At 46.8% G+C, this 67,968-nt stretch overlaps 9 protein-coding genes across 12 annotated transcripts; 5 read left to right on the forward strand and 4 right to left on the reverse strand.

The window, feature by feature from the left end:
- Positions 1 to 150: 150 nt before the first annotated feature.
- On the reverse strand, positions 151 to 1,464 carry LOC311309625 (galectin-related protein B; the record flags this gene model as incomplete). The annotated part of the gene is made up of 4 exons (XM_084438956.1): positions 151 to 294; positions 425 to 605; positions 1,028 to 1,113; positions 1,438 to 1,464. The coding sequence occupies 4 exons, from the start codon at positions 1,462 to 1,464 to the stop codon at positions 151 to 153; spliced, it is 438 nt and encodes a 145-aa protein (XP_084295082.1).
- Positions 1,465 to 3,495: 2,031 nt separating this feature from the next.
- Positions 3,496 to 20,707, forward strand: zfyve26 (zinc finger, FYVE domain containing 26). Its single transcript, XM_084438957.1, has 41 exons — positions 3,496 to 3,530; positions 4,126 to 4,412; positions 4,562 to 4,637; positions 5,678 to 5,761; positions 6,255 to 6,762; positions 7,215 to 7,339; positions 7,466 to 7,630; positions 7,726 to 7,814; positions 7,948 to 8,093; positions 8,326 to 8,535; positions 8,687 to 9,292; positions 9,431 to 9,619; positions 10,389 to 10,534; positions 10,650 to 10,893; positions 11,037 to 11,300; positions 11,742 to 11,855; positions 11,952 to 12,122; positions 12,294 to 12,527; positions 12,632 to 12,737; positions 12,924 to 13,768; positions 13,922 to 14,121; positions 14,222 to 14,326; positions 14,438 to 14,560; positions 15,028 to 15,204; positions 15,283 to 15,532; positions 15,640 to 15,735; positions 15,876 to 16,057; positions 16,184 to 16,320; positions 16,453 to 16,481; positions 16,669 to 16,805; positions 17,065 to 17,285; positions 17,399 to 17,546; positions 17,667 to 17,876; positions 18,513 to 18,728; positions 18,826 to 19,023; positions 19,244 to 19,452; positions 19,566 to 19,740; positions 19,829 to 19,888; positions 19,980 to 20,162; positions 20,279 to 20,329; positions 20,475 to 20,707. Exons 2-41 carry the CDS (start codon positions 4,222 to 4,224, stop codon positions 20,685 to 20,687), a joined length of 7,833 nt encoding a protein of 2,610 aa, XP_084295083.1. The 5' UTR covers positions 3,496 to 3,530; positions 4,126 to 4,221; the 3' UTR covers positions 20,688 to 20,707.
- Positions 20,708 to 20,714: 7 nt separating this feature from the next.
- On the reverse strand, positions 20,715 to 25,511 carry rdh12 (retinol dehydrogenase 12). Its single transcript, XM_084438829.1, has 7 exons — positions 25,385 to 25,511; positions 24,688 to 24,806; positions 24,349 to 24,504; positions 24,129 to 24,233; positions 23,805 to 24,014; positions 23,417 to 23,606; positions 20,715 to 23,279 (listed from the first exon to the last, which is right to left on the reverse strand). Exons 1-7 carry the CDS (start codon positions 25,459 to 25,461, stop codon positions 23,177 to 23,179), a joined length of 960 nt encoding a protein of 319 aa, XP_084294955.1. The 5' UTR covers positions 25,462 to 25,511; the 3' UTR covers positions 20,715 to 23,176.
- Positions 25,512 to 26,067: 556 nt separating this feature from the next.
- Positions 26,068 to 30,191, forward strand: vti1b (vesicle transport through interaction with t-SNAREs 1B). Its single transcript, XM_084439183.1, has 6 exons — positions 26,068 to 26,205; positions 26,423 to 26,481; positions 27,459 to 27,653; positions 27,741 to 27,914; positions 28,587 to 28,648; positions 28,757 to 30,191. Exons 1-6 carry the CDS (start codon positions 26,109 to 26,111, stop codon positions 28,848 to 28,850), a joined length of 681 nt encoding a protein of 226 aa, XP_084295309.1. The 5' UTR covers positions 26,068 to 26,108; the 3' UTR covers positions 28,851 to 30,191.
- A 1,778-nt stretch (positions 30,192 to 31,969) lies between these two features.
- Positions 31,970 to 36,139, reverse strand: arg2 (arginase 2; the record flags this gene model as incomplete). The annotated part of the gene is made up of 8 exons (XM_084438275.1): positions 31,970 to 32,160; positions 32,481 to 32,617; positions 32,722 to 32,826; positions 32,944 to 33,038; positions 33,131 to 33,290; positions 33,407 to 33,581; positions 35,860 to 35,932; positions 36,029 to 36,139. 8 exons carry the CDS (start codon positions 36,137 to 36,139, stop codon positions 31,970 to 31,972), a joined length of 1,047 nt encoding a protein of 348 aa, XP_084294401.1.
- A 2,073-nt stretch (positions 36,140 to 38,212) lies between these two features.
- On the forward strand, positions 38,213 to 47,984 carry rbm25a (RNA binding motif protein 25a). Of its 4 annotated transcripts, none has more exons than XM_084438153.1 (18): positions 38,213 to 38,388; positions 38,938 to 39,065; positions 39,272 to 39,321; positions 39,448 to 39,624; positions 39,737 to 39,809; positions 40,033 to 40,193; positions 40,360 to 40,557; positions 40,764 to 40,847; positions 44,203 to 44,474; positions 44,624 to 44,735; positions 44,849 to 44,938; positions 45,109 to 45,182; positions 45,305 to 45,482; positions 46,176 to 46,593; positions 46,699 to 47,003; positions 47,112 to 47,210; positions 47,395 to 47,442; positions 47,537 to 47,984. In XM_084438153.1, the coding sequence occupies exons 2-18, from the start codon at positions 38,960 to 38,962 to the stop codon at positions 47,627 to 47,629; spliced, it is 2,538 nt and encodes an 845-aa protein (XP_084294279.1). In that variant the 5' UTR covers positions 38,213 to 38,388; positions 38,938 to 38,959; the 3' UTR covers positions 47,630 to 47,984. The 4 variants fall into 4 exon arrangements, with proteins under 4 accessions (XP_084294279.1, XP_084294281.1, XP_084294280.1 ...); XM_084438155.1 differs by having other exon boundaries at positions 45,305 to 45,455; XM_084438154.1 differs by having other exon boundaries at positions 39,737 to 39,794.
- A 449-nt stretch (positions 47,985 to 48,433) lies between these two features.
- slc39a9 (solute carrier family 39 member 9) lies at positions 48,434 to 51,639 on the forward strand. The gene is made up of 7 exons (XM_084438010.1): positions 48,434 to 49,207; positions 49,772 to 49,880; positions 49,996 to 50,199; positions 50,341 to 50,409; positions 50,920 to 51,005; positions 51,132 to 51,266; positions 51,402 to 51,639. Exons 1-7 carry the CDS (start codon positions 49,112 to 49,114, stop codon positions 51,633 to 51,635), a joined length of 933 nt encoding a protein of 310 aa, XP_084294136.1. The 5' UTR covers positions 48,434 to 49,111; the 3' UTR covers positions 51,636 to 51,639.
- Positions 51,640 to 55,061: 3,422 nt separating this feature from the next.
- Positions 55,062 to 60,883, forward strand: plekhd1 (pleckstrin homology domain containing, family D (with coiled-coil domains) member 1; the record flags this gene model as incomplete). The annotated part of the gene is made up of 13 exons (XM_084438689.1): positions 55,062 to 55,213; positions 55,521 to 55,614; positions 55,783 to 55,875; positions 55,988 to 56,064; positions 56,263 to 56,354; positions 56,465 to 56,517; positions 56,732 to 56,826; positions 56,931 to 57,024; positions 57,403 to 57,593; positions 58,291 to 58,423; positions 59,334 to 59,478; positions 60,478 to 60,621; positions 60,729 to 60,883. 13 exons carry the CDS (start codon positions 55,062 to 55,064, stop codon positions 60,881 to 60,883), a joined length of 1,518 nt encoding a protein of 505 aa, XP_084294815.1.
- A 2,833-nt stretch (positions 60,884 to 63,716) lies between these two features.
- On the reverse strand, positions 63,717 to 66,311 carry ccdc177 (coiled-coil domain containing 177; the record flags this gene model as incomplete). The annotated part of the gene is made up of 1 exon (XM_084438577.1): positions 63,717 to 66,311. One exon carries the CDS (start codon positions 66,309 to 66,311, stop codon positions 63,717 to 63,719), a length of 2,595 nt encoding a protein of 864 aa, XP_084294703.1.
- Positions 66,312 to 67,968: the final 1,657 nt, after the last annotated feature.

The raw sequence follows: 67,968 nt of genomic DNA on the forward strand, positions 1-67,968 counted from the left end.
TCAAGCACTGCAAATAATGAAGGCACTTGTTTTAACAAATGACAAAAAAAACAGCTGTTAATTTAATCACATTAGGTAATTAATTGCCACAACAGCACTTCTACACTAATCCTGTGTTGCCATCACATGTTTGGGGTGTAGGGCCTGGTATCAGGCCACCTTGGTGAGCTGCAGATCTCCAAAGACGCGCAGGGCAGTGACAGAAGCCAGCGGTGATAGCCGGTGAGTGAAGCCACACAGTGGCTGGCCATCCACCAGGATACGGAACTGCTGGTGCTCACAAACTATCTCCATCTGAAGAGGAGAGAAAGAGAGATAGGCTAAAGAAATGTTGTTGAGGTAGAAATCATATGGCATAACAATAAGGACACATTTTAAAAGAATATGTCGGCCATAGGATCCTACTACAGTTTTATAAGTGTACCTTGAATGGCTCTCCGGCTGCAAAAGGGAAGTAGGAAAGGGTGTTTTCAGATGGGCCCCATTTCCCAGCTAGACGGGCGTTGCGCATGACGGCCTTATCCATGAAACTGACCTTAACTTGCAGACCTACATCACCTTCTGCATCCTCCTCCTGTGGATCACTGGCCAAGGACACCTCCATGCTTTCCAGAAAGCAATTGAAGCAAAGGCAGAAAAACACTTGATTTAGGGTTAAGGTTAGGGTTGTTCATTCCTTGGTCAACCACTCCAAAGCAAGGACTATTGTTAGGATATGATGAAGTTTTGTTATATTATTATTATTATTATTATTTTTACAGCATTTATGCTGTTAAAATGCTACACTCTATTAACTCTCCCAATACCCAGGAGCACAACAGCCATAGGCACGTTATCTTCAGTGGGAACTGACCAAACAGTCATGGGAACTGCAATTTTCCCACACACAAAATAACTGAATAGAATATTCTCAAGACTACGGAATGCCGACATTCACACGGCTTATCTTGGGGGTTTCAGTCCGTCCCCCCCAACACATTTTGCTCAGCTCATGTAGATTGAATATGAAACAGGTGTGTCTACCAACCTCTTGGGCTTTTTGTTAACAATGCCCATGACAACCAGCTTCATTGAGGGCCGCAGCCCGCCTTTTATTTCCCCGACGTACTCCTCCTGAGAAACATTTGCCGGCAGAATTATTTTGGACTAGGCTATATATTAGGTCCTCTAGCCTAGGCTATATTAAATATCACTCATAAGGACTTAGCCTTTGTTTTATTGTAAGTCGTGAATAGAAGGAATGAATAGAAGGCTGAAAACCGATAGATGATAAAACAATAGCCCTATTCGGATAGAATGGACCGCCTTTATTCTATAGCCTCATTCCATTGAGAGGAGCATGGCAGAGAGAAGCATATTCAGATTAAGGCAGTAGCCTTTACAATGTTCACAGCTAAATAAATAAAAAATGCAATTCAGACAAAACGGGCAACTTACATTCGCCTTCATGTCCTTTTCTGCCATTCCTCTTTCGTACAAGTGAGGAGATAATTCTCCAACAGTAGCCTAATGCCAACCGAGATCGATGGTTTAAAAAGACAGAGCCTCCAGCTGGCAAACCCCGCCTGTGCGTTGTCATAGAGACAGCCTCCAGCCACGTTTGCCAGTCTATCTGGTTTAGGAAAACCAGGCCAGGTCCAGTCTGGCTTATGTACCTGGCTGGCTTGTTTCTGTTCAGGACTGGTAGAATGGAAGCAAGTCATGCCACTGAAATAGCTGTGAATTGAAATGACATGAAATTATGTCAGATAAATTTAGATAGGTCTTGTCGCCTGGACACATCAGTTCCAATGCTAATCCAGCACAATAAGAGCGGGAAAACCAGTTAGCTCATGGGCTCACAACAACTAGCAGCAGCTTCCATAACATTAATGGTAGCGGTCAGTGGCTAAAGCAGTTACGCTGATGATTCCTGTAACGTTCGCTATTTTGCTGTAATCGGTTCAACTTCTGTTTCTGGACAAAGGGCCTAAGGGATAAAAAGGTTGGAGTGAAAGAATGTGTGGAGGTTTGGGGTATTGTCCCATAAAGTCATCCCCACCGGGGCCTTGAACCCTGATCTCCTAGATGGGAGTCCAATGCTTTCACAGCTACTCTACTTGTGCAGTGGAGATCAGCAGGTTGATTTTGGTGTCTACTTCCAGTCCCTAGTGTGAGTTGGGGTTAGAATAAAGGTTGGGGTTGGGATAGGATCTGACCTATAAGGCAAGGGGTAAAGGTTGGAGTGAAAGGATGAAGATGTGGAGTTTTGGGGTATAGTCCCATAAAGTCATCCCCGACGGGGCCTTGAACCCTGGTTTCCCGAGTGGGAGTCCTATGCTCTCACCACTACTCTACTCATGCAGCAGAGGTTGGTAGGTTGGTTTTGGTGTCCTTCTTCCAGTCCCTATTGTGGGTTGGCGTTAGAATAAGGGTTGGGGTTGGGACAGGATCTGACCTATAAGGCAAGGGGTAAAGGTCGGAGTGAAAGGATGAACATGTGGAGGTTTACAGTAGGCTATAGTCCCATAAAATCATCCCCACCGGGGCCCCCGATGTCCCGCATGGGAGTCCATTGCCTTCACCACTACTCTACTTGTGCAGTGGAGATCAGCAGGTTGATTTTGGTGGCCTTCTTTATTTTGGTGAGCTGGGACTACTACCAGGGAAGGACGGAGGGAGGGAGGGAAGGAGTGATAGCTGGACACCTATCCTAGGTGTGCTGGCTTAGCCTACAGCCACACACAAAAAATAAGAAAAGAGCAAGAGAGAGAGCAGGGCCGGACTGGGTGAATATTTCCTGCCGGGAAATGTAGCCCCAGTCAGGCCACTAGCCGAGCCGACGCGGTGAGATGGAACACCTTCAGTTTCGTTTTGTTGACGGGGGGTGGGGTGCTGCGCGACTTGTTGACGGGGGGGGGGGGGGTAGGGGGTGCTGCGCGACTTGTTGACGGGGGGGTGTGTGGGGGGTGCTGCGCGATTTGTTGACAGGGCAGGCCATTCACCGCGGGCCAGGCCAGTTGGCGCGCCAGGCCACCGGGAAATATATTATAAATATAATATAAAATATTTTAAATTTTTTTTTCCCCCCAGCCGGTTCGGCCTGGATGGGTCGGCCGTTCGGGAGTCGTCCCGAACCTCCCGATGGCCACCCCGCCCCTGAGAGAGAGAGAGAGAGAGAGAGAGAGAGAGAGAGAGAGAGAGAGAGAGAGAGAGATTATATCTGTCATGTGTGGGCCACAGTGTGCGGTATTAAAAAAAAGAGAAAAAAAAGACAATGTTTCTTATTCATTTCTTCTGAGGGTGAAAGTATGTTGTTGCAGATGTGTTAAAACGACTCGCAGGCCACTTTTTGCATTAATTGACTATATTTGATTTCGCTATTTGGCCCGTGACGCCCACGAGAAGAGCTGTCAACCTTTGAGCCAACCAGCTCCTGTATCAGCTGAGCGATTTCGTCACATGACCCTCCCTCGCGTTGCTCGTTGAAAAACAGTTCCATACTGAGACGAATAAAGTGACAGCAACGGATATATGCACATGGAAAAAGAGTAAGCAAGTACATTTTCATTGTGTGGATATTTTAGTTTGCTAGATATTCATGTGGCTAATCTTTTTAATCTACTATAAAGCATGGGGATGGTGTTTGTTCTCCTTGTCCCTGTTAAGTTACAGTAGTGTCAGACCTCTAGCTAGCACTAGCAACAGGTAATGGTGTTTCACAGCTAGCTAGTGCTAGCTAGAGCTAGAGCTAGAGCTAGAGCTAGCTAGCTAGCTCACTCACTCATTTTGCTAGTTTGCCCGGCTCTATGCCACATCCCTGACTCTGGCACTGTATTGTTTTTGCTACCACACAAGCTAGTTGGCTAGCCCAAATGCGCCTGTAACACTTAGCTAACGTTTGCTGTTGACTGGCTCGTTTTGCTTAGCTGTCCTTGTTCAATCAATCTGCGAGCTAGCTTAGCCACAGTTGTAACTCCTTAAAAAAACATAATAATACAAAAACCGTTATTTATTCATGCTTCATCATTATTAGCTTGAGCAGACGCCAGAGTTTGCTGTTTAGTAGATGTTTGTCTTTTGATGACATATGGGGATACATTAGCTGATATATGCTAATGTATACTGTATTATTCTCTGTTGCAGATGATGAAAGATCACTATTGCTCCTAAACTGTCTTTTGGTAAAGGGCTTATCCCTGTTGTGTGCATCGAGTGATTGAGTGTCACAAAACAGTGGATATGCACCCCTGGGGCTGTGAGGCAGAGAGTTCCCTCCAGGAGCTGTTCGGTTACTTCACAAGGTGCCTCCAGCATGGAGAGTGGGAGCTGGCCCGTGCCTGTGTGCCACAGTTGGTGAACTCACCCGGAGAGCTCTCCGAAAATCTGCAGGACATAGTCAAAGCCATCGTCATCAATCCTTACCTTCTGAAGTGAGTTACTCAGCTGGAATATCTGGCAAGACTGTTTTCACTGGCACCTAGCCTACTTTTGGAATTATGTACTTGTGTAGTAATTTTGATGTGATTACATTAGCCTTGCAGACATCTCATGATGTGTGTTGTCTATGGTTTGACCCTAGATGGGAGAATGTGGGTAGTCCTCACAGGCTGGCCTGGCTTTGGCTTCAGGTCTTGGAGAAATGGACAAACGATCAGGTACTTTGGAAGGAGGGAGTAGCTACCTTCAGAACGCTACCTGTGCTGTTTCCATCTGTTTCCATCTTTGCACTGGCTTCCTGTCTCTTACAGGATTGAATTCAAAACATTTTTCCTAACTTTCAGTTGCACCTTCCTACCTCAAAGAACTCCTCACTCCACTAAACCCTTTCTGCAATCTTCAATCTGAAAACAGCCTGGTTCTTCATACCCCCAGGACTAATGGTGTGTTCCATTTGGCTGGGAAGTGGTGAGGTGGGAATGGTGGAGAATGATGTCACCTGCGAGGCAACCGCATTACAGTAGACATCAACAACAGCTCGCAACAAAGATGGACGTTAGCTAGCTTTGTTTGCCTAACAAGTAGATTACAACGCACTACTGGGGGTTTTGCCCATACAAAAGAGGTAGCAAACATGTCCTCAGATAACAGTTGGGGAATGCTGTGTGTACAAATTATTTAATGAGACACAAATAAGACAGAAAAGTTAATAAAACAGTATTACTTAGGTTTCACTTAGCTACGCAGGGTGCTGCCGTCTTGTTCACGACTTCCAGAGCGAACTGGGGGTAGGGTCGAGTGGTGCAAGTTCACGAGTGGAGAAAATTAGTGTAGAGGGGCATTCCAGTTAAAAGTGCGAGTAGTATCTCATAAATCACGACGTCCCGGGCCAAATGGAACGCAGCATAAGCTCCGCTCTCTGGGAGTTTGATTCTCTTGCTCAGCTGGTCCCTGCATTGGGAATGCCCTCCCTGATCATCTGAGGGCACCACAGACTCTGGCTTCATTTTAAGACTGGTCTAAAGACCTTATTTAGAAAAGCTTTTTGTATGTAGTGTGTATATACTGTATTTTATTTATTAGTGTCTCTGTTACTGTTCTACTTGTTATTATTCTGATTGTCTCAGAAGGAAAATGCTTTATAAATAAAACAAATTATTATTATTATTATTATTATTATAAAGTTGTACATTATAATTTTAACATCATAGCAACATTCACATCCTGTGGATCACCTTCAATATTGTTCTCTGTGCAGGTTCCTCTGATGGTCAGACGGGAGCTGGAGTTCCTACTGCTCCTGGAGGAGCTGGGAGAAGATGTTCCAGAGACTGTGATCAAGGTTGTCCTGTTTTTATGTCTTTGGCTACACTGAGATTTAAAAAAAATGCTGCTCTACAAATGAAGGAAGCAACCGTATTTGATAATAATTGGAATATACAAAATGTTGGCTTTGTTATGTACAGTAAGGGATAACGTATGACCAGTCGGTCATTATAGAATAATAAGAGCTTGATAATAAGAGCCTGACAATAAGAGTGTTCGGAAGGTGAAGCCGAGTCAGTTTCATAACTCACTGAAGGGCTCTAATTTTTTTTATAATGACCGACTTGCCGTACGTTATCCCGCTTATTACATGGCTACTTACCAACGACATTAATACTGTACATAGAGAGAAAATATTAATTTGAATATATTTAAAGTTTATTTTGTAGCTTCAGCGACACTACACGTCATAAATGCTTGTTCTGTTCGCATGATGTGCATGACTTGGTTTGGTGGGATCCCAGCCGCAGGTGCAACAGGCCATTTGAAATGATTGCTCTCTTTTTCAGGAGTTACACCAGGCATTCTTGGACACCCAGTTGGAGAGAAAGGCAGCAGGTGTATCGGGGACAGCGGATGCTGTTGCTGGTGCTGGTGTTGAGTCATGCCTTGAGGCCCTGCTGGAGAAGAAGAGGCCCAGACTCGCCCAAGCTCTAGCCAATGCCCTGCAGGGGCCCTCTGTGGAAGGCGGCGGCGCAGGGGACCAGACTCTGCAGCACACATTCGTCCGATACCTCATGGGGAGAGTCGGGGAGCCCGGGTCAGAGAGGGTTGAGGGGTGGGCTGAGGAGATGGGCACTGTGTTGGCTGTGATGCCTTGGCGCACAGAGCGAGGAGAGGGCCAGCTGGAGGCGTTGTGTGAGGCCCTGTGGGCGGCCCGAGATGGCCCTCTACGTGAGGAAAGAGTCCTGAGCTCCCTGTTACGACCTCACTGCCACAGCGCGCTCTCTCTCTACTGTTCCACTGCCCTGAGGCTTCATCGAGACTGCCTACTCCGAGACACACCCAGCACAAAGGGTGAGATCAGAATCATGAGATTTACACATTTCTTGCCAAAACGATGTATCAGTACTGTTGATTTGGCCTTGTTCCTTTACAGTTATCTTGCAGCTGTACAAAATGGGGAAGTCTTCCACCACACTCTACTTTCCAAAACAACATTCTTATTTTGACATTTAAGGACTTTCTTCCCACTATGATAGTTGTGTCGACCAAATGTTTCAACGGCTTTGCCAAATCTTGTTGATTATCAGGGAATGTCACTACACAGTCTCCTGACTACAAAGTATAGGCGTGCTTTTTCAACTGCAACTTGATTCATTTTCTTTAGTTGATTAAGTCAGTTCTTATTTTAATCTTGTGAGAAATGATGACAAATGCCTTTGTGTTATAAAACACCATGCCTTGTGTCTGCTATCTTACTATCATCTTACTATCCTTTCCATCCTACTTTTTTCTCAAAATCCCAGTGGACCTTCCTGAAGCAGAGAAGCTCTTCCTCAGCTTATGCTGTCATGGGGATCGGCAATCTGTTTGGAAAACCATTTATTTTGAGTGCCTTAGTAGTGGCAAGCACTTCCTCGAACAGGTCTTGGTAAGTCCATGACTATCGGATCATTTGGCTAGTGTAGGTCTGTGAGTAGGAAATGACTAAAGATGAGTTCCACGAGTAGAGGCCAGATACCTGCCTTTATTATAACCATACCTTTCCCCCCTCCAGGTTACTGCCCTGGACCTGGTCAAACGAGAGGAGTTCGCCAGACTGGAGCATCTGTTGAAGGGGGAGTTCCAGCCCCTGTCTCGCCTGCTGCTGCTCCTAGGCTGGACTCAGTGCCAGAGTCTAGAATCAGCTCAGACCCTGCTCCGCATGCTTCACCATGACCAGGTGAGGCCTAAACCCTGTGGTCTGTACACTGTAATGTGAGCCCATTGCTTATGCTTTGACTGGAATATCTGTGAATTAAACTGCCCTTCCCTCAGGCATTGGTCAACGACTCTATCCTGAAGGAGTTTGCTAATAATTTGTCCACTCAGTTTGGAGTTCTGGAGTGGTGTGCCAAGAACAACCCGTGAGTATATAGGTTTTTGTGTTCAAAGTGGGATTTACGTGCTTTGCTGTGATTTATGTGCTTTGCTGTTATCTATCAAAGTTATCATATGCCTGTTTCTCTTCTTTTATTGTGTACTTTTGTGTGGGAGCAGAGGGATTTCCAGGGAGGCACTGCTTGCTCAGCTGCACACACTGGACACCCACTCTGCCCTGTACGTCCTACACTCCCTGACCCCCCTGGCTCAGTTCGAGGAGCGCAGGGTGTTGGACCTACTACAAGAACTGCCAAAACACTCAGGTGCAGTTCAGCTTTCATTCAGACCTGGGTCAAAATACTATTTGCAATCCTTTCAATTACTTTAGTGTTTGCTGTAGTCTGCCTGGAGACAGATATTAAATGATTTCAAATGGCATTTAAACCCAGATCTGTTTCAATGGCATCTACCCAGTCGGTTCTATTATACCATGTACACTATCTTCTGTTATCTCAGTCATCTTTGATAACCTGGTTCTCTCTTTCACACTTGTAGAGGGAACTGAAATCATCGACACACCCAGTCCGACCGTTCAGAGGAACGTGGTTTTGTTCCAGGGATTCTGTGCTATGAAATATGCCCTTTATGCTCTCTGTGTAAATGCGCACAAGTACAGCGGCTGCTCTGATTGTGAAGCCATGCAACACCAGCTGCGCTCTGAAGCCAAAGGGGACCACAGACAGGCCTCAGCAGCTCCCTCAGAAGGTAGAACCAGTCCTGAGTTTTCAGTTGTCCTCCAGCTGGTGTTCTTCAGAACATAAATGTATGTTGAGGATGAGTAGTAGTAGTAATGTTATGCCTCACACCTGTTGTTATTCTACCTGTGGTTGAATAATCCCTTCTTTGGTCTATACAGGCCGCTCTCCACTGTTCCAGTACTACCTGTCAGAGTGCCAGCTTCACCTGGAGGCAGTACCTGCCATGTTCCGCCTGGAGCTCCTCGAGAACATCTTCTCCCTCCTCTTCCTCTCCAGCGCAGACATTGCTCACCAGAACCAGAAGGAGACAAACACGGGGAATGTTGACCAAACAGAAAGTCCACAAGCGACAGGAAGCAAGGGAAGAGCAGGAGAGGCAGAAGGGGTAACCAAAGCGAAGATGGACGAAGACGAGGGAAGCACAAAGGAGGGACAGCAGCCCGACTGTCCTTCAGCAGCCCCCTGCAGCGGCCTGGACCTGGCCCACTTCATCCAGGGCTGCAGGGGCTTCCTGGTAGACGTGACGGCCATGGAGGGGTTCTTGAGGCTGCTGAAGGAGGGCCTGGAGGGTGTGTGTGTGGTAGGACATCAGGCAGGCCAGGAGGAGGGCCGCGCCCTGGCGGGAGAGGCTGAGATGGCTGAGAGCCTGGGCTGCTCTGTGACGGCAGAGACGTTCGGCCCCCGCCTACGAACACTCTCCAAGCGCACCGCAGAGGCCCAGTGGAGGCTGCAGATTATCATCACCAACCAGAGCAGCGGGAGCGGTGAGCGACTAGTGTTTGAGCGTCAACGTGTCTATGGTCATCATGCGTGTCTAGGGCGAGGTGTGAACACGGCGCGTGGGTGCGAGTCGGCGACCAGGAAGTGAGTCCTATAATGCTAAGCTGCTGTTGTCTCCGCAGGCTCAGACAGACCCCTCCAGGCCCCGGCGGTGTCCCGTCCCGCTCCGTCCTTGAGGCGCAGGAACAGCTGTAGTAGTAACTCAAGTCTGAGGAGGAGGAAAAGGCCCGGAAGACACCAGGCGGAGAAGCAGGCGGAGAAGCAGGCCTCAGCAGAACCGCACAACGGAGGGGCCAGCGCCAGCACCTCAGGTAAGATGGAAGATAAAAATAGTTATTTGTTCAAACATTTCTCTGTATCCTTTTTTTTTTCTTGACTGCTGTCTTAGCTGCACTCTATGCATGTCGTGCTCTGTTAAAGGTGCAGTTTGGCTCAGAAGCACTTTTTGTTCTATATATTTTTTACAATTCTCATGACATCCTGACAGCAAGCAATCAATAAATAAAGTACTCTGACACTAAAATGAAATAAATGCGTATCTGTGGAAGTTGCAGGACTGTAACACGTGTGTCCAATCATTTTGAGTTGCCAACTTGAAATGATTGGATGGTAAATGGTAAATTGACTGCACTTATATAACGCTTTTATCCAAAGCGCTTTGCAACGGCCTCTCATTCACCCGTTCACACACACATTCACACACCAATGGCGACAGCTGCCATGCAAGGTGCTATCCTGCTCATTGGGAGCAATTTGGGGTTCAGTGTCTTGCCCAAGGACACTTCAACATGTGGACAGGAGGAGCCGAGATTCGAACCGCCGAGCTTGTGGTTGTTGGACAACCCGCTCTACCTCCTGAGCTCAGACGGCTTACCTGCCTGTCAACCTACCAACCTGCCTAGCAAGTGTCATTTGTTTTCCCTCAGTTTGGAGGAGTGGCTTTGGAGGGAGGCCTAATGGGAGGGGTGGGGATTTTGTCGGTTGAATTTTTGTAAATCATTAAAAAAAAATCCTAACTCTAACAGGAAATCACCACATACTGCACCTCTAACATAATGCACCAACTGTGATCTGCGCTAGATGGGGGAGGGGCCGGAGCACGGTGTGTGGAAAGCGAGTGTCCGTGTGGGGGTCCCCACAGCTGGCTGGTCCCAGCCATGCTGTCGCCCCCAGAGTCTCTGCTCGTCTCCTGCATTCGCCGAGGGAACTTCATGGAGGCCCACCATGTAAGGAGAATTAGCGTTAGTTGTTTTTGACGAATGATAGGATCATCATTGACACTTGGTGTCGGAGACCCACGTTATAGATGATCCTGGCCGTTTTGGGCCCCTCTCGGTGTAGGTGTCCCTGATGTTTGGCCTGGAGGCATCGGCTTTCTCAGGGGAGCTGGTGTTCATGGAGCGCTACAGCGAGGTCCTGGTGGAGTTGGAGCGCGTGGAGCAGAAGATCGAGGCGCAGTCCTTATCTTCGTCCTCCTCGTCGTCCGAGGGCCTGGGAGCGGCGGTGGCGCAGGCGGGCGGGCGGAGTCGCCTCGGAAGCAGCGGGCGCTCTACCCTGCAGGCCATCGGGAGCGCAGCTGCAGCCGGTATGGCAGGAATAGTCGTTTGGGGAATGGTCCGTGCATGGGAAAAGTTTGCGAAAATCTAATCACGACTGTGGTTGTTGAAGGTTTCTGTGTGTATCCATCCGAGCTCATAGATCTTTGTTCGACTCCCTATTGCTATGCAGGCATGGCCTTCTACTCCATATCGGATGTCGCGGACCGGCTCCTCAGCACCCCGGTCCACACCATCCTCTCGCTGGAGGAGGGCTATTGGATGAGCTTCTGCATCCCAGAGCCCTCTGGCCTTCTGCTCTCCCTGCTGGAGGAACTGAGTCCGGCTGCCATGGCGGCCTTCGACCTGGCCTGCTGCCACTGCCAGATGTGGAAGACCTCCCGACAGCTGCTGGACACGGCTGAGAGGAGGCTCAACAGCAGTCTGGAGGGCAGAGGTGGGCGGGGCGGGAGGGCAGAGGTGGGCGGGGCGGAGAGGGCAGAGGGGGGCGGAGAGGGCAGAGGTGGGCGGGGAGGGCAGAGGGGGATGGGCGGGGAGCGGGCGGGGAGGGCAGAGGGGGGCGGTGCGGGAGGGCAGAGGTGGGCGGGGCGCGAGGGCAGAGGTGGGCGGGGAGGGAGGGCAGAGGGGGGTGGGGCCGGGGTCCAGCTGGCGGTTATATTGGCGAGGCGGTGCTGGCGAGGATTAGGGGTTATGGACGTTCAGGTGGCAGTGGGGTGTTGGGCATGGTTGTCTCTCTCAGCCTTGTCTTTTGATATTGAGCACATGGCTTCTAATGTTTATATACAGTATATATATCTATTTTTTTTTTATGTTTTGTTTTTATCTGGGGAAGAGGCAAGTATCGGGTCTCCTGTCTAAACGCGACTATTTTCCACAGGGCTGAGAGTAGATCCCAAGATGCCCCAGGGGATCAGTGGATTTCCTATGGTCTTACAACAGATCAGCAAGATCCTGAGCCATGCAGCCAGTAGCAAAGGCACGGCCAAGACAGGTGAGCGTAAAAATGCTTAAAGGGTGCAGACATTACCAGATGTAAAATCTCAACTGTCGAGAGTTTTCAGTTGTCTGACTCCCTCCGTGGCCGCAGAAGGTGTCGGAGAGGACCAGGTGGCGGTCTCCCCGTTTGGCTGCTGTATCCAGGAGGTGCTGCTGTGCTGCCACCCCGACCTGAGCGAGGAGGGCATCGCAGCTCGCCACGGTCTGGCCCAGCGTCTGGAGCTCACCCTGCACACTCTGGCCACTGCCACAGACACCACGGGTCAGCTCATATCACATCTTCTTCTATATGGTTGAATTAATTTTGTAAATATACAGAGCTCTTAACTGGATTTGTACTACAACGCCAGCAGGTTAGAATGTCATGTTTCCTTGTGTGGTTAAAACGGGCCGGCCACCCTGTCTTAAGTCTCCGGCGCGACTTTCTCCGCAGCGGAGGGCCGTACAGGTGGTCTGCTGGCCGCGCTGGCGGAGCAGGCCAACCTGAAGCAGTCGGAGCTGGACGCCCACCCCATCCGCTCCCACATGAAGCAGCTGCTGCGCTCCCTGGACCAGCTGTGTCCCTTCGAGCCCGACGGCGCCCCCTTCCGGCCCGACTACATGCGCAGCTTCCTGGACTACGTCAACACGCTGGCGTCTGTGCTGGTGCGCAGCCTCGGCCCTGAGGGTGAGGCGGGTTCACCGCTGGGCATGGGTGTGTGCGTTAGTGACTACGTTAGCTAGAGAACGACCGGGTTGAAACTGACTGTGGAACCTGCTGTTTTGTCACAGACCAGAGCGGCGAGGTGAAGTTGGGGAACCCTCTTCTGGTGTTGCTGCAGGCCCCTTTTCAGCTGCTCTCCCACCTGCTGTTTGAACGACAGGTCTCTCCCGACAGGTAGGTACACCGGTCTCTCCCGACAGGTAGGCACACCGCAGTTTCACTCCTTGCCCTCTATGCGTTTTCACGCCAACATGCATTAAACGTCAGCCGCGGCGTAAACGAGTCCGTAGTTCATGAGGCCTTTGGCTGGATGTTGCGTCATCGTGTCCATATTCATGCCTCGTCTCTGTGTCTCCCCAGGGTGCAGTCTCTGCTGCAGCAGGAGGGTTTGCGTCTGAGTGTCCAGCAGGTGATTGTGCAGCGCTGCTGTGAGGCCTTGCCAGTGTGGGACTTGTGTCCCGGTCACGGGAGAGAGGCCGACGAGGTGTTTGGGGCGGCCGGCTTGGCTGCTCTGCTCCAACACCGCGCCCAGGAGCACATGCCGAAGCTGGGCATCGCCGAGTCGCAGTCTGACCCCAGCTCTGAATCGGAGGCTTCCCTGGAGGAGATCTTAGCCACGCCCACCAAACTGTCTGCCTCTCCGCCCTCTTTCCAAGCCTCCTCATCCTCCTCCTCCTCCTCCTCCTCTTTTCTCCTCACGCCTTCAGCCCTGTCCTTCTTGAAGACCAGCTCCCCCCTCCTGGCTACCCTGGCTTGCCTGAGCGCCAGCCGGGGGGGCGCGGCGCGGGCGGCGGCGTCCGGCTGGTCGGGGCTGTCCTCGTACTTCAGCGGTCGCAAGGAGGCGGTGCTGGATGGAGAGCAGATATGCCGTGAAGCAGAGGGCCTGCTGAGGGACTTCCCCGTCCTCCGGGCCTACCTGCAGAGCATGGCTCAGCCCGTGCTGGGGGAGCCGCTGGGGGCCGGCAAGGAGGAGGCTGACGGAGGCGCGGGGTTGGGAGCGGCCCTCTGCGGGAGACCCCTGGTCAGCCTCCTGCTCTCTGGGCCCCAGGGGGGCCCTGCACAGGCAGTGGCGGCCGAGGCCTTCCAGCAGGCGCTCGCCTCTCGGGACCTGGGCAGGGCTTTGAGCCTGCTCGAGCTGTACGGTCAGAACTGCAGCCAGGAGGGGGCGCTAAGAGACCATCTGCTCGCCTGCGCCGCACTGGAAGGTGAGAGGGATCCGCAAGGGGTCAGGGGTCAACGAGGGTGGACAGTAAATGGGACTGGGAGGGAAATGCGTGGTTGATTGCTGGCGTGCATACTTTGCCCGTATTTTATTACGGCGTGACTCTACATGCCATTCTTTCCGACTGTTTATCCAGATGGAGATGGTGGCATTGTGCAGCTTTTCCGTGTGCAGGACCCTACCCTGCGGGCGCGTGTGGCCCTCGAGGCCCTGGAGCGCTGGCCTCTGGCTGCCTGTCTGGAGCTTCTGGCGTTCTGCCTCAATGACCCCGACATGGAGGCAGCCCTGAGGGGAGAACTGGAGCTGAGGAAGAACGAACTGGACATCTATAATTGGGTAATTTATAAGAAGAGCTTTTCATTATAGGAACTGGAAAGGCAAGATATTTGGAAAAATTACCGGTTCAGTGTCACTGTTCTTTGTATCCTACCTTCAGATGTTGAACTTGCAGCCCCCGTTGCCGTGGGCCACGTGGCAGGAAGTGAGGTCGGAGTCCAGACGGGACCCGGAGTCTGTGCTGGTGATGATGCTGGAGGCAAGGGTGAGTGTCGGTCCCGCCTTGCTCTTATCGCTCCTTACTGTGTGCGTGGGCTCGAGCGTACCTACTTTGGTGATCTGTGAGATGACCTGTCCCGTCTCGTGCCCCTGGCAGGAGTTCGCTCTGTGTGCCCAGTGGGTGCAGTTGTACCCTGTTTCGGATAATCTGAGACTGCAGCTACAGACGGAACATCTGCTTCACCTGCTGCAGAACGGGAAGATGGACGAGGCGTTCCTGGTGAGGAGATGCTACAGACTGTGTGCTATGCAGAACATTACATGTGCTTGCGTCACTTCTTAATAGGGATAGTCTGGAATTTTGGATATAGGGCCTCATTTACAACTTATCCATGATGTTGTTGATTAATTGAGATAATTTTCAGCTGCTTCCATGCTGCTTCCATTATGGTATAAACACTAAAATTAACTCCCAACAGATTGTCTTCATATTTTATTTGCTTTAGGTGCACTGTAGAGTGTAAGTGAGTTTGGTGGTGGATGCCAGCTTGTACCATTGCATTGCGCTAGCATTAGCAAGACATGAATGCCCAAACGAGGCGCAGCATGGAAGCAGCTGAAAATGATCTCAATTAATCAACAACATAATGGATAAGTTGTAAATGAGGCCCTATGACCAAAATTCCAGACTATCCCTTTAAGTCGCGCCGAATAGAGGTCGTGACTAAGTTTATGTTGTTTTCGTAGCTGCTTGATGGCCTCTCAGACTTCACGCTCGGCCTGGAGGTCTGTGAGCGCGCTCTGGACCGCCGCCCCGGATTGGCCGCCTGCCACTTCCTGGCCGACTACCTCACTCTGCACTTCCAGAGTGAAGTGTCGCCCGCCCGGCGCCGCCACATCCATGCCTTGCATTTGGGCTCCAAGGTCAGTAAATGTTATTCAGCGTTAATGCGTACGATCTCCCTGAGCTTCTCCTATTAGTTACCCTGTCCTCTCTCCCAGGTGTTGCTGACGCTGCCCCCGGTGGCCAGACAGGAGTACTTCCACCTGCTCTCCGAGCCCCTTCTGATGCTGGAGCAGCTGCTTATGAACCTGAAGGTGGACTGGGTAGAGGTTGCGGTCCGAACCCTCCGGAGCCTTCTGGTGGGTCAGGAGGCCGGCTTCGGCTCCGAGGACATTGACAAGCTTCTGTCTAATTACGCCTGCAAAGCCCTGGACTTTCCCTACGCACCCAGAGAGAGGTCACGATCTGGTCAGTGGCCTGCCTAGCGAACTCGCCCTGTTTCACGCTCATAATACAGTTTCACAGGCTAGTGCTGCCTATGGTAATCTGATAGTACATCCTCCTTCACTCCCCAGACTCAGTCATCAGTCTCCAGGATGCCCTGTTACAGTGTCCTGCTCAGGACAGCTGCCCCCCCTCTCCCAAAACGGGGTCCCCTACTTTCTCTCCAGGTGAGACACCACTTACAACCAAAGGCACAACACACAGGTTATTAAAAACAAATCATAGATGGCTGAATGACTTTTTTCCCGTTTCACTTGAACGTCTTAATAACACTTTTTTTTTTCTTTACTCTCATGGTAAACGGCAGGCAGCACGCCAATACACACTCCATCGTCCTCAGACAGAGGGAAGGACCAGAGCTCGGTAGGCAGAAGGACCCGCTCTCCTGCTCAGTTCCAGCCTCCAGACAAACCCCCGGGCCGCAAAGACTGGGTCCCAGACACCCAGCAGCACGTCTGCATGGTCTGCCAGCGCGAGAGGTTCACCATGGTCAGTCCCCCCGTGAGAGGGAGAGATGACGCCGAAAAGCATAACCAATCGCACCACTGATCGTATGAAGTTATGATGTGCGAGTTGCGTACCTCTTCCATATCCTCTCCTCCTCCTCTTTCTCAGTTCAACCGCCGCCACCACTGTCGGCGATGCGGCCGTCTGGTGTGCCACGCCTGCTCCGGGCGCAGGATGCCCGTCGAGGGATGCGCTGAGGACGAAGTACGCGTGTGTGACCAGTGTTACAGCTTCTTCCATCCAGAGTAAGTGCCTTCACATCATTGCACCAAGCTTAATCTCCAATGGACCCTGGAATCCTTTCAATATGCGCATCGACATTTTGTATTTGGTGTGGACATTTTGTATTTGTTTTCTGTTTGCTTTTTCAATCCTAGTTCTGATGATGAGCTGGAGCAGGCTGAAGGTAAAGGCGCTATCTTGACTGATTCCAAATATGTTAAGATAAATAATCTCTGCCCCGGGAGTTTTTTTTGAGTCTCTTTATCTTACTTCCTCTCTCTCTCTCTCTCTCTCTCTCACACACACACTGTCTGTCTCTCTCTCTCTCTCTCTCTCTCTCTCTCTCTCTTTTTTTCTCTTTCCCTGTGCAGTGGCAGGCAGCCCCATGTCTGTAGAGGGAGGTTTAGACGGGATGCTTCACCTACCAGAGGTCTTCCATAGGCACATCCGGCTCAGCAGCAGCCCCGCAGAGAACATACAGCTGCAGAGCGAGTTCTACTATGAACAGGTGTGGCTCTGAAACCAGGGGGCCTGCACTTTACGGTTCTCCGTATCTGAATGACTCGTAGCTACAGTAGGCTCCGGTTCCCCATGGGATAGAGAGCTGTAGTTGTCTTTATCGGCCCTCATTCTCAAGTGTGTATCCCGTTTACTATCATACGCAGATTTTGATCGCTCTTTTATTTTCTCTGAATTGAGCTGATCAGTCGAATGTCCTCGATCTCAGAGCTCCGACTGACCACAGCCCCTCCTTCCCCGTCCGTCAGGCTCCCAGCGCCTCCCTCTCCGTGGCGATCCTGTCCCTGCACAGCGACCAGACGGCCTGTGGACACCAGCTGATCGTCCACTGCTGCGCCCTCTCTCGCAAGCTGACCAACCCGGATGTGGACGCCCGCCTGCTCACCGACGTCATGCGCCAGCTGCTCTTCAGCGCCAAGCTCATGTTTGTCAAGACCGGGCAGAGCCAGGATCTCGTCTTGTGCGACAGGTGACGGGGCATGGCGGTGCACAACGCCTTTTAGAGAGGGTGTTCTTTGTTATGATGTGTGTTGTTTGTTATGATGTTTCTTTCAGTGTCATTTTCTATTCCTCTGTCCACAGTTACATCAGCAAAGTGGACGTGCTGAAGATTCTAGTGACTGCAAATTACAAATATGTCCCTTCATTGGATGACATCGTGGAGATTGCTGCCGTCACGCGCCTACGCAACCAGCTACTCGAGACTGAGTATTACCAGCTGGCAGTGGAGGTGAGACCTTCACTTTGTGTGTGTGCGTGTGCGTGTGCGTGTGCGTGTGCGTGCGCATGCGCATGCTCCTATGCGTGTGGTGTGTGTTCATGTGATACGGTCGTCTCTCCGTGACTGTAGGTATCCACCAAGAGTGGCCTGGACCCCAACGGTGTGTGGCAAGCGTGGGGCATGGCCTCACTCATGTCAGGGAATCTCTCCGGCGCCCGGGAGAAGTTTGGCCGATGTCTCAAGGCCCCTGTGGACCGGAACCAGCTCAACCTGGGTCCACGTCTGCTGCAGGAGATAGTCCTGCACCTGGAGTCCGCTGTGCGACCCACACTAGCCACGGTAACAAAGAAACACAACTATGTCCCATTTGATGTCCCTGTCCCTTTATCCACTGTAATTTGCTGCAGTCTCTCCTTTGTTACAACGGTTATGTAATTGTAAGGAGGCCTCTACCACAGAGAGGTAAGTGAGATGTACTCTCTAAGATCTCAGAACAAAGAACTCCAGTCTTCAGTGTTTCCACTCCGTGTGCCAGGAAAGGTCTTTCCTAACTGAAAGCTCCCTAGCCGAATGAAAAAGTGAGGTAGATTAATTACCTGAAACCTTTTAAACACGGCGTCGTTACTTTGGCTAGTGTTACCCAACAGCTTTCTATGCTGCCAGTCCTTTTGTTGTTCTGTTTAAATGTCTTGTTGGGAACAGAACAAACTTTGAGTTATCATCTTTGGCATAGGTATGCTTGGATTTATGCTTGGATTTATGTTGACTGGACTTGGAGAAGGTTTATATAACGTGTATCTTGCGGCATCCAGGTTTTAGTCTCCAGAGTTCCACAGTTAATTTTCTCTTCCTCTTTCTCTTGTGTGCTATGTGGCTGTGTGTATCTGTGTGTATCTGTGTGTGTGTGTTTGTTTGTGTTTGTGTGTGTTTGTGTGTGTTTGTGTGTGTGCGTGTGTGCGCGTGTGCGTGTTTCAGTCTTCCAGTGAGGACATCCTGGCCTCTTTGCGGGAGCTGGAGGAGGCTCTGAGTGAGCCCGGCCCAGTGGATTGGTCAGAGGGACAGGCCCAGCACAGCGGCCTCCACCAGGAGAGCCTCTTCTACCTGCACAGCTACGGCACCCACCTGGCCCTGGTCAGCTTCTACATGCGCCACGACTACATGAAGGAGGCCCTCACACACCTGCTCAGCAAGGTGAGCTCAGCCGTCGTCACGTGGTTCTCTTAACAGCGTTCCCCCGCGTATAAGCGCCGGAGCTCTAAGCGGCCCCTCTGCTTGTCTCTGAGAGCAGGAGTGTCCGGAGGAGGTGTTTTTGGAGGCCGTGCTGCAGCCCAGCCTGGAGCGAGGCCGTCTGGGCATGCTGCAGGGCATGCTGGAGACCCTGGACCCCGGCCTGGAGCTCTGCAGCCGCTACCTCCTCTCCTCCTGCCAGCAGCTGCAGCGCAAAGGACACTTCCACACTCTCTACCAGCTCCAGCAGTTCATGATGGTCAGTCCCTCTCGACGTTGTACCGCGCGCCCGCCTCTTGCTATTTTGTTAATCAGTGAACACGTCCCCGACATCTCCAGAATGCACCCCCCCCCCCCCCCCCGCGCCGATCCACCACAGCTTTGTTGACCACGCGTGAATGCACTGTGCTGCAAATAAAGAGCTGTGTTTTTGACTGTCCCTCTCCACTGCTCACCGCCGCCACCTCCCCCGCCGGCAGGACCACGTGCGGGCAGCCATGACGTGTATCCGCTTCTTCAGCCACGGAGCCCAGAGCTACCTGCAGCTGGGGGACCAGCAGCGCTGGTTGGTCAGGGCCAAGGAGCACCTGAAGACCTACCTGCAGGAGCAGCAAGGCCGCGCCACAGGCCGGAGGAAGTCTGTAGCAAACTCCTTCAGGAAGAAGATGTCCTCCAGCGACGTGTCCAGGTAAGACGGAACATCCCGCCGTTTATGTATCACTGTTTGTGTCTCTCAGGGACGGGGGGAGTGGACATCTATAAATACAACGTTCTATTGTTAACGTGTGTCTCGTGTTTCAGGCACATGAACACGATCGAGCTTCAGCTGGAGGTGACGCGGTTCCTGCATCGCTGTGAGAGCTCTGCGTCCTCCAAGGCCTCGCAGCCGAGTGTCTCCTCGAACTCCGCCGGCTCCAGCAACGCCCCTCCCACTCTGTTCGGGGCCAGCCCCATGAAGGTCGACGTGGCCTGCAAGGTCGGCTTGACGCGCTTCATCTATAATGAGATAAATAACGTATGATACGCGTGAAAGAGAAATAAAATCCAATGTTGTGTCGTTTCAGGTGATGCTTGGGGGAAAGAACATCGTAGACGGCTTCGGCATTGCGTACAGAGTCATACAGGTAGTGGACACTCCCTTCGGTGTTAAAGTACCCCCCCCCCCCTTCTCTTCCCTTAGTAATTTCCTTTCTTCTTCTCCCCGGATGTCCTCAGGACTTCCAGCTGGAGGCGCTTGCGGTGTACGTACGAGCGGGCCAGAGGCTGGTATGCCAGCGGCATTACGGGGCAGTGCGGCAGGTGCTCAAGTGCGTGGGGGAATCGGGCTCTGCCACCAAGAACGACTGCGATGCCATCGTGCTCAGCTGTGTCTCCGTTGCAGACAAGGGGCCCGCAGATGTGAGTTAAAGTCGAGCATTAGAGTTAAAGTTAGAGTATTTCTCCTCTCACAACCTTCGCCTGTCTCACGTGATGATGTTGAATATAAGTTTTCTTTTCCTTTGAACTTAATCAAGGCCAAGGAGTTGGAGAGTCTCATTCTGGAAATAAAGAACCCGGAGAACAAGGTTAGCCGGATGTTTACCGTGTCGCTCATTTACCCCCTACCCCATTTCACCCTCTTAAATGTCTTCCTCCATCCTCTTTACCCTCGGTTTCCTCACACCGTCCTCCTGCTGTCCAGTGACATCCCTCCCTCTTCTCTCTCTGCAGATCAAGGCCTACCTGCAGTGCAGCAAGCTGCGCGCCGCCTATCTGCAGGCGGTGAAGCTGGAGTCCAGCCGGGCCAGCCTGCAGGTCCAGGAGGTGCTCCGGGCCTCCGAGACCACCGGGGACTCTGTGATGCAGGGCATCTGCCGCCAGTGGCTGTCGGAACACCAGGACAGGACGCCGCAGCAGCGCCAGGGCAGGCCCAGCGCCAGGTAACGGCGCATGGTGTGGTCAGGGAAACGAAACAGCACTTAGAAGTCAAAAGACCGTGACTGGCTACAGCGCCGGCGTGGGTTCCCGCCTCCTAACTGAACGCGAAACAGAGCCGTCTCTCACCTGAAGGAGTGTGTGACTGCAGCTTCTCCTTTTGGAGAGGGAAATTATGGTACCACAGCCCAATTCTTGACCACTTTATTCGGCTTAAATATTGCAATAGTGTATGCACAGAAATATGTTTATCTCAGAGGTGCAGTACAGACAGATTATTTGTCACAGTTGTCTCTTCTACCTCAGCTAAAAGGGATTCCTCTGTCACTAACCGCAAAGCCTCTTGAAGCATTGTGATGAACTGAACAAGTTACCAGTAGTATAATTCGTAGCCGGTTTTCCAACTCTATTCCCTACATCATTCTCTGCTTATTGGTATCGGTTTGTGTCAGATGAACACATTATGAGCTGTGACAATGCATAAGTGCCAGAAGTTAGAGAAGATAAGCATTGGTGTTGGCAATGATAATTATTAAAATAGAATCTTTAAATCTTTTGAAAGTTGAATGTGAGTGAGATGATTGGTTTTCATCGATTTTTAAGTGTTACTGTTTACTTGTCAGCTTGACCTGCCAACAAGTCTATTCCCTTCAACATCTGGCCATCTTTACAACTTTTTGCAAAGGGAAACTAGATGCTAATGGCATTTTGGGTATCCCAAGGCAGAAAGGATAGCAAGGGCGATGAGCTTTCCACAGAACAAATCAAAGATTTGAAGAAGTTGGATGCAGAAAGGGACCCTAGTACACATTGCCAGGAGTTAAATAGATTATATTATGCACATATGAGGACATTGAAATCATGATGAAGAAACCCAATTCCACGGTCAGTATTACCGTGTCCTAAAGTCTTTTTTATGTATTGTCTTTGGATATCTGTTGGGTTCGAATGTCAAAGGTGGCCAACTGGAGTCACGGGTTGATGTTTTTGTGTGATCCTATCTTTATCCCAGTCATTGATATGGAATCCAGATTTCAGATGTGTTGGTGAGCCATTTTAGGCCTTAAGTACTCAGACGGACCATACTGTATCTGTATACTGTATGGGAATGGTTCAGTTTGTGTGTTTGTAGTGTACTTGCCTTGAAACAGAGAGATGACATCATAAAGGGATTAATTGTTTTGCCATATTATACCCATTGTCAATTTAATTGTACATAAATGATTTATTTGTTCATCTGCAAATGTATACATTTTATAACAACACTGCACGGTTATTCCAGCAGCTCTTTGACTGGAGAATCCCACATGACACACTATCTTATTTCTGTTGTAATAAGTTTAGTTGATTTACACCACTATCATGTCATTTTGCATTAAGTCATCTGTGTTACTGGAACCACCTTATTAAATGGCACAAGAGATGTCAGTTTACTTTAGAGTACAATCTGTTTCAATTCGCAAGTATAGCCTTATGCAGCCAGTCTGGTCATTTGGTCAGGGATGTATTGTGTCAACCAAAGGTCAGTCGAACGCTTTTGCACTCCTCCTTACCCTAACCCTTACTTGGACTGCTGTCCCTTCACTGCCGCACTTTATAGTTTTCGAGTCACCAGTTCAAATACTTGGCTCTGAAAGCAACTTGAACAGATTCACAGGCAGATATCAAAGCGCCTGGAGTCTTTAACCTAAAATGTGACAACAACACAATTGATTATTTTTATGCTTTCACAATAATTTGTTGGCAGTTAAAATACATTGTTTGAATTCAGCAATCTCTTGTGGACAAGAAAGGTGACTTTATCCACAGGGAACTGCATTTAATCACCTCTCTTCAGAACAAAGTTAAACTGAATTTAAAAATGTTTTAACAAATCTGAAGAATGAAACTGAACTACTACAGATGTATTTGAAAATGAGTGTCTCACAGTGGCGTGTTTGTAAAATGGATTACTAATAAAATATGGATTGTGTACAAAGATATTTTGTATCTGTATTTTTTTCTTATTGGTCTTTGTCAGAGGATTATGGTCAACTAAACAGTAACCATAAAACCACTAGTTTTATTTACATCATATGTAAACATTCAACTCTTAACATGAATGCAAATATAGTAAAAGGCATGTTCCACATCTGTAGAAAATACAACAGACATTTACTGTAAAATATTGGCAGCTTATCATGTGGTGAATGCTGAGAAGAAAACACAAAGCAGGAATGATACAAAATTTAACAACCAATGATCCAGATAAGATATGATCAAGATAACTCTCAAAAACAAACTTCAATAAGGAGGTTCTTAATTTACACTGGATCAACCATTCACAGTAATTTTACTTACAGTATTACCAAAACTGCTTAAGTCTCATTAGGTAGCTGTAGTTGACTGTACTGTATATCAATACATTAAATTATGAAAATCGAAAATACATAATCAGATTAGAACAAAATAAATACTGTTTATGGAACAGATGATGGATGGCTATAACCAGACAGGGGTCAGTCCCATTCAATGCCGAGTAGCTCACAGCTCGCATCCCAGAGTTTCTGTGCTGTCTCTTCACTCCTACCCTGTGGGGCCACAAAGGCTGGGGCGCAGTCACTGTAACAGAGAAAAATATGTATATTCATATTTACTCACACTGATGTCAGTATCGAGAAACATCACTTCATTGCAATCTAACAGACGATTTATGGGCAGGATCTGTTGAGCTGTTGATGGCACAGTCTCTCATTAACCTGAAGTGTTTTCCAGAGATGGAATGCAGCTCCTCTGCCACTGCACAGTAGATGGACGTCTGCGCTCCTTCCCATGTAGTCTTCAAGAACATTGAGAAGGCTGTGAACATTAAGGTCATGATGGTGGAGTGTCTGATTAGCTCGGAGCGCACTGACCCAGGGTGCACAGAGTTCACAGTCACACTGGACCCTGTGGAGCAGCACATGGGAAGGGTGTCGGTCAAATTGAAGACAATCATGACGGATATGGAAACTTCTCTTAGTAAGTATACCATTGAAAAATGTAAGGTTTTGCATATATTGATGTTTTCTCGTTAAGATTCTTAATTGGATGTAATTATTATATTAATTAATGATGTCCTCGCTTCCTTGCACAGTGTAGGCCTACCTTTAAGTCTGCGGGCCAGCTCCCTGGCAAACAGCACGTTGGCCAGCTTGCTCTGGCAGTATGCTAATCCACTGTTGTAGCTGCCCTGGCTAAGAAGGTCATGGAAACGGATCCAGCCAAAGTTGTGGGCCAGAGAGGAGACCACCACGATGCGGGCCGGTGCACTGCGCTTCAACAGCCCGATGAGAAGGTATGTCAGCAGGAAATGGCCTATCATACAAGATAAAACAAAAAATGTCTTAAATGGATGCATCCTACACCACTGCTAAAGCATTTGAATGGTCCTTTATCTATATCTTTATGCATCTTCAAAGTTTCTCTGACCCAGGTGATTGACTCCCAGCTGCATCTCAAAGCCATCAGTGGTTTTCATGTAGGGGCACATCATTACCCCTGCATTGTTGATGAGGATATGCAGCTGGTTGACATCTGAAGTGAAAAACGATGCAAAAAGAGAAACACGGTATAATTATATGTTTCCTGTCATTCACAAATAACACAGGGCTAAAATAGAGGTTAATGTCACATATGGGGCTCGACATACCTCTAAGGAAATCCTGCGCGAAGACACGGATGGAACACGTGTCTGCTAGATCCAGCTCTCGAACCTCCACTTTTGCGTTGCAGTATATAGCTCGTATATTAGCTGCTGCCTCCTCACCTTTCTCCACGTCCCGGCAGGCCATAATCACCCGAGCCCCTGTCAAAATAGAACAATCAGCATATGTTTGTCAGATCTCTGACTTTCCAAGGCATATTATCCCCTCCCCTGCATCCCTATACCACTCTTTGCCCTAAAGCAGAGTATGGTCTCGCCTGCATGGACTTAGTGTACAAGTTCGCTTCAGGGAATGACCAACATGGTCATGGGGAATTGTGTCACCTCGTATTGCCAGGTCAAGGGCGGTCTCCTTCCCAATCCCTGTGTTGGCTCCAGTTATCAGGACCGTCTTCCCATCTAGACGGGCCATGGACTGGCAAAGTCCACCAGCAGCATATTTTCTGAAAGACAAGACTTGCATTACTGCTTCGTGTAAAATATATCATCTTTTTTGGTAATCTATATGATGAATTCGAATATCTACAGAAAAACATTTGAGGGGCATATAGAAGTCATGTATTCTGTTGAAGTCTGTCTTCAGTTTGCTTCTGACGCCTCCACATGCGTGATTATGCATTGTTACATTGTAACAATTTTCAGAGGCGGGCCCATCCTACGATTAGCCTATCATCAACTACTTCACATAGTACGACTCTTACCAATAGTTTAGCTCGACAATGCATAAAAATATAACTCCGCCCACACTGAGGCCGCCTGATATTCATATTTGGACTGGCAATGCCTATGCCTCACAAATGGATTGATACCCCGACATCGATATTCAATAATAGCGAATTGTTCCTCAATGTACCACATCGTAAATGTGCTATATGAAGCAGATATAGTCTACATTAAATCTCTGTAAATTGTCCATCAATGGCTACTTGACAACACTCTTTGAACCAATGTCACACAATCTTTCGCTGTGCAATTGCATTGATGCTGCAGTGGGACAAGTGTTGTTGCTTGAATCACTTACCTAATATGGGGTGCAAATAAAACCATCAATAGTGCTACTACTCCAAGGCCTGCGATAATGAACACGAGCACCATCATAACACGGATTTAGCAGTCTTCCCTCCTCGACCACCTCTTGGCACTGTCGGAATATTCGCTGCTGGGAAAGCATACAGAAATGTGTAGGAGATCAGTGTCACAGAATTGTGGGATTGTAGTTTTCCTTAGAATCGATCCTAAGATTTATTTAATTAATCAGCATTTTAAAGGGATATGGGACCATCATATTCTGTATATTAACTGAAATTATTCTAAATAATACCATGGTCCACCAGTCTACAAAACTGCTAGATCTAGATACAGCAGTAGAAAAATGATTAGTGTACAGTTTCCTTACTGTAGAAACTGAAATCATTATTTGAAACCTACATTTACCAAAATGCACCAGCTGAAAGCTGCCTTGCCAATGCGCCTGTCCAAAATACACAACTACACGAATAAATGTGTACGCGTTCTATTCTTTGAAATATAAATCTATTGCACAGCACATCTGCAATATAAACACATTTAATGAAGAGATGTTAAAATGGATACGTAATTATATGCTGTTTTACTCTACGCAGGCAGTCAGCATGTGACATAGTCACGAGGACCAATATGCGGAAAGAGTCCCGTGAATCTTATTTGGGATTTATCAACAAAGCAGAGTCGGCGCCGATACTTTATTGTGTCAGTAAAGACACAACATGTCTTCGGAGGAATTTGAAAAGTTGCATGAGATATACAGGTCCCTGTATGATGAGCTCAAACTGATGCCGGACAGAGCTCTGAAATGTCACGGAGGTACAGCTTCAACTAGCTAATTGCTTACGTTAGCTAAAGTTAGCTAGCGAATTAATAAAGTCGGGTTTGAAAACGAATAGGCCTACTAGTTTACTTAGCCTATAGCTAACTGTATTTCACGTAATTCTAAAGCCTCTTGCTTTATGCTATTTGATTTAGATAACGTTATTGCACGCACTCTTCTAAACTAAACTAATAAGTCATTGTGGTGTTACAGAGGAGAAGAAGAGGTTGGTGAGAGTCTTTGATGAACGGTTTGGAGAGGCTGAGGAAGTGGTAAGTAAATCCAAGACAGATTTCGATGGGTTGGATTGACTTAAGTTATAACTGTCCCATCAAGCTTTATGTTCAGCATCTTATCATTTGTCAACATTATCATGACCCCCTGAAGTAACGACAGCTAGGAGAGGTTCCACAACATCTTTCCTAAATCGGTCCGCAAGCTCAACAGCCAACAGCTGCAGTAGACTGTCTCCAGTAGACACTGGAGACACCCCTTGGACAGAATAGATCCCCCCATGACCTATTACCCTGCCCCCCAGCCCTGGTCCAGGTCGGTATACTATTCGGGGCATTTTCTCCAAGGTGGCTACAGTTGTACCCCCCTTCTGCCTGACCCCACCCCCCCACACCTTGCACCTTGTCTATACAGTAGTAGACAACTACTGACTCCACTACTGTACACTCACTTGAACCAACACCTGACAACAATTGAACACCTTGCCTATACAATAGACAATAACAATTGACTCTTGCCTATACAATAGACAACAACAACAACAACTGAATGCACAACTGTATACATGAATGTGATTTAATTGCACTGCCTATATCATGGACACAAGCAGTCATCCATGATCGGATGGGATAAGGATGATACTGCTAGACTACGGATAGTAAATGGCCAGTTTGGGAACCTTAAATGTCTAACTGCGTACCTAAGACTGGAATGAGGAACTGATGAGTACTAATAAGATACTTTAAGGACAAGTGATTACAAGCATTCCAATGAACCTTGTACTTGTTACACATGGCAAATAAACTTTCTATTCTATGGCAGCTCTTTATCATAATGTCCTCAGCTTTCAAACCAAGATCATTGATCATAATCCTGTGCAGGGTGCTTTCCACCCTTATGAGGCAGTACCTATTTTATACACCAGGGGGTGCCAGTGTATTGCTGCGTGGCTGCTTGTGTAAACAATTCAGTCTCTTGTTTAGCCTACCTTATGTTTCTCTCTGTGGATCTACAGCTTGAAGGAATGGACCAAGAGCTGATTGGTGCTCCTTCCTTGCACCGAAACGCAATGTCCACCAAGATACGGCTTTACCGCAGGGACCTGGGAAAGCTGCAGCGAGAGATGAAGAATCCTGAGCCTGGCTTCAGATTCCCAGCCCAGCCAAGGGAAGGCGGATTTGGTGTCTATTCTTCTCAGAATGAACACAGCGTGAGACTGAAGCAGATGAACCGTTCACCTTTTATTCCTTAATACACTTCTCATATTATTGATTATTGTATTTTGCTTCCTGTTCAGACACAAGTGCAGTCACAGAGGACCTTGCTGCTCCAGGGCTCAGAGTACCTCAACAACGCCACCCAGAGCATAGAGCGCAGCCAGCGTATTGCTGCAGAGACAGACCAGATAGGCACAGACATCATTGAGGAGCTGGGAGAGCAGAGGGAGCAGCTGGACCGCACCAGAGATAGAGTGAGTGGGCGGGCCTTTGAGTGCTGACCATGAGAGGTGTGCAGGGATGGGGGGCACTGAAATCACACTTGATTTCGAGGGCTTGATGCAAAAGGGGCAAAAAAGTTACATTTTCAGAATTTTACAGGAGAGCCAAAACTAAGCAAAAACTTCATTGATTGTATTTATTTAATTAATTAAAAACAACATATTTGAGCAATCTATACTTTCATAGAGATCAGACTTCAATTAATTAATTAATTAATATTTTGAAAGATAAATTTTTTTTAAACTGCAAAACTATTACATTTTAGCCAAAACGTCACTTACGCCTTTTGTGTGCCAACATTTTATAACTTTTTGTTGTTGTTAAGGGCATAAGTGACCTGTGCTTATGCCTTTTGTGCTCCAAGCTAGTGCACTTACACCTATTTGCTCCAAACTCATGAAGGTTTTCACTTTATGTTATGCCTTTATGTTTTCAGCCTTTATTTGAAAAAGTACAAATTATAGTGACCTTATTATTTTACCTTTTGATAAAGCTCAGACCTTTAAAATGACATATAAAACTCATTTTCGCCCAAGATGTCACTTATTGTACGCCCCAAGCTTTTGCTACAAGCCCTTGGTTTGATATACACTTTCATTGGTTGATTCTGTCATTCTGTCTCTGTCCTTCATGTCATCTTGTAGCTGGTGCACACTGGAGAGAACCTGAGCCGTAGCCGTAAGATCCTGCGTGCCATGTCTCGTCGGTGAGTGCCACTTCATGGCAAATTAAAACCCCATATCACTTTCCTGTGTTTATTTGTACTCTGGCTCTGATATTTCTTGTTTGTCTGCCCCCCTTCCTCCCCCCATAGACTGATGACAAACAAGCTGCTGCTATCTGTCATTATTTTAATGGAGCTGGCAATATTAGGTGCTGTAATCTACCTTAAGTTCTTCCGCAAGTAGGCAAGTTCCCTGCCACATCAGCAAGCTCCATATTCTCCTCCACTGTCCTTCTGAACTGAACTCAACACCACTTATTTTTTTCGCCTGGGAGTGGCTCACAAAACAATGTTTTTATCTTAATGAAGGAGCCCAATGAAAACAGGACGAGTCTGAGCTTTAATGCGCCATAGGCTCGACAAGACATGTTTCCTAACCATGTGGACCAAACGTCACAGACGTTGGATAATCACTGGAGTTGGAGATGATTACTTTGTATTGCACAGACTGAATAAGACTTGTGTCGCCAATCCCCAGTCCTTCAGATGATGCCCTGTGATGGTGGAGACTGCCTGGGGGACATATATTGACTGCTTCAATAAGAATCAATGTGTGTGTCTGTCTCTGATCGGAGGCTCACTAATGCTGGTCCTTACCTGCATATTAATTTACCTCAGTCATGAAAATTATATGTGATACAGGTTATAGGTTTCTGCCAACCAACTGTCGGGGAGAGTGATGTATTCTAAATTTGGGACACACCCATAGTCATTGGCATGCATTTATTTGACCCTTTATCCCCTGTAAGGTACCAATGTTTTGCCTGCATGCACTGGACAGTATGGGCAGTCTGTGATGTAAATGAGTACTACAAAAGATTAGTACTCATTTAGCCTGTTGAATGTATTTTTGTATTACATTTAATGCTTGATACATGAATACTTAAATATTATTTATCTCTTTCCCCAATACCAAACTCATGGTTAGAGGAGGGGATAGTGACATGCTTGGAAGTGAACTTAGCACCAGCTTACAATGACGCTCACTACAGAGTAGAGACCTGAATCCTGCTACCACTAAGAGGTGCAACAAATATGCAGGATAATGACAATGTCAACGGATTTGAACATGGATTCAAGGTATTTTGAAAGTATCTTCTTTGTTCTAAGTGCTGTAGCCTAATTACTGTATGTTACATTGTATGAACTTTGCCGTTTTAAACATGGACGAAGTGATTAAAGAAATGTGTTTATATTTTCATAATGACATAAATAATGTATTAAAACTTGGATTTATCTGTGATGGTCCATACAAGGTTATCAACTATGTCAAGGGTAGAAAGAGAAAAACATCCTTTGTGTATCTGCAATCACGGAGCAGGTACAAGGGCAGACTTTACAAATAGGGGCCAATACAGATAAGGCCATATCAGTGCTAAAATGAACTTTAATAATCCCCAGGGAGGGGAAATTTGGGAAGGGGTGTAGTGTAGCACCTGTTTCTGTGAAACTACTTCACACAGATAATACGTTTTTTTATTTTTTATTATTGCTACTCTTGATACTCTTATCATTCGCTGGCACACAGACCACATACTGTATGTTTATGGACATTCTCAGGGATGTGGAACTGCAGCTGCGTGCATGTTGGAGTTGGGGGGGGGGGGGGGGATCAGAGGAGGTTGTTTCTAACATTCCCAAAACATACTGGTGTATGAACTAGATACTTGCATATAGATCATTTTATGTTACATCACACAAAATATGTTACATGATGTCCTATAGGTCATGAACTCCCGGCACTGGCTGAAGAGCTTCCGCAGCATCATCTCAGACAGCAGCCACCCTGCACACTCTGTTCTGCCCCCTCCCCTCTAGCATGTCCTAAGGGTCAAAAATGACCCGCTACTATGTTAAACAGCATCGAAAAAAACCCTCAATAATTACCCCCACGCTGTCCCCTTTCTGTTTTTCCAATGTTTTTGTTTTGTATCTATTATCTTATTTTAATCTTATTGTGTTGTAATAAAAACCAGTGGTGTCCATTGATTAAATGCAGTCCTTCTGCACTGTGGAGAGGGATACCCCAAATATTCACAAAGTATGTGATGAATTACTGGACTTTTTGGGGCATTTCTGCTTTATTATATAGGAGGGGAGAGGGGAGGCCTGGGCTGATGTGGTAAGGAATAGAGTAGAATGTTTATTTGTCATGTGTAACAAGTACAGGCACACTGGAATTCTTCTCATTGCTTGTCCTTACAGTATCTTATCAGTACTAATCCGTTTCTCAGTCCAGTCCTAGCTACGCAGCTAGACATTTAAAGGTTCCCAAACTGTCAATTTACTATCCGTAGTCTTGCAGTCTATCAGTATCACCAACCGTATCTACTTATCCCATCTGATCTTGGAAGGATGACTTTGTCTGTATTCATGATATAGGCAGTGCAATTAAATAACATTCAAGTATAGTTGTGCAGAGTCAGTTACTAGCCTTGTGGTATGCGCCTTAGCCTGATGAGCCAATGGGGCGCCAGACAGGTTATTTCTTCATGCAAAATAGATTTGGGGTTTCAAATTCAATTAAGCTGCTTTATTCTAGGGGTTTAGTGAAGGTGTCATTTTTTACCCTTAGGACAAGGAAAGTATACAGAATGTTGGGACATTTTGGTAAGACCTAGTGAGGAAACATATAGACTGATGCTGTGGAGGAAGACTAAAATACTCTTTATTTTACATTATTTAGTGGTCACAAAAGGCATGTTAAAAGTAGACCTACTTACATTTCAGTCCAATTTCTTTCTATTAGCATTTCAAATACACAAATTGCATTCATTAATTTACTGAAATTAACTACAAATGTTCTCGAGGCAATTATCGCTAATATAAAACCTCATGATCAGTAGGCTACATGATCATACATAGATATAACAATAACAATACAAAAGGTAATTCTAAGGAAAATACATCAAACCACAGCTGGTCCAAAAGTGCGAATGCTTCTTAACGACAACTGGTCTGGCATAGCCACTTACAGTACATTTTGGAAAAAAACTGAAATTTCTCAACTCTAAATGAGGCATGCTCATTTTCTTGTAAACCAGACCCAGCCCTTATAAAATAGGGCTACAGCTTTGAAAACAGATTTGATTTAATTGTAATATCAACATTTAAATAGTAGTGACACTGATTTCTTTTGATTTTTTTGAAAGATTTGACAACAGCTGAACATAGACTGTATGCAGCACATCAGTAGGGGGGGGGTACAATTTAAACGTCTATTTTGTCTGTGCAGTCTTTAAAAATACAGGAATGGCCAGAGGTGACATGGTAAAAAGTCTTTAGTGTCTACTAGTTGCTCTTTTAGAGGCGCAACTGCTCTGTGTCCTCCTTGTCTGAGGGAACCTCCTGAAAAGCCACGTGTGCTCCCTCTCTCGACTGCCCCAGAGATGATGCGATCACGTCCACCGCCAGTCCAGCCGTGGACTCCACTTGCTCACGGCTCGCCCCCAGGACAGGGTTCACCTCCACCAGGTCCATCGCCGATAACAGCCCTGCAGCAAAATACAGGGTGTTAAGTTTCAATTCCTCTAGACCATCTTGCTTGGAATGTCACAGATTTGAATAGTACGTCCTGTAAACATTTTACTTGACACCTTCCTCACAATTTGTTATGACTCTTGCCCATAGATCAGAGCAATGATCCGGGAACTGCCCCTTTTTGGGTGAACAACTTTGAATTTGAATAACGGCAAGTTCAAGTCCCGCCCTAGTCCTGCTGCGTTTTCACCCAAAAAGGGGGGTGTCTGCATTGGTGTGCATGCGTGTACTTCCTATTTACTACAATTTGACGTCACAGTGCTCTGGTCTATACCTGTGTTGTGGATTTCCTCTGTGATGTAGATGCCCTCTCTGTAGGTTAAACCCCCACTCACAGGGGTTCCAGTAGCAGGAGCCAGAGAGGGGTCAAACGCGTCTATGTCGAAGCTTAAGTGGATTGGCCGCTGTTTCCTATTCGAGAAAATGGGAATTCAAGCTTAGCAACTTCCATCGTCTGTGCTTGGGTTATGCCTCTATGCCACTATTCTATTACATTGTTTGAATTATTCCATTACCTTGCCAAAAGGTGGTCAAGAGTAACCTCCATGACCCTCTGGATGCCGATCCTGTCAATGTCTCTCATAGTGAAATATTGGATGCCCAAGTTCTTCAGGATAATACTGTAAGAAACAAACGGTGTTGAACGTCAAAGAGTGTATTTATAAAACCGAGGTAGCTGAGAAGAGACGTAACCATGTTAGAAATGTGTAATTCAATTACATATTATAATGACTTACTGCTCGCCAGGATCTACGTCCCTCAGACCAATGTAAACCAGGTCTCTGGAGGAGAGGAATGGCTTCATCCAGGAAAACCCTGGGAGTTCTGGCATCTATGGAACACAATTTACAGTAAGGCTTTTAATGTACAGAATGAAGAGAAGTGCAGCACGGCTTAGTGTTTGACATCTGGAAGTCACCTCACCTTGTCTTTCAACTCTTTGAGCATGAATGCCACAGACTGGCCGTGGAGGTTACCAGAGGGTGACGTCATCGGTGTGTTGATGTCTGCGTGGGCATCGACCCAGATCAGACACAGGTCAGGACACTGCTGAGCATGGCCCTCTACTGAACCAATAGCCAGGCTGTGAGGGAGATTCATCGATATGTTATCACTTCATTCATTATCAATACATTTTGTATATTCTGAGAAAATGCCAGTCTTTCGAATAAAATTGCAAGGGTCTTTGTGGTAGTTTACCTGTGGTCTCCTCCTAGCATGACACATGTGTGCCCGGCACCAACAGCTCTGCTCACGGCGCTTGACAGAAGATTATTGGCTCGGCCAACGGTGCGAGGGAAGGGCACATGCATGAAGGGCTCATCCTTTTCAAGATGTTGGAAGATCAGATCTCCAAAGTCATGAACAGGGTAATCTGAGGAAACAGACACAGGTCTTTTAGGCCCCATTTTAACTCTCTGAGTAATCCTCTGCGCTGACTGACCTGACCAGCCCCAATCCCTGTCAATGTGATTGACGAAGCTGAGTCATTCAATGCTTTTGCGACTGCCGTCGCACTGACTGGGCATTTTCCATGTGTCCCACTTCCAACGGGGATCTACTAATGTTTCACTAGTGGAATTTCTGTTGAAATGAGGCTGCATACAGCTTGCACTGGCATCCAAACTCTGTTTAAGACATGATGAAGTAAACAAGTGATCTGATATACCATATGTGCGTGCTGGGGTCGGCAATATTAGAGATAGTATTTCTCTGCTGAGCTAAGGGAGACCAGTGTGGCACCCCTTTACCATTCTGAGACATGGCAGGAATAGAATGCCTATGTTAATGTAATCATGATGTAGGCTACTTGCCACCTTGTCTAGGCTATTTGAGGGTCTACTTGAAAAGCCCCCTGGGATTGTTAACGTTCATCTTATCTTATTCATCTTCTTATCTTTTTGATAAAAAAAAAGAAGAAAGATTTCAGTGATTTGAAACTTTAAAAATGTTGATTTGTGTAACGAAATGTGAGACTATAAGATGACCTGATGCCATGTTTGACCTCAATGCTATGTTTTACCTATGTGTGTGTGTATATGTGGTCAAGGGATAGATAGAAGTGAACAGTTGGTCGGCACAATTTGGTGATAAGGTTTCTCTCTCTGGTCGTAGGCTACCCAATGTTGGCAGCTATTAAGTTTCTAGCCTCAGTGTTGCCGAATTAACATCAGCAACTTCATATCTTTTTTCTACAGCACTCATTAACTTCGGTATCCAGGTAAAAGTAACAGGCCAGAGCCCGACTATGTGCTTATCTCCCGCCCCCGTGTGTCTACTTCTTTAAAGCTTTGGCCCACTATTTTTAGTCAATTATTATGACTAAGCTTGGAACATTTCGTCCTCAGACTATGAGGGTCTGCTTTTCCTTAGAAAATGACGCAAAGACAATAGAGCTTGCCCGTTAGCCTAGTGTCAGTAAGTCGATATGCCACTTTCCTAAGAAACTTTGAATGAACATGTAGGCCTATTCCTTGTCTGAAGCTTTGTGCCTTAACTGTGTCAGTCCACATCCGACAACGTAAAAAAATCTCGTATCTCCAAAGAACTGTTACGCAACTGCGCATCTACAGCTGATCTCGCCGTCACGACAGGATTACAGTAGCACCGAAACCGACGTTTGAGATCATCTAACTTCCGTATTTCTGACGCAAACAAGATGAGGGTGGGACATAATGTTAAGAGGAATTAGATTGGAACATTGTGGACGGGTTTTTAACTTTAGACAGATTCGATAGAAGGATAGCATTGATTGACGGGTGGATGTCGTGAGATTATTGGCCTAAAATCTAAGGTAGGCCTACCTGTTGTCGTAATTGCACGTGACCTACCGTTTTCGGAAGAAGAAGAAGTAAGAAATTACATAGCCTACTTTGATATAAAATTACAACAAAAGTAGACTGTTGTATTTTTTGTTGTTGCATAGGCTACATCGTTGAATAGGTGAACACTATGACCAATTATGTGAACCAAAATGGGACAGAATGATTTTTTCATTTCTGTGCGACTTTAAAATGACTTGCACCTTATGTACCCTACTAAACGCATGTCAATTCGTATAGCCTATTTGGAAATACGAATTAAGGTATCTTGCCCATCGCTTCGGAGTTAGGCTATGTTAAGCTAGGCTACATCAAGTCCCAACCCATGAACCTACGTCTACTTTTTGTTCTTAAATTAATTGTTGGCTTTCCGCATGAGGTAGGTTAGTCCTAACTCTGTTACATAATTCGAGCAACCGACGCGGTGATAGGACACAACACAATGGGAGGTGAGGCCTATGCGGAGTGATGCGCGTGCCTATAGAATGACTGGCAATGACGACAGCGGACAATTCATTCTGTCCGTGCCGAATGGGAGCGAGAGCCGCATGGATACACAATCCTTTTTTATATTGAAGTAGTCTATACACTGAACCTAATTCCCACCAATAAAGTGCTTATATAGATGTAGTCTATGTTTCTTTCGTTGGCAATATCAGACAACTTCCCTCCAAAGAGAGGATGACGTAATATCCCTTAAACCGGAGGTATATCAAGTACAGTAAAGTGAATCAATAGCCTAGCTACGCTTACGAACTTGAAGTTGAGTTCAATAGGCTATTAGATCACGTTTGACTATTTTATACTAATCACACTGTCCCCATCACCTACCTAGACTCGAAAGCCTCTCGATCAGACCCGCATCTCTGATGGCTTTTGGACCATGCTCCACTCCTCTTCTTTTCTGTAATAAATTTAAAGTGTGATTTATTATTCAGGCTACATGTAGATTTAGAGACCAAATAAAAGGAAAAGTTAGGCTACAGGTCAGTTATCATACCTGTCCTTTAGAGAATGGGGCACCCAAAACAGCCACAGACTGTGCCCGACTCTGACATCTATTGGCGAGTTGTGTTCTAAGAAGACGGGACAGTGGTCCCCTCAAAGCCATCTTAAATACCTTAGGCTAAATTCACAGCAAAAAAATAAATAAAAGCAAATGCCGACTTCAAGCCCGATAAAGCTCAGTTGGAACACGCTCTTGTTTCAATGTGACCGCGTCGACGAGGGGTTGGTTTTATGCCCTTTGTCTAATTCATATTCATGAGAGGATGAACGGCACACGCATCAGCAGCAGCTTTGGTAGGCTAGTCTACTCCAACGCGTCCCTGGACACAAAATACCCGATCCGGCAGGCAGTGGGAATATTATGTTTTTCACCAAATTCACATCAGACTATATAGACATAGGCCTACAATACAAATTAAAATCGGCACTATAGGCTACATTTCAGCTATACAATTATCTCGAATTCATTGCCACACATTTGACGCCTTCACTCTAGCCAATGAGAAACGCCGGATATATGGGTTTGTTCGGAGGGCGTATCCTATGAAACCATGCTTGAAATCCACATTCCTCACATGATGCGCTAGCTACCGCACTCCCTCTGTACGGAAATTTCCACACAGCAATGATGTTTACGTGTGGTGTTTACTGCTCTAACCTTGTTAGTCAGATGGACACCATAGGCTTGTGACATGTAGGCTAGGCTAGCCTATCCGATGTCACGCTATTTATGAATCGCCCTTCTGCAATTGCTGAGGAACACAATATGTGAACAGGGTTAGCTAAAGCAAGCTATTGAAAACCCAATAGGGCTTGGGAAAATGTAGTCCCAGACACGACCATCTTGTTTCTACACAGGTGTATCTATTCGTTTTGCATAGGGTTATATGCAGTAGAGCCAATCAGACAAATAGATAAGCTACTCCTGTGTAGAAACTGGTCGTGTCTGGGACTACATTTTCCCAAGCCCTATCGGTCCATTATTTCGACTGTAGCCTATTTAAAATATGTATGTCTAATGTTTTGTGGCGTAGCATATTTGGCATATCGTAATTTGCATAGCCTATTGCACTGTTTGTTGTAGCCTAGGCCTACTGTTTTGCACTGTCATGTCCTGCACCCTGTCCTATGCAACAGCGTAACCCTAGACAAATTCCTAGTAGCCTGTGGGTGAACCATAAGGCCTAGGGCACGGCTAATAAACAGATCTTGAATGTCATAGCCTAGGGTTGGCATTTGAAAACAACCGGGTATCAAAGTCTGAGACAATGGGCCTCCCTTCACAGAACATCAAGATAATCGTGCCCCACCCTAATATCTTTTGTAAGACATTAGGCTATATTTAGCTGACAAAACATTGTGGCATAGCCTACGGGTTTGCATTTCAGATAATGGGCCTAAGTTACCTTCAAAGAACATGAAGACAACCGCGCCGCATCCCCGATCTTTTGTAATTAAGAGGGGTCAGGGAAGAATTTTTACAGCTCACTTATCTGGCCCCCGGGTGATTACTGTTTTTTTTGCTTCCCTCTGGAATATGTAGAGTGGGGTCGTATGCCCACCTCCCTTGTTCTCTGTAAAGCCCATTGTGTTGCCTCTGGGTATGAAATGCGCTATACAAATAAAGCTTTGATTGATTGATTGATTGATTGATTAAGCTGTAAAATAAAATTACTATTGTTTAAACTGGTAGTTGGAACAATTATTAATTGCTGCAGCTAATTCAACTATTAATTAGCCTACCAATGCTACAACTAATAAGTGGTTAATAAGGCTAGGTCAAACTCTGAAGACTTTGAACATAGTGCCAAGAACTGCGGTATTTAGATACGAGGCTTACATTCAATTATGTGCATTTAACTACATGTGCCAACATCTAGAAAGTGTTGGCCAGTGTAAACTATTTTTTGTTAAACGAAACCGCTACTGAATCACATTAAAGCAAGCTCGCGCAACGCAGACAGAAAACATCTTGTAGGCCTACGTAGTAGTTAACGGTCTAACAGCCCTATTGTCATTTCGCGCCTCACCTGAAGCTCTCTGGCGCCCACGGGGAGCCGCGTGGGTCGGTCTGGCCCTCCATGCCAAGTTGTGTAGCTCTGCTGCCACCCAGTGTAGAAGAACGGCACAACACTCCCAAATTATAAAGTCCCACCATACAGCGCGAAGAGAAAGGTTGGTGGTTCCTGCCATGGTTCCTAGTAGCTTGCTAGCTGCATGTTCACAACGTACCTAACTACTATCAACGGAGTTCAACTTTTGAGTTTAAAACGAAACTTCCCTGTATGAACCCAACTAAATGAAAAGCGCCTGACAGTATTGGCTACGTTATTTAGACACCGCCTGGCTTCGGTGAGTAAATAGCTAGTCTACCATTCATGTGAGAAGTTAGCTAGCTAGCTAACTTGTTAACATTAGCTGGCTAACGTTAGCTAGCATTAAATAACCTCGTTAGGAACCAAGGAACGTATACTAACGTTAGCTAGCATATCTAGCTACTATTGTATAGCTAGCTTGCTTGAATAAAATAGCTAACGTCAGCAAAATGCGAATTATTGGAGTCAGCTAGCTAGCATGCTATGGAGATAGCAGTCGACTCGCCAGCCATTATCGTTACCATCAGTCAAGTTAGCATAGCAACCGGGAATTCCATATTCTAGCAGTAGCTAGAGAAGCAAGTCTATTATGTGATTAAGAAATGTAGCTAACTAACTAGTTATCGTGTTGTGTTGTTGGCTAATTTGCTTTCTAGCTTGTTGGATAACTACATAGTCATTGTGTATATTCACGTTCATTATACATTGCTTGTTGGTAAATTGTGAATAGTGGTTGGCTGTTGCATTGATATGTAGCATTTGTCCGTGGTCATTTATCTTGTTAATCTCCTTGCTACCACTGCAGGTCACTCACAGCTTCCTCCAGGATGTCCTATCCCCCTCACCTCAATCGCCAGCAGATTGGCATCCCTCAGCTGCCACAGAGGATTGCCCCCCCTCAGTATGCAGGATTTCCCCCCGCAGTCCCACCTGGTGAGTAATTGTAGAAATGATTGGAGGTCGCTAGGTGTTTTGTTCCATTGTGTTGCAGGGTCCATTGTTCAGAGAACTGACAACAAAAGTCACCCCCCAAAAATGTGACCTTCCATTAGTGGCTACGAATTCTGTGTTAATACAAGGTAATGCCTCAGGGAAGGCTTATATAGTTTCAGTGATTGAAACGTCATTGTTTCTCTCAGGTACTCCCATGATTCCAGTACACATGGGCATAATGACCTCAACACCTACGGTAAGCTGTACCTACCGATTTCTGTGCCTGTGCATTTTGTCATTGTGTTTCACAAGTACACCTTGATCAAGATGTCTGGTTCATTCAGTACTTGATTTGATGACACGTTTCTTTCTGCTCCTACAGGTTATCGTTCCTACCACCGTTTCTATGGTTCAGAAACCTGCTGCCCCCAGAAAAGAGTTGAGCACAACCAGAGCCAAGGAATCGGAGGAGGCTGGCAGCGGAGGCCCCACCACGACTGTGTTTGTTGGAAATATCTCAGAGAAAGCCTCTGACATGTTAGTCAGGCAGCTTCTAGCGGTGAGAAGCATGAACTGTAGCCTCTTTTGTCCACAAAGTTGTGTTTTGGGGGAAAGGTGTGTCATAGAGGCTTATACTAACATATATCATCCTCCATTTGTCTGTATTATAGAAATGTGGTATTGTCCTAAGCTGGAAGAGGGTCCAAGGAGCCTCTGGGAAACTTCAAGGTAAAAACAAAACAGGTACAACACTTCTATACTACTTTCCCCCTTTTCTATGTGATGAAATCTGAAATGGTGAGATATACCCTGGTGTTTTATAAGTCATTTTATAATATATTATGAGTCACTCTTGGCTCTCAAACCACTTTCTATTCCTCTCACTTTCCTGTTATTCCTCATTTTAGTGATCTTTGTTGTAATATCTGTGCAACCTTCTGTATTTTTGCTCATTCCCCCCTTGAAGCCTTTGGCTTCTGTGAATACAAGGAGCCCGAGTCGACACTACGAGCCCTCCGGCTTCTGCACGAGCTGCAACTAGGAGACAAGAAGCTGTTAGTCAAGGTGGATGCCAAGACCAAAGCTCAATTGGATGAGTGGAAGGCCAAGAAAAAAAGTGCCAATGGGGTTAGTCGCCTCTCCGAGTCTAGAGTTAAGGGCTGTAAAGTGTATATGTGGCTCTTATGCTGTGCATTAAGCACTTCCTTGTGAAGATTGTGTCCTCGGTATTGACATGGAAGTTAACTATCTTCTCTCTCCTCTTTCCCTTGTGCTTTCCATCCATGTTGTATAGGGAGCTAAGTCTGAGGAAGGCCCACAGGAAGATGAGGATGAGGAGGAAGAAATCCTGGACGAGGACACGAAGCGTCGTGACCAGATTGTGAATGGTGCTATAGAGGGTCTTATTCGAGAGTACGCCAGTGAGCTTAATGCCCCCTCCCAAGACTCAGACAGCCACCCTCGCAAGAAGAGAAAGGAGAAGAAGGAGGAGGTACTTACTACCATGGTGCTGTCCATTTACTTATAACATTGCTGTCCATTTATCATGACCAATTTCACCTACATTTACTCACATACCTTCATGTATTTGTCCAAGCAAACATCTCAGGAAAGGTTTTGTCATTCAGTGATTGACATCTTATCATTATGAATTCATATTTAATTTGTGTTTTTCCCTTTTTTTTCCCTTTATGACAGGAGGATATCAACGCCATAGAGATGGAGGACGACAAGAGAGACTTGATTTCCAGAGAGATCAGTAAATTTCGGGACACACACAAGGTAACATATTTTACTGTTTTAACACTCAAGTTAGGCTGTGGAGAAAAGCTATCCCCATCTAGATTATACTTATATATTTAACTTCCTTGTCAACAACAGGAAATGAAATTCCAATGATTTCGGATGTAATGAACCTCTTCTTAGAACCATTATTCATATATCATATACTGTCACCCCTAGACGTATTTGTTTATTAATACATTTGGTCAATTGAACTCTTAAATTGGACAACAATAAAACAGTAATTGAAGTCTGTACTTTAAAAGGAATGTCCATTTATCAAATATAACCATATATCCCTTTCTAAAACAAAAGTCAGGGATTAAAATGTAAAAAAATTGTTGTCCCTGTTCACAATACTGAATTGGTGGCAAATATGAATTAAAACCACAAGGCAGGGTATATTCACCACACAAAGTGCATGGACATTATGTAAGATTCCCTTAAAGCTAATCTATTGATTAAACCCCACCAATATGATAGAGATCATATGGTGACCAAAGCAAGATGAATGTCAGAGCTTTGGAAAAGGTTGCGTGGATAGGATGTAAGTATGAGCTTTCATTTCTTATTCACATATTTTGGGCGCTCCCTACTGGAGGACTTGCAAAGGGGCAACTGGCTCTGAGTCTCCATGGGCCACATGCCCATCCAGTGATTCATTGAGTGTTTCTCAAACAGAATGTCTTGTCACACTGACGTGTGTGTGTGCGTGTGTGCGTGTGTGCGTGCGCGTGCGTGTGTGTGTGTGTGTGCGTGCGCGCGTGTGTGTGTGTGTGTGTGCGTGTGTGTGTGTGAGTGCGTGCGCGAGTGCGTGCGCGAATGCGTGCACGCGTACGCACGTATAGTTGATATTGTATAGGAGGGCACATGTGATCCCAGAGCCAGAGAGCCCAGTGAACCTCTGCAGGTCCTAGTAAACTAAATGCTGTGTTGTAAGAACACAGAGACTGAATAACCACTGCAGCAGTTTGAGCTGCAGCCTGTCCTAAAGCAGGGAGCGCCCCTCCACAGCACTCTGTGTTCTGAAGACTAGCAAGGTAAGACCTCTGGTATTTGTCTTCTGTCACCCTTTCATTTTCTATCACCTGTCTTTCTCTCATCTTGCTTTTTTTGACCTTTCTTTCGCTGTCCCTTGCCTTGTGTCTCTTTAAGCCTGCTGTTCATTATCTCAACATTCTGAATATCCTAGATTAGTGTAAATACCTAGAGGATATACTTGTACTTAGTACATTTGCTGCTCAAGGGGATAGCAGTTAAGAAGTCAGCTGTATGGTGAGTTTGCTTAGGAGTTCTTGGACACTAACCTGGACATTCTGAATATCTTAGTTTAGTGTAAATACCTGGGGGATTTGCTGCTCAAGGGGATAGCAGCTAAGAAGTCAGCTGTATGCTTTGACATTAACCTGAAATGGATATTGTTGTTGAGTCTTTGGGGTGTGTAGACAGAGGTAAGTTCAGTGAAGCTGGGGCCAAAACATTTCTCATAACACCAGTTATACTTCCTGTTAGTGACTGACGCAAGGGCACTTTGGAAAGTGCAGTGTCACAGATCTGATAGTAAAATCTCTATCTCAAACTCAAGTCTGTTCTTTGTTGTCCTCCTCCTGTCTCTGTCTCCTTATTTTTCTCTGTGTCCCTCACTTGACAGACATGAGACCCACAGGTCACCACAGACCAGATGTTTGCGTATCGTTTTAAACACCGATGCATGTTCCAATGGCATTCTGAAAGCTTCAAAACATTTGGATTCATCGCCTATAATACAAGCTTTTAAGGAAATTTGTCTGTTCCTAGTTTGGGGTAAGGTACCCAATCATCACCCTATTATCACACAAACTCTTTGAGCTGTGGGTCTCACTCTGACTGGGTGGTTTCATTTAACACTTGTTGGGCCGACAAAAGCCAGAGGGACATCAGAAGACAACCTATGGGTAAGACTGCTTCTATGATTTCATTCCTTTTGCCAAAGTGGAATACCTACATTGCCTCGTCCACTAATGTAAAAGATGATTGATATTTTCTGTAGGTACTGTCAAGATGATTGATATTTTCTGTAGGTACTGTCATTTAGATCAATTACTGGTCGTCATCATAGGTATGGCTTAGACATTTTTCCACTTTATTTTGTCTGTGCATTTGACCTGCTTTTCCTCCCAGGCGTAGCATATAGGCTTGTAGGGGCAGAGAAGCGCTGAAACCGTAGTTCATCACCTGTAAGTCACAAACAACTAGCTTGCAAAGGATCACTCAGTTTCCTGATCCAATGAGAGAGTCTCTTATTTGTGTTTTTTTTGTGGAGTTTCATCACCAGAAGAGTCAGACTTATAACTTATAACAAGTTAAATGTCAAGAGGTTATTTAAATTAAGTGGTTTCCAGGGTCGCTCACATGGCCGTAATGTCTACACAGAGTTTTATGTGCCAGTGGCTCTGGCACTGCACCTGAGTCTCAGATGGCTATGCATAAAACACATGGGGCTTTATTATGGAATCTCTTAGTAGGACCTAAAGCCATGTCATGCTTAAACTTGCTGTAATCCATTTGGCACAGGTCGAGAATTTATTAGGCACTCTTACAGTACAAATCGTGAACAATCTGAACCTCTTGTCCCAGATACACTTGTATACTTTTGTACAACACTATTTGTTAATATGTTTGATATTGCAGTCATTTGGACTGTCTAACAGTAATGCATGGTACCTTGGACCTGGATCAAGACCATACCGAATTCTCAGGCTGTTTGCATTTGGAAGGCATTTTACTTTGAGAGCCTCTCTGTCCAGCCTTAGCCAAATGGACATTGATCATGAAGCAGATGTGAATGCAAGCTGAACCTCCATCAAAACAGTCTCATATATTACACCAGCGTATCATTTTGATGATCATCTGTGTCATGCTGGGACAGGAGGGTTGACAAATAGTTGACTAATGATACCACACTTATACAATTTTGCAAAGCATATCACAGGGTTAGAACACCCTCATACCCCCCCCCCTCCCCCTTTTGAGACTTGACTCGCAATCTGTTACCTGTAAGTGAACTGGCCACAATGAGCCGGTATCTATTTAAACTTGTTGGAGCAGCAGAGCCCATGCCCCTGGGGAAACTGCAGAGGCTGTTGGAGGACCACATAATACTTGGGGCCGCTCTCCTTCACTGGCTCTACCAACACTATGAGTCTCGGCAGTATGTGAGCATGACTGGCGCAGGAACTGTAAACCACTTGTCACATCACCTGTTTCTGTGTGTCTCTCTCTGCATGTATGTAGATTGATGAAACTGTGGCTAATCTGCTAAACCTGTCAGCGGAGTGACACCCTCTCCCCCCTTTCTTCCTATTGGGTCCCGCAGAAACTCGAGGAGGAGAAAGGAAAGAAAGAGAAGGAACGGCAGGAAATTGAGAGGGAAAGGAGGGAGAGGGACAAAGAGAGAGAACGGGAGAGGGAGCGACGCGACCGCGAGAGAGAGAAGGAACGAGAGAGAGAGAGGGAGACGAGAGACAAGGAGCGCGAGAGGGACCGGGACAGAGATCGGGAAAGGGAGCGGGAGCGGACCAAAGACCGAGAGAGGGAGCGCGAGAGGGAGAGGAGCCGCGAAGTTAGCGAGGGCCGCAGTCGATCCAGGTTGGTATGAGTCTTGATGTCGGCACTGCCGTGCTCTCTAGCGCAGAGGTCAAGGAGGCTGTACAAAAAGGTAAATGTGTGTGTGTATATATATATATAATATTATATATATATATATATACACAAGAGCAGCATGCTTTGTCCTCCAGGGAGAGGACCCGAGATGAGAAGAAACGCGACCGCGAAGAAGACGAGGAGGACGTATATGAACGCAGGAGACTGGAGAGGAGGCTGAGGGACAAGGAGGCTGCCTACCAGGAGGTACACTTGAAATCTATTTGAACACTGAATTGAAAGTAGCACGTGTTACTAAGTGGTTGATTTGCTGTTCATGAAATGGTGGTTGGTTGAGCCTTTTTACTTTCTCTGAGCAGCGTCTAAAAAACTGGGAGATCCGGGAGAGGAAGAAGGCTCGGGACTACGGCAAAGAGACGGAGAGGGAGGATGAGAGGCGGCGTGAAATGGTGAAGATTCATCTACACCCCACCTCTTATGATACGTTGATTCATCTACACCCCTCTTATGATGCGTTGATTCATCTACACCCCTCCTCTTATGATGTATTGATTCATCTACACCCCTCCTCTTATGATGTCTTCATACTACAGTATCTGATCTTGTCTATTTTCCTCAGACAAAAGAAGCCAAGCGCCTGAAAGAGTTCCTCGAGGATTATGATGACGACAGAGATGACCCAAAGTACTACAGGTGACACCCTTTTATCACAGCCACAGTTGCTATAGTAACCTGTTTCTTGACACTGCACGAGGCAAGGAGAAATCTTGGTTAATAATAACGTAGTGTGTGTGACTCTCTCTTTCTCCCACCAGGGGCAGTGCTCTGCAGAAAAGGCTGCGTGACCGGGAGAAGGAGACAGAGCTGGATGAGCGAGACCGGAAGAGAGAAAAGGAGGAGCTGGAGGAGATCAGGCAGAGGCTGCTAGCCGAGGGCCACCCTGACCCTGATGCTGAGATGCAGAGGGTGAACCCTGCCTCTATCTGGGCCCAGGCACATTCACGCACACACAGACATACACCAGTGTTTGCCATGTCTCTCCTATGATGTTATTAGCCTCTCTTACTCTGAAAATGTAATTTAATGTTATTTATTGCTTTATAAATGTTCTTAGCCGGTAGACAAACATACTCCAGGAGCTTGCTCGATCGCCTCGTTGAGAGGGGTCAGGGAAGAATTTTTACAGCTCACTTATCTGGCCCCCGGGTGATTACTGTTTTTTTGCTTCCCTCTGGAATATGTAGGGGTGGGACGTCTGCCCACCTCCCTTGTTCTCTGTAAAGCGCATTGTGTTGCCTCTGGGTATGAAATGCGCTATACAAATAAAGCTTTGATTGATTGATTGAACCCTAGTTTGCACTGTATTAGACATGGCTCGTGGCTCATAGACACATGTAACATAACAGATTTATACAGTGTTGTGTGTGTATATGAGCCATGGCTCATGACAAGCTAAGAGAAGCTATGGCTCATGGCTCATAGACGCATGTAACATAACACAGATGCATACTATGTCTATACTTTGTCTATGAGCCATGAGCCACCGCTTGTCTTATTCAGTATAAACTCGTCTCGAGTCTTGTCTGTTTGTGCTGTACTTTGAGTGTTTGCATAGGTATATGTATGTTTATGTTTCAAAGGCTCTGCTTTGACCCGGGGGCTTGTGCTGTTTGTCCACGTCTCTAGATGGAGGAGGAAGCGGAGCGGCGGCGGCAGCCCCCGGTGAAGCTGGAGCCTGAGGAGGAGCCGGTGCCGGAGAAGCCCCAGAGGGAGCACCGGGACCACCGGGACCGGAGAGGACCAGGCAGAGCAGTAGAGCCCCCGTCCCGGGGCCCGCAGCCCCACTCGGACAACGACGACGTGGAGGAGGGTGAGGACGAGGACTACCATGAGGGCGACGACATGTCAGAGGCTAAACCACACCTTAAATCAACATTGCGGCCAGTCACGGCTGCCCCCTCGGTGTCCTCAGGCAGCGGGGGCGCCACCCCCAACACACCCGGTAGCGAGTCTCCCTGTGGAATCATCATCCCACATGAGAACTCTCCGGAGCTTCAACCCCCTGAGGAGCACAGGCCCAAGATAGGTCTCAGCCTCAAACTAGGTGAGTTGGAGAGCAAAGGGGATAGACTCATGGCTAGCTTTATTTGCCTCCTTTGCTGAATGCTATAATTCTGTGTTTTGTATTGTATTTTCTCTCCTCCTCCAGGTGCAACCAGCAGTCCCAACCAGCCGAACACAGGGAAGCGCAAGAAGCTGGCGACTGCGGACAGCGTCTTCAACAAGTTTGACGATGAAGAGACGGACGAGCAGCCACGCAAGCGGAAGCTGGTGCCTCTGGACTACGGTGACGACGACAAGAGCCTGGGCCTGGACGGCGCCGAAATACCGGGGGCCAAGGGCAGTGTGAACACAGAGGAGAAACGCAAGCACATCAAGAGCCTCATAGAGAAAATCCCCACAGCCAAACCCGAGCTCTTCTCCTATCCTCTGGATTGGGCCATGGTCGATGCGGTAAGGAGATGCCGGTGGAAATTACATGGGTCTAGCCAAGTGCTCTCTGGTCTAGCCGAGCGCTTCGGTCTTGATTTTAAAATATGGTGTTGTTTTTCCTTCACCCAGACTCTGATGGATCGCCGTATCAGACCCTGGATCAATAAGAAGATCATCGAGTACATCGGCGAGGAAGAAGCCACTCTGGTTGACTTTGTCTGTTCAAAGGTTAGTTTTGTCTTAAAACGCTACTGATTAAGAGGGAACCTTTCCCTGGGTAGAACAATAGCAAAACCTCTCCTATAGTCAGTAGGCACTCCTGTAAAGAGAGCGTTGTCAGCTCTGATTTTGTAGGGCTACCTTTGTTTGGTATTTTTATCAACTTCCCCTTTACCTCTGGCTCTCTGTACAGGTGATGGCTCATAGCACACCCCAGGGCATTCTGGACGATGTTGCTATGGTGAGTGGGGAAGCCAGATCGGGTCAGTTGGTTTATACAAGTCAACTTCAATGCTCATGGATTGTGGCTAATCACCTACTTACCATCCTTACAGGTTCTGGATGAAGAAGCAGAGGTCTTTATAGTGAAAATGTGGCGGTTGTTGATATATGAAACGGAGGCTAAGAAGATTGGACTGGTGAAATGAAGACACACTACCGGATGAAAAAGGGCCAGTTTTTCTCTGGCTTGTTCTTTATTACTCTGACAGATAAATGCTACCCGTGATTACAGGCCCCTCGGATCTTGAGACTGTGAAAGTGGGGCCCATACTCCCTCCGCCTCATTCCACCACAAAGGAGCTGCTGTGTACGTGTGTTAAGGGAGAGAAAGCTTGAGCACCAAATGCGAAAGTGTTCGCTCAAGCTTAATTGCATGGTAAAACCTCTGTTGAACCTGGCTGTGGAGGCAAAGCTGGTTATGCATTTGTACCCATTTCTCTCCACTGTGTCTGACACATTATGCTTTATTATTTAGTAATGTCAAGTGGAGACAACTGTTGTGAACTAATGAATAAAAAACTTTTTAGAAAATTGAACACGTTCCATGTTGTCAATTTAACTGGTTGTGTAATGTCAAAAGGGATAACAATATGAAGAGTATTGTTCAAATACTGCAGACAAGTAGGCATTTGAGTTAGACATGAAAAGAGATAATGGTCTTGGCATTTTGCCCAGTTTATGAAAAGGACGCATCCTGCTCAGGGCCACATCATAGCCTGCATAACAACCATCCACGTTTACGTGGCATATGTGGCTTGTACTGTAAAAAAGTGACTCCACGTTTTGCGTTTAGGTGTGGGCCGGGATTGCGGAGGTTTCACTTATGAACGATTCTATTGGTCAGAAGGTTCGAACGCCACCGAACGAGACTACCAAGGGATGCAAAACGGGCGTACCCAAAGTGTGAGGATTAAGATACCCGGAAGCACTTCATTGCTCCCACATCAAGAAATGATGTCTTAATGCGAACCACACGAAGAGAAACAACCAAAAAAAGCTTTACATGCTAACATCAAATTGTAGATTAGGTAACTTACTTGCGATCGGGCAGTGGGAACTATTCGTCTTCTGAATGGCGAAGTTATTTTTGAGGAATAACGTTATAACTTTTTAGGCTGCGAGTGTCGTAGCTTTTCAGTGCTGCATAGCTAGCTAACAAGCTAACCATCGTAGCTATGTTAGCTTGATTTCTGCTACTATTAGCTGCTTAGCTATTGATCAAATATAGTCGTAGCTAATTGAAAATTGTATCTAGATCTTTGTGCATTGAGTCGATAGTTAGCTAACTGGACAGCTCCATCGCCCAGTAATTGTTTAGCAAGTGTCAGTTAACGCGTTAGCAAGTTGAAATGGTTTGTTTTGTTGTATCGTCAGTCAGTTAACGTTATTGGTGTTTGCTAGATAGCTAGCTCACCACATCACCCGAATTCCACTGCATTGTTTATATACAGTACAACCATCTCCGACGGGCTACCTACACTTTACGTGCACTAGAGCTAGCTTGCCGAGCTAACGATACCTAGTTTCTACACGTGAACCCATTAGTTTGCAGGTCATTCATCACAGTCCCGGGGTCGATAACGTCCTAGCTAGCCAGCAATTCCACGCCATCAGGCAGGGCTGCAATCATGGACGATTTCAGCTCAATCAGCCTGTTATCCCTTTCGATGTTGGTGGGTTGTTATGTCGCTGGTACGATCCCTTTGGCAGTCAACTTTTCCGAGGTGAGTAGCAACCGCCGACACCAAACAGGAATTACCACAATCGAGGTGGAAATAATGGCGTGCACATTACATAACACAGATGAATGCAAGAGTTTGTAGTTTTTTGTAAAATTGAACCCATGATGTAAATTACAATTATCTTGGATACCTTTGGAATCACACTACTCATACTTACTCGATTAAACAATTAGCGGTTGGATTAGCAATAAACTATCCAAATGTTGTGAACTCTTGAGACGTCAAAGTTCAATTTAGCTATCAGTTAACTTTGGCCTCAAAATCCTGTCTGTGTACCCATCATACATTTGTATTTGTGGTATTCTTGAGACAACCTTACACTGCCCAATGATTATAACCCTCATTATAACCATATTTGTTTGATATAGATTTTACTGTAGTCAATGGCTCTGAAGATCCTATATACTCATTGAATTTTCAGTACCAATGATATAGTTAATTCAGAATATCCATACAATTTCTAAGAATACTTCCCCTGACACCCGAAGAGCACAACCCTGGCGTGGTGACATACGTTTTGTAGATTAATTTCTTGCTTTTCTGTAGGAGAAACTGAAGTTGGTGACAGTGCTGGGAGCAGGGCTGTTGTGTGGTACTGCACTTGCAGTCATAATCCCAGAGGGGGTCCACGCACTCTATGAGGAGGTCCTAGAAGGTTAGACTCACTACATCATATATCCTGTGTATTTTGTTTTCACTTCACAAGCCCGTTTGCACCATCAACTTATTCCCAAGTTGTACACAAACAACAGGAAACTCTGCGTTTGCAGGTGTGCACCATGCTCATGGACACACTGAGCGAGTGGAGATGTCGGAGGTGAAGGGGGAGACGGACCCAGCTCTGGGGGCTAGTGGGGAGCACGTCCACAGCCACGAGCACCTCCATGCCTACATCGGCGTGTCCCTGGTACTGGGCTTTGTCTTCATGCTGTTAGTGGACCAGATCGGCAGCTCCCATGTGCACAACAGTGACGGTCAGTATGAAAGAGCATACCACTTCTAGGGTTCTGCTTCATTCACACAAGGCCTGTTCAATTGGTGTGTGTGTGTCTATTTGGTGTGTATGTTTTGGTGATGAAGAATATAGATGTGTTGGTACCTTTTGTCTTGTTTAGATCCTGAGGCTGCAAGAAATGCCAGCTCAAAAATTACCACCACCTTGGGGCTTGTGGTTCATGCAGCAGGTAGGTCATTTACTCCACAAGGGTTTTCAGTGAAATTTAGTTGTGAGGCCGGGGGTTCGCGGTGGTGTAACGGCCTAATGCGTCGTCCTTGTGTGACGATGCGGTCTCCCACTGGGGACAGGGGCTCACCAGATCCCAGAGGGAGCAGCACATTGGGCTGCTGCTCCCTGAGGGTGGTTAGTTTATCTTGGCTTGAAGATTTGTCGCGCTACAGCGACTCTGTCTGGCGCTGGAATCAGGGTCACAAGCTCGAAAGTCAAGTCATTGTCTCTTTCCTTCGTATCGCAGACCGGTGGGATTGTGCAGGGAATCTTAAACAGGAAGAATAGGGCATTTGGACAATGTCAGGTGTCATTGTCTACTAAATTGGGAGAAATTGGAAAAATCAGAAAAATGTATAAAAAAAGAAAAGAAAAAAAAATAGTTGTGAGGCTATGAGGACTTGTTTCTGTGTTCTTGACTAGAAGAGAGTTAGTGAATTGTAGTTTAGTGAACTCTTGTGTTCCCTAGCTGATGGAGTGGCGCTTGGAGCAGCCGCATCCACTTCCCAGACAAGTGTTCAGCTCATTGTTTTCGTGGCCATCATGCTTCACAAGGTATTGTGACGTTTACCCTCATATCTTTGCGACCTAGACGTTATTTTTCAACAGGCATTTATGTGGATGTTTTGTGTTGGCTTGTTTTTTCGTCTCAAATGTCAAACGGCGTTTACCCCCTGCCAGGCCCCGGCAGCTTTCGGCCTGGTCTCATTCCTGATGCACGCTGGCCTGGAGAGGAACCGCATCCGTAAACATCTCCTGGTCTTCGCCTTGGCGGCACCTGTCCTGGCCATGCTCACCTTCGTGGGCCTCAGCCAGGTGAGTGTGCCTCGCTCACATGCTTCTCAGCCACTACCACCCACCCACCACCACTAAGCAGGCAAGAATGAATGAAAACGCATGCTGATTTTAACCATCCTCACTAATGTCTCCTCCGCCACCTCCCCACTGCAGAGCAGTAAAGAGGCGCTGTCGGACGTGAACGCCACCGGTGTGGCCATGCTCTTCTCCGCCGGAACCTTCCTCTACGTTGCCACCGTTCACGTCCTGCCGGAGGTGGGCGGCACCGGTCACAGCCACGCCCCCGCAGGAGGGAGTGGAGGGAAGGGACTGAGCAAGGTGGAGGTGACGGCCCTCGTGCTGGGCTGCCTCATCCCTCTGGTGCTGTCTGTCGGTCACCAGCACTAGACAAGGAGCCACGGTCCGGAAGGGAGAGGAGAGGGGGTGAGGGGAGGGGAGGTTAGAGGGAGAAAGCACTAGGTAAGGGACGGCGCGGCTGAGCAAGAGACCTCCCATGTCACGGGGCACGGTCGTCTCATCTGTTCATGGACCGCCAGCGGCTCGGGCAGAGCTCGTTCTTGATTGCGAGGATGCCGGCGTGTGGCTGAGAGTGGCCGCACCGGAGGATGGAAACGGCTGATGATGTCACAAACAACAATCCCCCTCCTTGACACGCAAGAGCAAAGTGCTTTGAGCCAACACTTTTGACAAGAGACTATATAATGCCATGTATCAATTTCCTTTTGTTTCTTAAGGCAGAACAGGGGGAGATAGGCTGTACAGGTGACTTTGTGGTTGAACTTGGCATATGGTTATTCTGCTTCAGTGTAAGATGGGCCATGTCAAACTCCAAGACCTCTGAATTAATTTTAATTAAGTGCAAAACTTTGGTTCAAAGAAATTAAAAGACCATGGAAGGATTTGTGACATCTTGCTATAAAAGCAGTCTTTTATCATAGTTCATAACGACGTCTCTCTCGCTGATATTCAGAAAGAATGTGAAAGTGCCATTGTAGCTGAACAAACGCATATCATAGAACAATTATTGCTGGCTTAAAATGGTCAGATTATTACTTTTGTCATTGTAATCTTTTGTCAAAGTGACTACAAGGACTTCACATTCATCTTTTAGGATTTCCGTAGGGGTTTTGGCTTGACTGAACTGTAGGCGTAGACGTACTATTTATCTGCTCTATAATTTAGTAATAACCTTTTGGATGTCTTAGATGGATAGCGGTAGGGGGTTTCTCTGACCGTAACCCAAGGTTAATTATCCAGATTGCTTGATCTACATGGTGGAAGTCCTGCATCAAGCGTTTACACTATCAGCCTCCAAATTCTCTGGCCCTAAGATACAAGATTAAGGCCCGGATCTCACCTCCCTATTTCAATGGTTCTATTTATCTTGTTAACTTTCTGTCTATTTGTTCCAGCTAAGGAATGAGTAGGGAGTAGAGTATGAATACATTTAAGTGAGTGTATGAGATGAGACTGTCTATTTTTAGGGTGTTGAGTGTTTGTATTAAATGGGGTTTTTAACAGTTGTACATTTCTCAGTGAATAGTTCAGAAGGGAAATAACCATCTCACAGTTCAGGGACCAGTGCTTCTGAGTGTAGGCAGTCCAATCACTTCTGTAACTAGTAAGATATAGGGGGAAAGTATTCGCTTATTTTGGCCAAATATCCCCAGTTCTGAGTTGACATTTTAAGATTTGTTTGATTAATCTTATGTTTTAAGTGTCCTATGTTGTAAGTGTCCTGAGAACTGAGCAATAATAATCGTGTAATATGAAATTTGAGGACAAGGGAAGCAGCCCCTCTTTCTCAGGAGTGAAGCACTGGGAGTGAAGCACTGGCAACGGAGCCTTAGGTCTGAGCCTGGAGTCAATGACAGTGGCTGTGAGATTCTCATGCAGTATCATGATGGAATGAACCAGAGATACTCCAGAAAGAAACAAAGCATCTAGAACTGTATATGATCATATGGCAATGCAAATGAAAACGATTCTGTTGATTCACTTGAAAGCTGCCTGCTCTGTCTTTACCGGATTGACAATGTGGGATTTGTGGATGTTACTGTAATTGTGCCTGCTTAGAGCAGAGCCCATGTATAAGTATGTATATATCTATGTATACTGTACAGAATATAATTTCCACAAATGTTATGCTCTTGATGTGAGACCAACTGTACTTACAAACATGATGTTTAAGTGCTAGCTCTCATTCTTTTGGGCTGAGTTAGAATATGCTGCCCTTGCAGGGCAGTGGGGAGGTTACAGAAGGCCTTGGTGATAATAATTAATTAATGTTTTCTAATAACTGATGTTTTGATTTTAATGTCATCCTTATGAGAATACTAGAAACCCTGTACTAAAACTCCCATTCTACACAGCATCACTGCTTATTTTGGGGATAAAAGCATGATGCATTTACAAAACATTGTATGGAGCATTCACTGTTCATTCAATGTCAGTTTGATTATCGTGGCTTTTTGCCAGGGAGTCCAACTGTTAAGTTAATATTCTCTCGAGCCCCACCATGAAGCGTAAACTGTATGGCCTTGACTCACTTTCTGCCTCCAGTTCTGGGTAGTGGGTAGTGCATGCAGGCCACGATCTGCATTTGAAGTTAACTTAATTTGAGATTTAATGAACAAAAGTAAGTTTGTTTTAAAGGGACCCCCCCTGCCCAATAGCTTCCCAGTCTCAGAAGTGGGTAGGGCTCCTGAAACTGGTGGTCAGGTTTGCGGTGTGTGATAGGGTTAGGGAAGGTTAGGGTGGGGGTCGATCATTGAAATCAGTGTTTAGGGGTTATCATTCCATAAGGAGTACGCCTTATTTCCATCTTTTGATTGAAACTACGTGTTTTATGATGATTTAAATAAAGTTTTTATTTTTAAACTGGTGCAATCTGAAAATGTGTGGTGGTGCTTTTATGTTTTCATAATACAGCGCAGAACATACAATATTATCCGTATCCAGGCATAAGTGTCTAGGATAAAGCTCTTCCTCAATTTAAACATGTCAACAAGTCAGTGATTTATAGGCTATAGGATCAAATATAAGCATATGTGTTGACAGTTGTCCATGACAGTACATAGTCTATGAAGCCATGAATCCTGGTAATGGGAAACACTTTCAACTTGTTATCTATCTGTGATCTATTTAGCTGTCCTGCCAGGCTGGATGCAGCAGAGCTGTCTATAGATTTTAATCTGTCCATTAACACAGACAAGCCAGCACACTCCATATAGCTGCAAATGTGTTTCTGGACCCAGAAGGATAATACAGAAATCTATATTTCAGACTGCTGTAAACTCCCCATTTGACTTAACTGGCTCTTTAATACTTATAGATACACTGTAACACGCTCCAATGGTGGGTGGTACAGACATTAACACCTGCCAAGAGCTAAAAGCAGTAATCTGAATAACAGCGTTTACCGGCCGAGAGTATGAGAGGGATATATTGCCCTAGCTCTAGATTTAGCAACTAAAGTCTCTCTCTCTCTCTCTCTCTCTCTCTCTCTCTCTCTCTTTCTCTCTCTCTCTCTCTCTCTCTCTCTCTCTCTCCTCTCTCTCTCTCTCTCTCTCTCTCTCTCTCCTACCCCATCCCCCCGGTGCTTGTTCTCCCCACCCCTGCTTTCATCTCTGTGCAGTCCGCCTCCAGCTGATGTCCGTATTGGCAGCTACATCATTCCACGCTGCTGACTTATCGGGATGTGTTTGTTACATTGTGATTGAGGGCGCCGCTGTGTGTGTGTGGGTCTATTTTTATTTCATTGACATTGTTTTTCCCAATCGTTTACTGCACTTCCCTGTGGAAGTAGATGAGATGTTCTCCTCGTCCAAACCCTCTCTATTTTCACCCTGGTCGTCCATGGAGCAAGCCGACTCAGATGTGCTGGACATCAGCACTAAGGTACAGCTGCATGGGGTGCTATGGAAGAGGCCCTTCGGACGCCCCTCAGCCAAGTGGGCCCGCAGGTAAACTCTACACTGAGCATGGGAATCCAGAATTCTGTCTGTAAAACACAATGTGTCTTGTCATGATGTCGGCGGTGTCTTACTGTATAATCTATGATGTCCTTTTAGTTTACACAATAAGTGTGTTTGTAAACATAGTATCAGGATCATGTTCTCATTCAGGATTTAAATGGTCTCTTTTTGGTAGGATGTTATTTACAGTGGCTATAGGAGGTCTATGTCATAATTATCCAAATGCAAGAAACGTTTTTCTGATTGCCTAGTTGCTGAAATGACACCAAGCCACTAATACATTTCTACCCTACAGATTCTTCATCATCAAAGACAGCTTCTTACTCTATTATGCAGAGGGAGAAAAGAGAAGTGTTGAGACCAACAGATACTTTAACATCCACCCCAAGGTAAGTCGGTGTACAGCGAAAGAAGAGCTGAAAGCCTTTCTAATTGTATGAGTTGATGGCCGTGTCATGAGATGGTCTGAGGAGGTTGTGTGTGTCTGTGTCAGGGTGTTATTCTGGTTGCGTGTGTCTGTGTCAGGGTGTTATTCTGGTTGTGTGTGTCTGTGTCAGGGTGTTATTCCGCTGGGCGGGTGTGTCGTTGAGGCGCCAAAGCTGGATCAGGGAATGCCGTTCTCCGTGGTTATCAGCCATGAGGATTTCACTGTAAGGACGTGCAGCAGCGGCAGTGATTCTTCAGGATAAGTGTCCTCTGTATTTCTCTTTACTCTCATTAATAATTTATGCGGGATGTATATCACCAAAAACATTTCCACAGGGCAACATCGTCCTAGCAGCTGAGTCCGAGTCCGAGCAGAGCCAGTGGTTGGAGATGCTGCAGGAGTCAGGGAAAGTGTGAGTCTGTATAGATTGAATGGGGATTGGGGGACTGGGGTTGGTCTTTTATTAGTCTCTAATGTAACAGAGCCATCTTGGAGAATTATCCTCTCTTGGAGAATTATCCTCTCCCCCATAGTCTATGGCAGAGATTATTCTAGAATTCCGTCCTCTTCACTGACATTGGATATTATTCAATCCTACTATACCTGGAAGTACCTGGAAGAATGCCCAGCTGGGAGAGGCCATGATAGAGAGCCTGGAGGCCCAGGGACTGCAGCTGGCCAAGGAGAAGCAGGAGTATCTGGGTAAGCTGCAGACCCGGTCAGGGACCCTGGTTATGGAATACTGGAAAAGGAACCTTTAGGGGCATGGCTACTTCTGTTTGAACAGTGAACTGGTTGTTTTCTATCTCCAGATAAACTTATGGAGGAGACTGAGGAACTGAGTCTACAAAGAGAACAGAAAGAGGTCATACATTAGACACACGTTCATTCATCTCCATGTATAGCCTATATGTCTATGTTCCTATATGTTTATGGTTATCAGAGTGTATCGTGGGGACTTTGTGTGTGTGTGTGTGTATGTGTGTGTTTGTGTGTGTGTGTGTGTGTGTGTGTGTGTGTGTGTGTGTGTATGTGTGTGTGTGTGTGTGTGTGTGCGTGCGTGTGTGCGCCTGGTTCAGGAGTTGGAGCGGCTGAACCAGGTTTTGGAGGAGGAGAAGCAGAAGTTTGAGGACGTGGTCCTGGAGCTGAAGGCGGAGCAGGAGCAGATCAAACTGTGGGAGGAACAGAAACAGCCACACGTCTGACATGATGAGATACAAGTGACTGATTAGAAATCAGAGAGTTTGTTCAAATCTATCTGGTGCGTTTTCTTGACAGGGACTTGGATGGCACAGCTCAGTCTCTGAAAGGCGTGGAGTCTGAAAAAGAGGAGCTGAACAGCCTTGCAACACTGCTGGAGAAATCCATTGAGGTACATGATTGATTGATTGATTGATTGATTGATATGTTTATTTAAGTGTCCAGTGCCCAGCCCATATGGGCTTACAAGTCTCTGGATAACAATAACAACCAAGGATGGCCACATGACAGATCATAATCTACATTTCACAAAAGATAAACATCCAATTTCCATAACAAAATGACCTATTTTGTTGGATACAGTGTTCTCTGTCGTCATGTATTGTCTATAAATCTTGCGAGGACAAAGATCCCCTCGTTACTATTATGAAACTATTTTGACATTTTCAACATTAAAGGTGTGTATATTATCCATATACACATGGATATTCAGTATGCACGCCCATAAATATTATTTTTCTGTGTCCCGATGACCGGTTGGTTCCTCCAGGAGCTGTCGTACGAGAAGCAGCGCACCCTGGAGCTGCTGGGGGTGAAGGAGGACGAGGGGGTGGGGGCGCAGACCTCCAGCAGTGAGCCTGACGGGGACTTGCTGGGCGAGATGGGGCTGCTCCAAGACCTGCGCCACATTGAGGACCAAATGAGGAGCCTGCACAGGGAGAAGGAGCACGCCGACGAGAGGTGAGCGGGCCAGCGCGCAGGAAACACCTCACTGGACAGACTATGTATATTCATTCATCCCCTCAGGGGAGATTTCAATGCCTGTTGGGACAAGTATGAGTTTGGACTTTGACACTGGGGTCACCAGTGCAGTGCGTGCCTGGGGGGGCGAACACTGGTTGGATGTTTGGTGTTTGGTCCTACTTCTCGCTGGGAGAGTGGGAACAGAAGCGTTAGTGGAAATGTACATTGATTCTTTAACAACCATGTGTATCGACCAGGACCAGTGAGTGGAGATTTGATAAGCAGGCAGCTAGTATTGACAAAAGGGCATTAGTGTTCTCTACATAAAGTAGAGTATGAAAGGTTTTCTCTCAGTAGAGTTGCATAATCCATAATGAGGTCTACCTGGTCTCCATGCACGCCCCCTGTTAGACTGTCTATCATATGATGTGGGTATCATGTACTGTAGGCTAAAATGAAAAGATTGTTGTTCCCAAAATGACATTAAGAGTCCAGGCTCTGCATTCTTCTTTTTGCGAGAAATCTGTCTTCTAGAACAAATGAAACATTCTGGCTATGATAGAAATGCTCTACTCGGTCCCTACATGTAATGACTTTGTAGGGCTTAGGGTGTGTGTGTGTGTAGGTAACCTACACTGTCAGTGAACACCCACTGAGTCCAGTCTCTGTTTGTGCCCACTGTCTCCCCCTGCAGGCTGAGAGAGAAGGAGCAGCGAGCCAAAGTGCTGCAGGAGGAGAGGGAGTACTACTCCGCCCAGGCCCGGGTCCTGCAGCAGTCCCTCACACAGCTCACTGTCGACAAGCAGCAGACAGAGGACGAGCTCAAGGTAACACAGTCCCTCACAGTCTCTCTGCAGCGGGATATAGAGTTACTGTTACGGTCATTTTACACTTCTACTCCTTCCACTCTCCTTTCTGCTGAGTCATAATCAAATAATACTTCATGTACCTTGTTCCTACATCTCTTCTTGTTCTCTATTACAATCTCTGGCTCAGTTTCTATCCCCCCTCCACCTATCTTTAGTTTAGTTTATTTGACAAGAAAGAATTAAGACAACAAATTATTACAACACAGTTTATTAACATTGTTAATGACATAATGTCTCAGACTTGTTTCTATTGTATTGTGTATTATTGATGTGTTGACAGTGAAGAGAAGATGGTGGAAGACCAAATATCTAGGCAGCATCCAACAATAAGCAAACCTCTATAGCTAAAAATCATAAAACTAGACATACTTAAACAATAACCCCAGAGCACAAAACAAAAACAACTAGAAATGGTGCTAGGAGAGCACAGACCTCTGCCTATGAATGCGCGCACGTGTGCTTGAGCAGGACATGTTTGCATTCGCTACGTCGATAGCTTTATGCCAGTCCATACCCCTTGTCTCTGTGAATTCCCCACATTGAGATATGGTACTGTAGTTTTTGTGTAATCCTGCAAAAGAACCAACCAACCAACCAACCAATGAATGAACCAAAACATGCCATCGAAAACATTACCTCTGATGTCGCTGGGGCAGAGGTAACAGCCACAACAACAACATTACTAGGACTGACATTATGTTACTTACAGGACTGACATTATGTTACTTACAGGACTGACGTTATGTTATTTACAAGACTGACGTTATGTTATTTACAGGACTGACATTATGTTACTTACAGGACTGACGTTATGTTACTCTGCCTTGTGACGCCTCCTCCATGGTGTCCTGTGTGCTGATGGAACCAGGTAGAGATGGAGTCGCGGGTGGAGCTGGAGAGGAGGGTGAAGGTGGCGGAGCAGGCCCTGGAGGACCTGGAGAAGGGCCTCAACTCACTGGAGCACTCCAAGGAGAAAGATGAGAGAATGAAGGGGGACGTCAGCCATTTGAGACGTGAGTACAATTAAGTGAGTTACATATAAATACATACAGTATTTTCTTCTTCCCTCCTATCTTCTAACTAGGTCCAGTGGATGCCCCACTGTCACCAGTAGACCACCCTGAGTCCGATAGATACCCCTGTGTCTGCTGCAGATGTCGTAGCAAATTAGTTAACACACACACACGCACACACAGACATACAACAGTCCACTTCCGGCCTTAGGCCTGGGTCCAGTACCCCCTTCCCCTCACCCTACACCGGGTCCGTATCCTCTTCCTACCCCCACCCTACCCCTGACCCCTGCCTCTACCTGGACCCAGGCACACTCACACACACACTGACAGACACCAGTCCTGGGCTCAGATCCCCTTCCCCTCACCCTAACCCGGGTCCGTATCCTCGTCCTACCCCCCACCCTACCCCAACCCCTGCCTCTATCTGGGCCCAGGCACATTTATGCACACACAGACATACACCAATGTTTGCCATGTCTCTCCTATGATGTTATTAGCCTCTCTCACTTTGAAAATGTAATTTAATGTTATTTATTGCTCTATAAATGTTCTTAGCCGGTAGACAAACATACTCCAGGAGCTTGCTCGATCGCCTCGCTGAGAGGGGTCAGGGAAGAATTTTTACAGCTCACTTATCTGGCCCCCGGGTGATTACTGTTTTTTTGCTTCCCTCTGGAATATGTAGGGGTGGGATGTCTGCCCACCTCCCTTGTTCTCTGTAAAGCGCATTGTGTTGCCTCTGGGTATGAAATGCGCTATATAAATAAAGCTTTGATTGATTGATTGATACAGTAGTTATAATACCACACAGTAACATACTTACAAGTACTGTTTGTTAATGTTAAGAGATGGATATCTTCATTAGTCAATAAGCCAGTTTATTTCTACCTTTCCTTGATTTCAGAGCTTGCGTGACTGCCACCTCCTGAATAGGACATTCGTACCGTTTGGCAATTGACGAAAAGTGTGTGTGTATGTCTGTGCCTTTTTTACCAGAATTCTTTGAAGAGTGCATCTGTGCTGCAGAGATTGAGGCGAAGCTTCCTGCTATAATGAAGAATGCAGTGTACCTCCACAAGGCTGCTGCCAGACGCATCAAGAGCTGTCGTATTCAGAGGAGGGCCTCCAGGCGACACTGGTGTAAGCGGGCTCTATACATCATTGGGTTTACATAGATATAGCAAACAGACTCTTCCGCACTACACATCCTAGTGGTTGGAGTAATTTCAGTGGCGTTTCCTCCACAGTGAAACACTCCCAGTCTTTCGTGGCATCTACTGATGACCGCTCCAGTTTGGAGGACCTGAGGGAGACCGCCCGAAGACTGACCTCTGACAGCCAGTTCAGACAGAGTGTGTACAAGATCATCACTCGCCAGGATGCCACAAAGACAGAGGACTGAGGGAGCGAGAGAGAGGGAGTGATGGAAAGACATACAGTAAGGAGTGGACCTTATCAGCATAAGGAGTGGACCTTAACTTTACAGCAGTACAACAGTGTGAAGTCATGTAGATATATCCTCCCAGTCCTGTTCTAGTGTAATCCTGTAGTTGGGAGCTGCCACTGCCACGCTGATTAAGACCTTTCATTCACAGGAAATCAATTGAACATTGTGTTTTGACCAGGAATGTCGCCAGTCATTTTATGCTGCAGATAATTAATTGAATTTGAAGAAATTGTTTATAAACAGTTACAGGTGATCAGTAAAGCATTAGTACATATTACGAATTATTTAAAGATAATTTATTACAGTGTGCAAACCATTTGTTAATAGTATATTGTGAAAGTCTCTCTTCAAGTGATGATGTCATCAAGCAATAACATTTGAGACTGCTAACATACAATGGCAAATAACTATACACAAGCAGGTCACAAACATAATTGTCTGTGTACTCAACAATACATTTTAACTATCTACCAGAGATTCTTAGTGCTTAGAGATTCTTAGAGCCAAGAAGACAAGTAACTCAAGACAACTTTGAAAAATGTCTGAATTTATTTCCCTTGTATTTGATTGTATTTACACAGATTGTGTCCTTTTTAACAGGGTTCTATCCATCTGCAAGGTTGATGTAAATAAATGGACAACGGACAACGGAGTGTGCATTGTTTTTTTCTCTGATATGTCTTTGATATGGAAAATCATATGCTATCTTCAATTTCATTAATTTTGACCACAACAATGTAACATAACATGAAAGCAAGCATCTTATGATATGTACATTACAAATGATAAATTAACTTAGTGTGGAAACCAGAAGCAGTGACAGTGTGAAATAGAAGCCAACATTCGTTTAAAGGAGTAATCTGGAAACAAAATACCTGTGATAACTAAACTACTGCCTTGGTGTTGTTAACACTGTGTTCCAACTTCCATGGTCTAGTTCTCTGGGTTGTTCTGTGGGATCCTCCAGCGGTCCATAGGGCAGACCATAATACTCTCCTCCTGCACCGCCACCTGTGGCACATATAAAACACTTAATAGTGAACCAAATGTGGTAATTTAATTTAGCTGTCATGACCTTTTACTGTAAATGTTTACTTGTTGTCTAAGCCATAAATAAAGAGTAAATTATAAATAACTTTGCAAGCTCGTGTGTGAGAGGACTTCAACTTTTATAGTAGCGGGACTCCTCTACTTTGTGTGCGGCTTAAGTACCAACAATTATGACTTTTCATCTACAGATACAGTTAGTCCCTTCCCCTCTACTTGACTATTTCAGGACAGTAAATAGCTCAAATCAGTGCAACACACCGGCCTAATGCTGCAATGCGGAGCTGAAATCATTTTTGGCTTTAGTATTACTACTTAGCATATTTTTATTCATTTTTTTAATTAAAAAGCACAGAAAGCAATGCAGTAGTTTTCCTGTACAGCACAATCACATCAATATAACACAATGATTGAGCACCGCGCCCCCCCCCCCCAATAATAGTCCTGTAAGAATCTGCTAGAACACTCCTCCTCCTTCTCTGCTCTGCTCCCTACAGGCAGTCTCTCATGTTCTCACGCCCTCCAGTTGTCTCAGCTTCTGCCACCCTCAGCTCCATCCCTGTTGGCATCGCCACGGCAACAGCTACATCAGAGGGCGCTGACAAAACGCCATGTGTGTCTGACTGTCTGCCTTTTTTTAATCAGAGGGATTGTGGGATAAGTGCAGGGGCACTCTAATGCCTATTGGCTAGGATGTATGTGCTGTGTGTGTGTGTGTGTGTGTGTGTGTGTGTGTGCGTGTGTTTTTGTCCAGTGTGTGGGAGTCTGAGGTGTAGTGCTACTTAGAAAGAAAGCAAGACGGTCAATGTCATACCTGTTAACAAGACTGTCTATAGTGTGCGTTTTCTTTTTTCTTAATCGTACCTGTTGACTTTGACATGGATGCACTCCCTGCCGGGTAGCTGGGGGGATCCTGGGGCTTCTGGAAGGGGAGGGCGTTTTCCTGATACTTGACATGGGAAGAAGACAGACAGGAGGGTCCAGCTGGGTCAGGAAGGGTGAGAACCCCCCAGCTGCAGAGCCAGCACTCTGCTGCTACATCAGCAGAAGGCTTGTGCTGAGATCGCTCACTCGATGGCACTGTGCTCAGCTGCACTGTCAGCGCTTAGATAAAGACAGAAAGACAGTTCCCGCCAAGGGGCTGTGTCTGTACACACTCCCCTCGGTTTTCAGGCTGCATCACCATGTACAAAAGGATCCATTATTTGCTTAAGACTCTTTCTCTCTCTCTCTCTCTTATTTCCCCCTAAAGACGTACTCTGTAAAAAGCCTCTAGAGTTGTCATGGAGTTGCGCTTCCTGGTCAACAATAACTCCTTTCATTCCAGCTCAGCTTTTCAGTCCAGTGGTGTGATGGCCCAGAGGAGCAATGAGGAGAACTTGATTTACTGCACTGGGCAACTCTCTGCTCTTACACGTAGTAGGTCCCAGTCCCACACTGGAAAACTCTTTACTATTGAAGTCCGATTTTGTACCCAGTTCATCCACTTCTGAAAATGCTATCTATTTTTTGGTTTATATTTGCTGAAGTTTATATACTTCAAGATATGTTAAAATAAAGTAATGACTAACTTGAAAAGATTAAATCAATTGATGAGAGATTTGTTGGGGGAAGATGAATCACACTAGGATCAATATTTCCACATGGGATGGTCTGAAGCTGTGGTTCAGCAATGAAACTGTGATGGAGGCCAGAAGCATGGCCGGTGGTATATATAGTCCTCGAAATTTCGGAGATGGGTTCACTTCTCGTCCAGGCTGGCTTGGAGCTGGGCCTCCAGGGCCATCTTGTCGAAGGTGCGCATGTTGGTCTCCTCCCTCACTTTGTCCCGCACGTGGAAAGAGGCCCGGGCCACAGAGCGGGCGCTCTCCAGCACAGCGCGCTTCTCCCGGAAGATCTGCTCGCTCTTCTCCAGCTTCCTCTCGATGGACTGGAGCAGCTCCAGGCGCCGCTGCTCCTCCTCCTCGGCCACGCGCCGCCTGTTCAGCCGCTGCAGGCGCTCCTTCTCCTGCCGGCTCTGCCCCGCCCGCTGGGCCCTCTCCCTGGCCTTCTCCTCCGCCGCCAGCGCCGCCTGCTGCGCCCGCCTCTCGGCCTCCTTGGCGCGCGCCTCCGCCTGCTGCTGCTGCTGCCTCTCGCGTGTCTCCGCCGCCCGGCGTGCCTTCTGGATCTGCTTCTCCTCGCGCCTCCCCTTCTCCTTCAGCTCCTGCCCTCGGCGCTCCACGATCTGCTCATAGTTCCCCAGGGAGCGGCTCAGTTTCTCCTCGGCCACCTTCCGGGCCTCCTCCCGCTCCTCCTCTTCCCGCCGGGCGATCTCCCGGACCAGGGCGGCGTGGCGCCTCCTCTCGGCCCGGTTGAGGCCGCGCCTCTCCTCCTGGGCCTGGTGCTCCTTTTCCTGCCTCTTCAGCTCGGCTATGGTGAGCTTCTCCCTCAGCAGGAGCTTCTCCTGCTCCAGCACGGCGGCCCTCTCCTCCTCCAGGGCCCTGAGGTTCTGCTCCTGCAGGGCTTTCTTCTGCTTCTCCTCGCGGGCTGCCTGCTGGAGCCTCTGCAGGCGGCCGCGCTCCTGCCGCTCCGCCAGCTCCCGCCAGCGGCCCTCGCTCTCCGCCGCCTGCCGCAGCTTGGCCTCCGACGCGTCGCGCTCCTGCTGGCTGAGGCGCCGCTGGCGGGTGGACACCTGGTACTGCCACGCCCGCTGGCACTGCAGCACGGCGCGCTGCTTCTCCCGGTCCTCCTGCTCCCGCCGCAGCTCCTCCAGGCGCCGCTCGCTGTCCCACTGCAGGTGGGCCACGTAGCGCGTCTGGCTCATGATGTCCTCCTCCTGGTAGCGAGCCAGCATCAGCGCCGCAATCTTGCGGTCGCGCTCTGGCACGGCCTTCAGGCCCCGCCGCTTCACCTCCCTCACGATGCGCTCCACCTTCTGGGTGGTCTGGGGGGAGTGGCTCAGGTCACCCAGGCTCAGGCTGCGGCCCATCAGAGAGTTGAAGGTGGCCAGGGTGCGAGCGCGAGGGCTGGAGACTTTGGCCCAGTGGTCTCGTGGCCCATCCCAGCTGTAGGAGGAGGAGGCGCCAGACTCGGAGGAGGTGCAGGTAGTAGTGGTGGTGGTGGTGGTGGTGGAGGTGGAGGAGCACATGGTGTCCATCCGTCTTTGTAGGGACTCCAGTGAATGGCTTTTTCCTCGGCCCTTTGACTGAAGGTGTCCATTGTGCTGGGAGAACGGCCCACCTCTTATACCGTTGGGAAGGGCTGCGCTTGGGGTAACAGGGCTCTGAATTGCGGACTTTGACATGGTGGCTGTCACTGAGGGGGCCGTCCTGGGGAAGGAGGAGGACTTTGCAGTTGCTCTGGGAAAGGTGTTTGAAGACTTGGTGGTGGTGGTCTTTCTTACCACTGGGGGAGGACCTGAAGAAGCAGGACGGGTGGTTGGGGCAGCAGGGGCGGGAGCTTGACTGTTGGGAGGAGCTTTTATTTGTTCAGAGAATGAGGCGGAAGGTTTAGAATGCTTAGCGGAGTGCGCAGCCCTGGAGGACGACACAGCACTAATGGAACTGGTTTTTGATGACAGAGTAGAGCTGGTAGGGCCAGATTTGGAGGGGGGACTAAGGCTAGTGGCGGAAGCTTTAGGGGCAGTGCCAGCTTTAGAGGTTGACGTTTCTCTAGAAGACAAGCCAAAAGCACCAGGGGCAGATTTAGGCGCTGGGCTAGCGGTCACTGGCCCAGTTTTAGGTGGCTGAGTGGAGCTAGAGTTGACCGCAGCTCTGTGCTGTTCCACTGAGGAGGACGACGAGCTACTGTTGCCATTGACTGCAGCCTGCAGGATCCTCCTCTTCTCCTCTCTAACGATCCTCTCTCTCTCCTCCATGCACTGCCTGAGTTTCGTGTGCCTGTCCCTCTCGTACACCTCGAACAGCCCTGTTGCCACACGCATGGACCTGCCCGGGGCCTCGCGAGCAAAGTCGGCGAGCGGGCGCAGCAGCAGCTCCACAGGTTTGACTCCACAGCGAGCGCACGCCTCCAGGGAGCGCGGGCTGGTCAGCACGTAGCGGCTGCCCTCCGCTGCCGGGGAGTCGAAGTTGTAGAGGTCCAGGTGGAGCTTCGGGGAGGGTTCTTGCTCTGTACCTGGAGACTGGCCGTTCTGGGGACTGGCATCGGGCCCGGCCGGTGCCGCGGTACTCTCCTTCTGGTCGGCTGCGGGCGTCGTCTCAGCACCGCCGTCCACGCCCTCCTCCTCTGCCGCCCTGCCATCTGCCTGGTCGGGGAGTCTGGGTGCCACAGACTGGGGGGTCGCCAGCTGGGGGCCTTTGCACTTGCTCTGATCTTCAGCCTCCGAGGGGTCAACCATAGCTGGCTAACATAGGTAGAAGAAGCGGGGTGGGGGTCGATGGAGGGGAGGTGACACATGGAGGGGAAGTGGATAAAAGAGGAAAGAGGTTTCACTCTAAGGATTATATCCTTTTGACCAGGGTTTAAGAGTGATGTCCGTCTGTGTGGGGGAGGGACACAGCACAGGTTCAGTATGCATGCAATCATGCATCCATACACACACCCTATGATTACTCACCAGATGAGACATTCGTGCTTCAGGGGAATTACATAACATGGAAAAACACTGGGTTTGCATGTCTAGTCTACATCCGATTATATTCAATAAGTTGAAAGAATTTGATTATTCACTGTATTTCACGCACATGCAGCAGGCAGCATCAACATAAAAAAAAAAAATACAGTAGGCTCAGCATGCTTTGAGGAGAGTAAGAGAGGCTATCTGTAATTTGTAATCAAACAGCAAATGACAAATGTAATAAATTAGATTATTTTTAATTTAAAACAAAGGAAAACAAAATGTATTTTGACTCGCTAATTGGGTGTTGTAGGCCTCAGACAGAAGTGGATCTACGCATGTCACATTTGGAAGAGAGGATTGCACAGGCATTTCAGCAGGCCTATTTCAGCAGGCCTATCAATTGGTGAATTTACATCATATTTGGAAACGCGACAGATTTCTTATTCATTTTCAGGATGAGATGACACAAAAAATATCCGCATGAATTGTTGATTTAGATATGATTTAGATAGCACCATACGAACACCGACTGACCTGCCAGTTCGACGATTGTTTTCTACACCGATGATTTGTTGAAATTGAATGCGTAAAGTCTCCACCGTTCCCTGCATAATATCAGGTTACACGGGAAAGGCTTTAGCTGCTCTCAGCGGTGAAATCACATCGTCGCAACCCCCAGCGACGCGGTACAGACTGTGCCATTCGCAGTCGATTAGAGCGCAGTTCTTGAATCAATCCAGTCTTCTTCACACTTCTTCGCTTCTAAATAAGGTTCAAAACTGTAGATTTGTCTTGCCGCCGAGGGGATTTGTTTTATTTTGATCAATTTTCACTATTTCCCACTATTCCGCTCGGCCACCACCTGCTATCTCTCACATCCCTCCATCTCAAGCATCCTTTAGCTCCTCCTGCTTGTGACCGTATGCTAAAAATATACTGCTCGCTGCAATTACTTTAGCCTACTGCCCTTTGTTCAGATTTGTTGTGGTTTTAGTTAAGGGTCACTTAACTTGATAGGGGTGGATTAATTATAGTCTGATTCCTCCTCTACTGCCTCAAGTCATTTTCATCAAGCGTGTACTAATATTGGTATGTATATCTCCATCCCCATTCCCCTTGACAATAGCCTAAAAGCAAGAATTGTGGACCCACAAAATCATTATAGGATTTTAAGGGTTTTGGCACCACTTTTAAGACCCATGTGCGATAGATATTTTTTCTGATAATAAATGTTTACAATTAATAAATAGCCTAGACATTCATACTTTCAATGTGTGATTTTTTTGTGCATGGCTGTAAGCCAGCACATAGGATAACGTTTGTCGGGTTGTCACTCCCTCCCTGGTCAATGTTGACCTGTATTTCTCTGTTGGCACCACAAGAGGCAGTAGTCCCAGCACACCAAAATAAAGAAGGACACCATAATCAACCCGCC

The sequence above is a fragment of the Borostomias antarcticus genome (assembly GCF_949987555.1).
Source record: "Borostomias antarcticus genome assembly, chromosome: 5".
NCBI lineage: Eukaryota > Metazoa > Chordata > Actinopteri > Stomiiformes > Stomiidae > Borostomias > Borostomias antarcticus.

Coding starts and splice junctions, on each gene's coding strand:
- rdh12 (XM_084438829.1), bottom strand. CDS start 25,461: ATGATGGTGCTCGTGTTCATTATCGCAGGCCTTGGAGTAGTAGCACTA. Junction 24,505..24,687: donor CCTTGACCTGGCAATACGAG/GTGACACAATTC, acceptor CTATTTTGACAG/GGGCTCGGGTGATTATGGCC. Junction 23,607..23,804: donor GCTGGCCCGCAGACTTAAAG/GTAGGCCTACAC, acceptor GCTGCTCCACAG/GGTCCAGTGTGACTGTGAAC.
- vti1b (XM_084439183.1), top strand. CDS start 26,109: ATGTCTTCGGAGGAATTTGAAAAGTTGCATGAGATATACAGGTCCCTG. Junction 27,654..27,740: donor CTTCTCAGAATGAACACAGC/GTGAGACTGAAG, acceptor CTTCCTGTTCAG/ACACAAGTGCAGTCACAGAG. Junction 27,915..28,586: donor TGGACCGCACCAGAGATAGA/GTGAGTGGGCGG, acceptor GTCATCTTGTAG/CTGGTGCACACTGGAGAGAA.
- rbm25a (XM_084438153.1), top strand. CDS start 38,960: ATGTCCTATCCCCCTCACCTCAATCGCCAGCAGATTGGCATCCCTCAG. Junction 39,066..39,271: donor TCCCCCCGCAGTCCCACCTG/GTGAGTAATTGT, acceptor TGTTTCTCTCAG/GTACTCCCATGATTCCAGTA. Junction 40,848..44,202: donor AATTTCGGGACACACACAAG/GTAACATATTTT, acceptor TGGGTCCCGCAG/AAACTCGAGGAGGAGAAAGG.
- slc39a9 (XM_084438010.1), top strand. CDS start 49,112: ATGGACGATTTCAGCTCAATCAGCCTGTTATCCCTTTCGATGTTGGTG. Junction 50,410..50,919: donor GCTTGTGGTTCATGCAGCAG/GTAGGTCATTTA, acceptor TGTGTTCCCTAG/CTGATGGAGTGGCGCTTGGA. Junction 51,267..51,401: donor CCTTCGTGGGCCTCAGCCAG/GTGAGTGTGCCT, acceptor TCCCCACTGCAG/AGCAGTAAAGAGGCGCTGTC.
- zfyve26 (XM_084438957.1), top strand. CDS start 4,222: ATGCACCCCTGGGGCTGTGAGGCAGAGAGTTCCCTCCAGGAGCTGTTC. Junction 16,058..16,183: donor AGCGCGAGAGGTTCACCATG/GTCAGTCCCCCC, acceptor CCTCTTTCTCAG/TTCAACCGCCGCCACCACTG. Junction 16,806..17,064: donor GCGAGTTCTACTATGAACAG/GTGTGGCTCTGA, acceptor CCCGTCCGTCAG/GCTCCCAGCGCCTCCCTCTC.